This window comes from Pleuronectes platessa, chromosome 4 (genome assembly GCF_947347685.1).
Source record: "Pleuronectes platessa chromosome 4, fPlePla1.1, whole genome shotgun sequence".
Lineage (NCBI taxonomy): Eukaryota > Metazoa > Chordata > Actinopteri > Pleuronectiformes > Pleuronectidae > Pleuronectes > Pleuronectes platessa.
This window is the reverse complement of record NC_070629.1, coordinates 10,390,213-10,461,217: the sequence shown is the minus strand read 5'-3', so window position 1 is coordinate 10,461,217 and position 71,005 is coordinate 10,390,213. Positions and strand designations below refer to the sequence as shown.

The 71,005-nt window shown below is 42.2% G+C and overlaps 4 protein-coding genes across 7 annotated transcripts; 1 reads left to right on the top strand and 3 right to left on the bottom strand.

Moving 5' to 3' along the window:
* The first annotated feature begins 11,514 nt into the window (after window positions 1-11,514).
* Window positions 11,515-14,272, top strand: ccdc92 (coiled-coil domain containing 92). Its single transcript, XM_053421768.1, has 3 exons — window positions 11,515-11,650; window positions 12,229-12,288; window positions 13,476-14,272. Exons 1-3 carry the CDS (start codon window positions 11,515-11,517, stop codon window positions 14,270-14,272), a joined length of 993 nt encoding a protein of 330 aa, XP_053277743.1.
* Window positions 14,273-17,509: 3,237 nt separating this feature from the next.
* chmp7 (charged multivesicular body protein 7) lies at window positions 17,510-21,414 on the bottom strand. Its single transcript, XM_053420392.1, has 10 exons — window positions 20,851-21,414; window positions 20,596-20,770; window positions 19,822-20,007; window positions 19,586-19,719; window positions 19,201-19,249; window positions 18,990-19,109; window positions 18,805-18,903; window positions 18,649-18,706; window positions 18,326-18,556; window positions 17,510-18,239 (listed from the first exon to the last, which is right to left on the bottom strand). The coding sequence occupies exons 1-10, from the start codon at window positions 21,111-21,113 to the stop codon at window positions 18,199-18,201; spliced, it is 1,356 nt and encodes a 451-aa protein (XP_053276367.1). The 5' UTR covers window positions 21,114-21,414; the 3' UTR covers window positions 17,510-18,198.
* Window positions 21,415-22,000: 586 nt separating this feature from the next.
* Window positions 22,001-27,996, bottom strand: lgi3 (leucine-rich repeat LGI family, member 3). Its single transcript, XM_053421021.1, has 9 exons — window positions 27,768-27,996; window positions 26,916-26,987; window positions 26,308-26,379; window positions 25,176-25,247; window positions 25,014-25,085; window positions 24,229-24,398; window positions 23,967-24,131; window positions 23,789-23,879; window positions 22,001-23,431 (listed from the first exon to the last, which is right to left on the bottom strand). The coding sequence occupies exons 1-9, from the start codon at window positions 27,968-27,970 to the stop codon at window positions 22,702-22,704; spliced, it is 1,647 nt and encodes a 548-aa protein (XP_053276996.1). The 5' UTR covers window positions 27,971-27,996; the 3' UTR covers window positions 22,001-22,701.
* An 8,990-nt stretch (window positions 27,997-36,986) lies between these two features.
* Window positions 36,987-63,218, bottom strand: fgfr1a (fibroblast growth factor receptor 1a). Of its 4 annotated transcripts, none has more exons than XM_053420851.1 (18): window positions 62,775-63,218; window positions 58,143-58,323; window positions 53,130-53,372; window positions 52,518-52,604; window positions 51,424-51,596; window positions 49,314-49,437; window positions 48,321-48,511; window positions 47,485-47,635; window positions 43,758-43,948; window positions 43,249-43,394; window positions 41,647-41,768; window positions 41,099-41,209; window positions 39,803-39,993; window positions 39,529-39,651; window positions 39,380-39,450; window positions 39,157-39,294; window positions 38,431-38,536; window positions 36,987-38,336 (listed from the first exon to the last, which is right to left on the bottom strand). In XM_053420851.1, the coding sequence occupies exons 2-18, from the start codon at window positions 58,294-58,296 to the stop codon at window positions 38,160-38,162; spliced, it is 2,499 nt and encodes an 832-aa protein (XP_053276826.1). In that variant the 5' UTR covers window positions 58,297-58,323; window positions 62,775-63,218; the 3' UTR covers window positions 36,987-38,159. The 4 variants fall into 4 exon arrangements, with proteins under 4 accessions (XP_053276826.1, XP_053276825.1, XP_053276827.1 ...); XM_053420850.1 differs by having other exon boundaries at window positions 43,752-43,948; window positions 62,775-63,217; XM_053420852.1 differs by lacking the exon at window positions 47,485-47,635 and adding an exon at window positions 46,531-46,675 and having other exon boundaries at window positions 43,752-43,948; window positions 62,775-63,216.
* Between the last annotated feature and the right edge of the window lie 7,787 nt (window positions 63,219-71,005).

Genomic DNA, 71,005 nt, shown 5'->3' with positions numbered 1-71,005 from the left:
TAGTTTACACAACGTCCAATTCCACATTTTTTCCTTCCACAAAGTCAGTGTAGCTTATTTCATGCATGTCATAATTCCCTTCATCACTCGCCACACCAGACGTCGGGTCAAAGATGATCACAGTTTCAGAGATTTGTGCAGTGATATACTTTGCATAGTCCAGTTTTTTTCCTTGTGCTGCTTCACACTATGTCATACCTGCTGTCATTGTGGTTCAGGTTGACCTTCCTGAACTCAAGCTTTCCTGCATGATTCTGCACCAGTGTCAAACACCTAAATTCTTGTGTTGTATTCATGGCACTACTGCAAGGTTTTAGAGGTGCAATAAGAACATTGTGTCATGTGCTGTTGCTGCTATCAAAGCCAGGAGGTTGTGATCACTGCCAAGCACTTGATTTGTTTAGCGTAAAAGTCAGAGGAGTGATTTATGTCAAGGTGTGTCTCAGTGATACTGCTCCACAAGAATATAATAACAGTCTATAAGAACCTATTGCATGTCAGAAATTTGATTTAAAATCACCGTTGTTTAATTATTAAACATGCACAAAGAAGTCAGAAAGAAATGGTTATATTGTGAAAGTCCCTTTTCGACCATTCAACTTGTTGATTGTTTTCTGAGTAATATAGATTGTAAGGGTTTTTGGCAAGGTGTCGTTCATAATAATGAATTTGAGCGAGTGGCAGATAAAGGCTCTTTTCATTACACTCTCTGGGGCACTGGAGTGGGTCTGTCAAGTCAGAGCAGTGCCCCTGCCTGAGTGAAAAAACTGCATGGAAAGAATTTCCTGAAATGAAACTCAATCGTGTTTGCCACTGAACAGCAGAGTATGCACTGGAAGAACCATCAGCAAAGTCTTGGGTTTGAATGGGTGGCTAAAGCAGTTCTTGAAAATTACAGAATCGTCCACAAACGTTAAGATATTACCGTGGATGAGAGGTACAAATCTGAGGCTGGAACAATTACAACATTTTGTGTGATTCTGAAATGCACAGAATTTTGGTTTCTTGTTTACAGTAATCCAGTTTTTTCTATTGGACTATTTAAATGTTCTGACTTTTGTTGTGGAGGTCCCTTCCTTGGAGTAGAGGTGGACCAGTAGCCAAGCACAACAGTGTACTGAAGATGGTGTGGCACTGGAGGCATAATCTGTGGCTTTCCTGTGTTGACTGGTCTCACAGAGCCCAGCTGGTGTTGGGTTTCCATCCAAGCAGCTGGATGAGGGTTTTGTGTGGTCCTCTTCAGTCCTCTTTGAAAGAGGATAGTCAAATTGAGTCCCTCCATGAGGCCCTGAGGACCCTGCCACTGCAGACGCACTGAGGAGAGGCGTCCCTGTTGCAGACTTCTAAAAAGACAAGAGGCCTACAGTGAGCAGCTGGAAGACTCCGGGAGACTTTGGCAACAGGTGAACACAGCACCAATGTGAAGGAGAATATCTGGCAAGTGACTTGGAAGGTCTTGAACCAACGTGGGAAGTCAGGATGTTGTCAGTATGGGCGAGATGTGTCAAACGATGGGAAGAAATAAAAGACACTTGTTAAAAAGCAAATGCTTTCAGTTCAGGGAGGTTTCTCAGACAGGGTGGGACATGTGGAGCCTGTGAAGCAGTTCCCCTGCTGGGAGAGGTGCGAGGTTTGCTGAAGCTTTTCACTTAGCCCCACAGAGGAAGTGGACAACTTTAGGAAGGGCCTTGACAGTGTGTTGATTGGGCCTTTTCATCAATCTCACTGATCTAGTGTTAATCGATGTGGGAAGGCCTCGGGGTTCAGCTGGTTTCCTTGTATTTTGCCTGGCCACACAGATGGTGGAAAATAGCTCTGTAGTGGGTTTTGCTTGGCTAAGCAGCTCTGTTTTATTTGGAGCCTGGGCTAAAGGATGAGTAGCCCAGCTTGACTGGAGCAGGCCCAAAGCCTTTGGAGATCACACAGGCACTAAAATCCATATGTGAGATGTATAAACAGCAGCCAGTGTTTATTTACAGCATGTGATGCTTCAGCATGCCCCCCCCCCCCCCCCCCCCCTCCACTCTCTGGAAAGGGGAGCTCAAAGGGATAGTTCACTGGAAAAAAAAATGCACTCATTATCCGCTGACCACTATGCCAATAGAGGGGTGGGTAAAGTGTTTTAGTCCACAAAACCCTTTGGGAGTCTCTGGAGTAAACAGTGTTGCAGCCAAAGTGACCCCATCTTCAGACGAAATACAACAACAGGAAATAAAAACACAACATGCCTCCATAATGCTTGTGTGCTGTCATGCAAGTGTCCTGGCAATTACCATGCACTGGTCGGAGTAAGGGCAAAATATACACAGAATAAACCAACAACTGACCCAGTCACTGCAATGTCATTGATGTAACGCTGAACAACAACTTTTTAACAACTTATTATTATTATGCTGAGATTGTAGCAACTAAGGAATTTAATGCGACTTTAATCAGTGCCAATGTCGATCAAATGGATAGTGTGACATTCTTGAAATAACCTTCTTTCCTATTGTCGTTTGTGCTTGGGGCTACATTAGATTTATTCAAGATTTATACAACTTTTATGTTATGTCTGTCAAATGAGTATGAATCTAGCAGATAATAAGGTTAGTGTTAACTTAGTTTAAGACAGAGTGAACCAGCTGGCTGACTCCATCCAATGGTAACAAAATCCACATAACCATAAAAGGACAAAATATGGTTACACTTTTAAGTTTTTTCTGTAAAGTAAACAAATTAGTTATACTACATGTTGAATAATGATCGGGTAGGCAGATTTTGCTTTCACCAGACAGAGGGTTGTTGCTGCTTGTAGTCTCATATTTGAAGAGAGAGGTATCAATTTCTGTGAAATCTCGATGAAAACTAACATAAATGAAAAATAAAAGAATGCATAAACCATGTTTTTTAGGTTTGTTTCTTTGGTACCAAGTAATAATTTTGACTTCCACTTTGTCCTGTGCAAACAGTATTTAGCCATTTATTATTTGTACTATAGGGCTGGGTTACTCGGAGCTTGAGAGGTGACAGCTCAGACCCCCTGTTGGAAAAAACCTTGATAATTTCCAGTACTCTCTGTACCGTTCTCAAGACGCAGCAGGGTTTCAGGCATTACTCTGCAAAGCCACAGCACTACTTCTCACAAGGGTCACCACAACAATATGACACAGACCTTATGTATATGTATAGATTCCTCTCTGCAAGGGCACAAATGGCCACAACACTAATGTTATGACAGTTTTCTGTAACCGCTTCATGAAGTTTATACACCTGAAAGTTGTGTAGTCTACATCTGCATCTTGTTACAATGCTGGTGGCTAAGGCTTTGTGCATTATATTTCAGAAACATGATGATCCTCAAGTTTTCCTTATTACATTCTCCAGCAGTGGTTTGAGGAAGGATAAACGTGGGGACATGAAATGAAGATGTCAGCAGAAGTCTCATCCTTATCAAGGCCTGACACCAGGATTAAGCATTATATTGAAAACAGGGAAAAACTACAATTATTCTGTAATGTTTTCGGAAAATCGTAGAACTTTGGAGCAGTGATGGTGGTGGTGCAGAGTTGATGGCTGAGGTGGTTGAAATAGGAGCCCAGAGGATTTCATTCCTGCCCTGCATCCAGGACAGGCATGTCTGCTTCTACTTCTCTCTTGGTTGTCAACCAAACTGGGATAATCAGAGACGAACGTGTCCACCACAAACAATGGCTTGCCGATAACTTTACCACACAAATTAGCCTCAGATTTATTGTCTGTGTGAGGCTGTACATATATTATATGTACCTGAACAGACACCAAAATAGCTACTTCAAATCTTATCAAATCTAAGTTAAGGAAAGGAAACATAATTTATACAATTCATATTTTTGTGATGTGATATGAAATGTATAATTGGTGTACCAAAAGGCTAACCATTAGGCCCTTTTTTATTTTCTGTGCATATTGTATAAATGACACAACAGTTCCAAGGTAAGTAATTATCGAATAAACTCTTGTAATTGCACAAGAAAAAGCAGTTACATGAATAGCTGCTTGAAAAAGGGAACACACTGTAAATTGATCAATCATGTCTATGTTTGAGTGTCTTCATTTTAAGAAGCTTAACAAATTGTCCAACCAATATTTTAGTTTATATTCTCCTGTTTGTTTAGGGATGTTTAATTAATGCAGATACAAATAAGCTAAAAGCTAACCTTGAGAGAATACTTAAAAAACTTTAGGGTAGTATTCTGAATGCTCTGATCCAAAAAAATGAAATAAATCAAATACTAAAGCAAAATACTTGATGATATTAATTGATTGTTTTATTAATCTAATTTAATTCAATTTGACAGTATCTCCTCAAATACCATTTACATTAGCCTCCCAAATGAGAGACATATCTGATGTATAGAGCAGCTTTACTTTAAATTCTCCTGAAATCTTCAAACTATTATTTTAGTTGGCAAGAAGAGTCTAAGACAGAACACTCGTTGCTTATTTCCATAGTTGCCATCCTTTGATTTGCCATGTGTATGTTATGTATTTCATTAGCTCATTGGACCTGAGATATTATTCTAATCACAGCGGGTCGTGTACCAGTATGTGTGAAAGGATTATACCGTGGCACACATTTTTCCTGCTGAGGCTGGCTGCGCTGGCACTTTGAGTTACAGCCACTTCAAAGTCTGGTATTAGTGGTCCATTAACCACTAGTAATTAAAGTGTCACTGCTCTCACTGGACAGTAAAAAAAAAAAATTGAAAAAAAGTTACATTAAAATCATGGTTTCCTGCAGTCCACCCTCATTACCAGAGTTTGGCACTGGTAGTGCAATGATTCCATAGCAGGGCTTTACATGAGGGCCCTATGTAACATGTTGGCTATAATTTCCTCTCTGTGTTCACCTATGTTTTGTCAGCTAATAAATTTGTCATGAATTAATTGAATGGTGCAAAACTGTGCCGGAGAAGTTGAGTGCAGTTGAAGTAACCTTTTCTTTGAGTGCTCATTTCACATATTCTGGCCTCTCTATTTTCAAATGGCCTCATATAAAGTCCAGATGCTACCGGCATTCATACTGTAGATACTGTGTAAAGACTTGAAAGGACAAATACTTTCCATACCACACGAGCACAGAGCAAATCAAAATAGTAAAATATCTGGGTCCATTTAGCATTGGACAGAGAGAAGATTCAAAAGCCTGTTATAGACTAGACTCCACATCTGGAGAAAATATGATGAGCTTCCCCATGAGAGGGGCTGTGCTCTGTATGTGGGATATGAGCACACACACGCATTTACACAATGATTTCAAGGTCTCTCATGATGCCAAATTATTAAATAAAATCAGCAGAGGTTCAAATGTTGTCCAAATGAATTTTCATTATGATACTGTATATCCAGTATTAAATGCACTGTGAAGCTGAAATGAGTTAATACCAATGCACTGTCAGTCTCTTACTTTGAAGCTCTTGTTACTTAAATGACACATTCAGTTCAACAGTGAAGTGATTATGACTTTCTTTGGACGGACCAATAATAAAAAAAAAGGTCCTGGAAAATTAAATTAGGTTTTCAGAGTTGTAGAGGCATTTCGTCTTGCCAACTTCAATATAATAACTGTAAAACTATTACAACCTGAGAAGTGTTAGTATTGGCAGCCGGTAAGAGCGGCGGCAGTAAAACGGTGCCATTTGAGAAAGGCTGCCATGTGCTTACATTTCATCTGTGATTCCATGAATTTGACAAAGCTATCTGTCTGTTGTCCAGCAACTAAACCTATGAGAAACATTTCGAAATGGCATAAATTATTTCTTTTTGACACTGCTTTGTGTTTGACTGATGCCCAGGAGTTGTAACAAAAGCTCAATACTTTACTCTTATTACTTTTCCAGCAGTATAACATGTGGCATTGTGGGCCCGTGTCTAGCACCCTCGCCCCTGTCTGTATGGCACCAATTGGAAGATTTCTGAGCGCATGGCTGTGTGTGAAAGAATGTATTTCCTCGCCTTTGTCATAAAAATACAGAATATCAATCTACAGACACACTCCACAGTAAATCACAGACACGTTTATGAGGCCTGCCAGACTGTGGACACCTCCGGCGGGAGAGGCGCTTTGGTCAGCTTGTATGAAGGACATTTCTCAGCTGGGTTCTACCCCGCACCGGATCACCCGTAGGCAAAGGGCAAAAAAACAAGGGCTATAAACTGGTCAGAGTCACAGAAGGAGTTCAGATTCAATCCAGATTGTTTTATTTGGTTGGTGTCTCTCATTCAGCTACTTTACTACCTGTTATGATATATGGAGATTTCTAGTAGCGTGTAGGTAAAACAAATCAAAGGTAAGGGTCTCTGTTGGGTAATTCTTTTTCACCCCACTTGTAGGGTTGGTGTAACTTACCTTCTCCTCAAGTGGTAGCTTTCTGCAGGCAGCTGGGACGTGTGCCAGAAACCTTAAAAGTAAAGAAAGGAGAAAAATTCAATCCCCATCACAAACATGCCAAAGCATAGGGGAAGATTAAAAGCTGAATCAGAAAAACAACATTTCTGGAGCTGGACAATAATTCCATTTATTCCACGAAATGTTTTCTTTTGACACGTGAGACTCTTACTTAGGTTGGGAGTGAAAACTAATGCTTTTGTTTTTGGTTTGTATCGTTTTACGTAGTAGCCAAGTCACAGAGGAATTTCTTTTGCCAGGAATAATTTAAGGTGATATTATGGGTGAGAGTGAAAAGGCTTCTGTGTCCCAAGTTTTCATTCCTCAGGCTTGGAAACTCACAGTCAAGGGTGCTGATAATCCCTTAAGATTAGACCAAGTTAAATCGTTCCTGTGGAAAACTGCATGAGGAGAAACAAATACAACAATTCTTTATAACAGATCACAACTAGCTTTCAACAAAATAAATTACAAAACATTATAACTTTCTTAAATACTAGAATAAAAGAGCAAACATATACACAGTGAAATGTTTTTTTTGAAAATTAAGGTTTATTGAGAACATTTTGATGGAAATATTTATCAATTGGACAACAACCATATACATGTTTCCATCACTAAGAATGTGACAAACGCACTTTGTTGCTGATGCAGCCCTGATAAAATAAACTGCCCAAACAATTTAGTTTGACAATATTTTTAATTCATCCCCCTTTTGTTCCTCACTGACAGACCATTCTTCTCAAATCCTTTCTAAAGAAGAAGATAAACAAAAAACTTTTGACGGCTGATAATTACAAACACAAACACTTGTGATCCGCAAACATTTCAACCCTGACAGCCTCATCGAGGGTTCATGACCTAACTACATAATTATCTACCAACACACCTTTTTATAAAGATTTTTTCTCTCCACCATTACCAAGTATGTGCTCACTGTGGTAGCAATTGAGTTTCACTTTTATATTCTAAGGTGTGATGTAAAATACCTTAGAATAGAAAAGACTAGAACAGTTTTGCATGTAAATCTAAGAATACACAATATGATTTTTTTAACTTAATTAACAAATTGTGCACACTACATCAGGTACAAATCAGTACACAACAAAATGCAATAATTCTGATAATATCAAGGGAAATTATACAAATAAAAAACTAAATACCTAATGGATGTGAATAAAGCAATGTACTGAAAAAAAAAGATATTCCAAATATGTTCAAAAATTAAAAGAATAATAATAATACAAAACTGAAAAATCTTTCTAAGCCAAATAATACAGCATATGAAGGTGTAGCTCCAGCATGTTGTTGTCTTGTCTCTTCACTGCCACTACAGGACAACACTGCCCCCCTCTGTCCACCAGCTGTACGGTGTCAAGCAGCTCTGCTCTGCTTTCATTCATTCTCTTCAGTTTGACCTGATTCGACCTGATTTGATCTGATTTGATCTGGTTTGACCTGATTTAATCTGATTTAGCCTGATTTGGCCTGACGTGATATGATTTAACATGATCTGATCTGGTTTAACATAATGTGTCCTGATCTAAGCTGGTCTTACCTGATTTCACCTGATAGTGCTGGATTTGACCTGATTTACATGGTTTAGCATCTGACATCGGACATCTACAATAATGGCTAATTTCAGCTGACACCTGACTACAGTGTAGTCAATGTGAAGAAATGAGCAGATTCTTCATTTATTTCCTGGACTCTATTTTCTCAAGGTTTCACTAGATGGCGTAAATGTGACGCTGCGGGTTCTGACATGTTCTGTTGCTATGGTGATGACGCTGGTCAGTGAGAAGTGAACCAGACGCTTCCTTCAACACGTCACGTCGCACACGGATAGATAAAGAAAGTCCGTCTTCATTTGACCATTTTAATTTGAGCTGTATTCCTGGACGCTCATTAAACAGGCGACGTTAATAATAGTCGTTAATGGAAGAGAGGCCAGAAATAATTCACCCGGGTTTCCCATGATGCATCGCTTTATTGTGTCTCGTAGCTCAGGGAGATGAGGCGAAAGTGACACAGGCGCCCTCCGCTGTCTTCTCACCCGACAGGCGAGTCCTCCTCCCAGGCAGCTCCACCGCCATGGCCCGCAGGGCGGAGCGCACTTAGCCGCTGCGGCTGCTCGGTTCGTCCACACTCCACAGCCTGGCATCAGACCCTCGACGGCGGCGTTCAGAGCCATTAGGTAAGTCTTCAGCACCAGATGATGTGCGGCTGGAGCCTCGTTAGCTGTTAGCACAAATCCAGCCTCATACAAACTCCCCCTTGCTGCATGAACAGGCTGCTTCATCAGAAATACTCAGCAAGGATCAGTAATTCATGTGACTGTACGTGTGTCGCTGCGGACAAGTTGAATATCATCTTTCAAATTCGGCATCCGTCCAAACATGTTGACTCCAATGACATTTTAACCGGTACATTAGGTTTGCCTTAAATCATTGAATAGCCTACAAGGGGATATACGCTAATATGCAACTCATGATAAAAACGCCACTTTTATTGGATAAAGACATCTTCATGGTGCCTTCGATGCATGCCGAATTTGCCAGAACACCTTGACGATTAAAATAAATCATGATTTGTATTTGGCATAGCTACGTTTCATTTTCTGTACAGCGGGCGATTATTTGTGTATCGGATTGTGAAGGGAGTTTGGCGTTGCGTGATCCCCGTTCGATAAACAGCACGTACCGGGAATTTAGCTTGTTTGCGGTTTCCTGAAGCCCATTAGCTTTCCCCAGCACAACATTAGCTGCAAGGACACGCTTTGTGATGACCGCAGCAAGCGCAGGGAAGCCGTCCTCCAGCCCATCAGGCCATTACATCGGAGGAAGACAAGTGAAATGCTCGTTCACAGGCGCCGCTCGCCAGGCCCCGGGATTTAAGATCATAATCGCTTGTTTTGTGTGATGATGATGATGATGATGATGATGATGATGATGATGATGATGATAAAGAAGGTCATCTCCTGGGTGATCGTTTCAGTAATGTCAGTGTGAGGTAACGAGGCTCTGGCAGCATCACAGCCAGGACCAGCAGCAGAGGTCTCTCACATGAGCCGGGGGTTCAGGGTGCTGTCCGCAATGCAGGTGCTGAAACTGAAAGTACTGGGAAGCATCAAGCGTCGCTGCCGGCTAACACATCCCGCTGCACCTCCAGACAGGGTTTGGGATGGGTACACTTCAGCTTTGGTTGATTACATGTTTTAGAGTTTGTGTTGTTATTGTTGGGGAGGTGGTGCGTAGATATTTAAGGTTATTAGAGCATTAGCTTTAGGGAGGAGTAGGTTGACTATTCCAGAGTGGGCTTTAAATGCATTTCAATTCACAAATTCGACATTGACTAAATTGTCATTCAGACTATACACAACAAAAGTGAACAGCAGAACAATGACAAAGTTCAGTGAATCATTTACCAATTAGATACTATGGAAAGAAGATATTCAAATAAAAGCCATAGTCCATACAGCTCAATCCAAAGATGCACTTTTGATATTTGTGCCCACAGAAACTGAAGCAGTTGGCTGCTAAGCTCTTGTTTTAGCTGAGGATGGAAACTACAAGTTCCTGTATCTTGTTGCTGCAATTCATAGATTATGGATGTTGTCTGTATGAGGAAATAATGGTTTGTTTATTAGAGAAAGAAAGACATTGTTTGATACCAATCTCTGTCTGATAGATTTACCCTCTGCATTGTCTCTGAACAAAGGGACGTAAACGTTGTCTCTTTGATTCCCTGATGTCACTCTGACCTCCATCATGCTATGCGGGGGTCGGCTGAGGTGATGATGTCTTTGCCACTGGAAAGCTATCTAAGCTATTCCAGGAAAGGCATGGGGAAAGGCAGGCTTTACCGGAAGGATGCCACATTACTCATCAATAATAGATTATCTCTTCATCCTCTATGACACACTGGCTCGATTTGTGATTGCAAGTCATTTTTTTTTTTCTTTTTTATCACAAGCTTCTTTTCTCCCCTCTATAAACAATGGTGAAAAACACACATGTAGAAAACTTCTCAATCTGGGGAGTGTATCCAGCCATGTGCCATGGGATGCATTGTATTATTCATGCAAGTAAGCTGATGATGTAAGAGTGAGAAGCACTGGGATGTTTTATTCAAGCACACTTTACTGTATATGCGGGGAGAGGCTTTCTCTGCACTCAGAGGGGGGTCGTTCACAGGGATCAATGTGCTCTTGACTCTCTCAGCCCATTATTGTCATCTAGCTGAGGGGGGAGATGTTGGCGCTGAGTGATTGTTTCTCTCTCTCTCTCAGTATCTGGCTCCTGAGACAAGGGCGTCCAGTGGAGGGAGGGATGCTGGTTGCAAAGGAGAGGCATGCTAAAGACTGGCAGCATCCATGCCACGCCCAGTGTCAATGTGATGTCTATCAGTGTGTGCGGCTTTGATTTTTGTTGTTGTTGTATTAGTGCTGGTTTGGACTCTGGAAGGGAATATCTTCCAGCAGATTAAGCTGCCATCTGTTGTATTTATCTACATGCCAAGTGTAGAAAAGCTGTGATACAATATATGTACATGATACAGTATATTTCATATTTGAGACCTTATTTCCTACTTTAATTCAAATGTTAGAAATAAAACTACTGTCTGTGCTGAGGAGTTATTCCATTAGATGTCCTAGTAAAATAACAGAATACAGCGTAGATTAAATTAGCATATATTAGATTAGTGTTGCTTTTTAAATGTTTGTTGTTTTTTTGGGCTTCATTTCGGTGATTGGTTGCTAATCACAGCAAGCAAAAAGAGAGCTTGTCTACTTACAGTCACTTAGCCTCTCTCTGCTCACAGCCTTTATTGTGGATTAATTATATTTGCATTATCCAATCGCTCAGTATGGTGTCTAAAGCAAACTGTGTCTGCCAGTCTGGAGACAGGGCAAAGTTGGCGCACATCCCAAACCTCTGATGTTTATGGGCGAAAGAGTGAGAACTAACAGCTTCTTTGCCAAATCTGTTTACTTTTATTTATCGTCTTTTTCCCCCTCTCTCTCCTTTCTCTGTCACTCCTTGTCTTCCGTACATCTCTTTCTGGAGGTTGCGAGCCTGGTGTGTGTCTGAACGTTATCAGCCATGGCATCGGCAAATGTTACCCTGGAAAATCAGCTGCACAGCGCACAGAAAAACCTGCTGTTCCTCCAGCAGGACCATGCCAACACGTTGAAGGGGCTGCACGCAGAGATCCGCAGATTGCAGCAGCAGTGCACAGGTGAGCACCGTCTCATGTTCCCACAATTCATCCCCTCATGCTGCTGAGGAAAAAGCAGCACATTTAAGAACGTTGCATGAGATATCTGAAAACAACAGCGTAGACAATAGATGCCCTTAATGGCCTTGGTACCAAATTAAAACTGATGTGCTGTGGTGCCACTATTAAACCTTTTAGAGAAAGGAAAAGGACTTGTGGGAAATGCACTCAAGCCTTAGCGAGCACGCCCTGCACTGTGGTGATGCAACATGGAAAAATGTGCATCGATTGCACCACTAGTAATATACACTGCCCCTAAGGAAGGCAAGATGGTCACCCAGTTTAAAGAAAGAAAAGACAGTGTTCATTAGTCCTGCTTTTCTGTATCCTTGGCTAACCTGTCACCAAAGCTGATGTAGAACTCTCTCTAATCCTGTTAAATGAACATTCCACCTTATGGAAATCCCAGACATGTTTTCCCCAAGCATGCATCAGCGTTAGTTAGGCTGTCTTAGGAGCATGCTGTTTGTTAGCTGCCGTGTTGCACCTTCACATGACACAGACATGTGAGTAACCCTGTCGGTTTGTTTTCTTCACAGACCTGACATATGAGCTCACTGTGAGAAGCTCTGATCCCTCAGGTAAGCAAACATCATTCTGTATAGAACACAACCACATTCCTTTTCACCAGTGACATTTGATTCCTTGTGCCATTAGCGATAATAATCTGATAGTTTAGTTTTACTTTAACACACACAAGTGGAAGTGCTTCATATCGTGGAAGTGCACAGCAGCAGCAGACAAACTCTACAACAGAGCGACTTATAAATCTGTTTCTGTAGAAACAAAGCTCTGTGTCAGTGGACCGGCCCGGGAGCAGAGAGCTCTGTGTGTTTCCTGGTAACAAAGTCCCACCCAGGAAGCAGTGCATTGTGGGAACCCCCCCACCACTGTTCATTAATGCTCCAACTACTCATTGCCAACTGCCCCTCCCCCGTTGTTACCATGGCCATGACATAGAGTCACAACACTGATCTGATTCAGACCCGGCTCCACTGTCTCCTTGCTGGCTTGATGTACTGCACAGCACAGCAGAGTTCCGTCAAGGAGCCCCCCCCCCCCACCTTACATGCAGTTCAGTGTATGTGCAGGCTCATGTGTGTAAGGGAAGAGGAAGCATGTTGCACCTCAGCGGGAGTCACAGCATTTTATGAGCTTTCTAGCGTGGCCCAGATCTGAGTGATGCTGCAGTCCAAGGCACTATCATGTTAGTGTGGCGCATCTCAGAGATTGGAGTGCAGGAAATGAGATTATCTGTCACTGCGCTAATGCACAGCCTGCAACCTACTTAGTGCTGCAGGGCTCAGCTGCTCCAGCTGGGGTAAAAATTGAACAGCTCCCTTTTCAAAAATGAAGGGAAAACAATAATCAGAGTAAAGCAACCCTCCCGCTGCTAGAAATAAGTTTAGGAATTGTAAACCACCGATCATATTTAATTTCATTTTTGCGTATATGCAGACATGGCTGTAGCTGGGTGGGGCAGGGTGGGGGCAGCAGTAATGAAGGTCAGAGCAGGGCAGTGCCGTTGTGTCTATAGACCTGTAATTTGAGAGTCCTCTGTCCACTGCAGATGAGTCTCCATAGGATCATAATGCGTGTCAGCTGACATTCTCAGTGTCTGCACTTAATGCAGCTGTGGTTAGCTCAGTCTGAGGAGGATGCGTGTCTCTGGGTGTGTATTTCTGATGTGCACTCATTTATGTGTTTACTTCAAGTATTCGTCTGTGCAAACACTTAAGAGCTGCTCTTTGATTGCCCTTTCCTGTGTGTGCAGACAGCAGCGAAGTCCGTTGCAACGAGCTGCAAAGGAGGTGTGAGGAGCTCGAAGTTGAGCTCAAGAAGAAGGAGGACGAGAACACGGAGCTGCTCAGGGATCTGGAGCAGAAGAACGCCATGATCTCTGTCCTGGAAAACACCATCAAGGAGAGGGAGAAGAAGTATTTGGAGGAGCTTAAGATGAAGAGCCACAAGTTGGCCATCTTGTCCGGGGAGCTCGAGCAGAGAGCGAGCACCATCGCTTACCTTACCTCACAACTTCACGCCACTAAGAAGAAGCTGTTGGCCGGCAGCTCCTCAGAGGCCAGCCCCAACGTCAGTCCGGTCACATCATACAAGCCCACGCCGCCTCCATCCAAGGACAGACAGCCTGAAACCCCACGTCGCCGTATGAAGAAGAGCCTCTCGCAGCCTCTCCACCCAGAGTTGACAGAGGTGTACAAGCTCGGCCAGGACGGCAGGCGGCTAATTTTGCGGGAGACGGTTGATGCCATGCCTGACCCCACTCCCTTCCTCCAGGCTGGCAGAGAGTCTCCAGAACCTCAGGTTGTGCGTGAACGGCCTGCTGTCATCCCTCCCATTGCATCTGAGCGCTCCCCCATCCCTCCCCTGGGTGCCATGGCAAGCCCTCGTCACAGCCCCGCTCGAGACCGCCAGTACAGGGCTCACGTGGGCGTGGCGCACCGCATCCCCCATGGCACCCCTCCCCTGGCCCTGCCGCAGGCAGAGCTGGAGACACTGGCCGTGGACCAGGTCAATGATGAGAAGGTTGTGCGGAAGCGCTCAGGAGCCGACAGGACAGTTTGAAACTGCGCCGCTAAAATGCACATTAACATACACACATCTACTGTACATGCACTACACTGCAATAGCAGGAATGAGTCTGACCCACTGTGTAGCCTGCTTTTTACACAACATTGCAATGTAAAAGAAAATAACAAGATGATGATTTTGTTTATGGTACTCCATAAAGAGTTTTTCTTAATATATAGTAGAAAAGGACTACTTTAAAGCATGCCAAATGTTTCTTAATACAACCCATTGAGATCTTGTATTACACACAGGTTGTTTTCTTTTGCTTTCCCTCCATGTGGTGCACACAACCAACTCTCGGCCAAATATCTGCACCAGTGCCTGCTTGACCGGTTCATTCACGAGCTGCGTAGTGTAGTCATGGCTATAGCATATCTCTGTCCTCTACGTCTTCTCAGCAACTGTCTGGGCGCATCAACAAACTATATAACAAGATGTCTGCAGCTGCGTAGGAATAGAATTGAAACGATGAAACGTAAATGCTTCCAAAACATCTTCTTGTGATATCAGTATAATACTATTACTGTAGGTACGAGCCGCATAATGTGCAATTGAAATCTGCCGGTTGTCAAGGTGGAAGAGCTGTAATTTCACCCTGCATTTGTTGACTGGTGAGAAACAAACACGTTTGGATGCAGTATGTAACGAGATGAACAGGGAGTCTGTTTGTGTGTGTGTGTGTGTGTGTGTGTGTGTGTGTGTGTGTGTGTGTGTGTGTGTGTGTGTGTGTGTGTGTGTGTGTGTGTGTGTGTGTGTGTGTGTGTGTGTGTGTGTGTGTGTGTGTGTGTGTGTGTGTGTGTGTGACATTGAGAGAAAGTGAGTGTGTGTGTTTCGGAGAGAGACAATGAAGGCCAGTGTGAGAATTAAGTTTGGGCTTAAACAATATCCATTGATGTTATTTGTGATAAAAGGGCATTTTTGAAAACAGTGCTGTAGTAGAAATTTGATATATGTTATTATTATTGATAATAACCTGTACTTCATAAAGGCTGTACATTTGTAACGAATTCTTTTTTTTTTAATCTATTGTTTAATGGAGAACACAAAAGCACCTCAGTAGTTGCTGCACCACCAACTCGATGGTAAAATTATAATCACTCAATAATCTGCTTTTCACATTAACACCACTTGTCCTTGAAGTATATGAATCAATACAATAAAGCAGTGCTTTTTTGGTTTGGTTACATGATTTCTGTGTATAATGGTGATACAAATTTTAAGGAGAAGACAACATGAAGCTTAAAGTTTGGGGCCATTGCAACATGTTCACTGAACAACTCTTGATCCTCTTGAAGATATGAACGGAAATCTTCCGCCAGGTATTTTCTCATTTATTGTTTTGACGATGGTTGACAAGGGAGTGATTAATGAACAGTTATAACATTATATGTGAAATCAATGAGCTGCTCCCATGGAAAAATGTGAGGATGAAGAGTTTTACTATCGTGCACTTCAAAACTGCTCATAAGATACGATACATTTATTGATCCCAAAAACATGCACAATAACACGACATGCAGAGTAGGGAAATTTGTCTTCTGCTGTCCCATCTGGTGAACATCACAGGACACACAGAGCAGTGGGCAGCCATGCACAGCGCCCGGGGAGCAGATGTTGGGGGAGTAAGGTGCCTTGCTCAGGGGCACTTAGACAGTTGGGTTAGGGAGAGTGCTCTTTGGACTTTGGAACAGATCCAGGTGTTGTCCTGGCAGGTATGTTGTATTGTCACCGCGAGGAATCGAACCAGCGACTTTCCAGTCCGATGTCCGTAACTTTCTGCCCATAGTCCAATTATTCTGCCACTAGTTCACCGCCTCTTATTAAGGCAATAGAGACCATCATGCACCAAAAACCTTTCAGTTATCTTCATTTATAAGGTTACGTTTCCCTTTCAAAAACATAAACGTCATGTCCTGACTCTGAAGAGTTTGTCCCTAAAAAGACAGACAAAAGTGTATTTCAGCTGTTTATAAAGCTGTGTGTGTAGTTCAAGCAGTTGGCCACTTGGTGTCACTCAAACAGTAAAAGCTGGGTGATAGAGGTGCATGGAGAATAGGACATATCACCAGTATCCATACAAACAATATGCAGCTATTTTGTGTGATATGTCATTAAACGTGTAAGTTTGTTCCCCTTAACTGAAAACAAATGGCTTAAATGCTCAGATACTGTCTGATAACTAAATGTTTGGAGAACGTTGGTCTCCTCAATAAACTATGAAGAAACACACAAAGGGCTCTCCTGTTAACTTACCAGAACCAGGATATATCTGCTGATTGTAAAACTCTGAGACTCTAAACTAAAGCACATTCTAAATCAAAATAATTTCTGAATAAACACCAAACTCACTGAAAGCAAGAGGACATTTGATAGGAACACTTTGTAAATCTTGAAATAATAGTATCCCTGCTGAGGATTTGGCAGGCAGAGATAAATCTGAATGTCTCACCTTTGATTATATTATATAGTCTTTAGTGATATGTTGCATTTAAATGTTATCTGCCTTTCAACCCTCCAGCATAGTTGAAACCTGGTCTCTATTTCAACCTGTTCTGCTACAAGTCTTTTCTTGTCATATTTCCAATAACATTTATTTGAAGACTTCAGTCTCCTGATCTTCAATTTCTCTGTAGATGCAGAGTAAGTGTAGAGTGTTCATGTTTGATAGTTGATTTAAATTGAACTGCGCATGTTTTGCAATAATTTGTATCAGGTCAAAGATATTGTGCACGAAGCCTGACAATTCAGTAGCAGAGCTTTCTTTACTACATGTGAATCCAGTTTATAAACACTTAACATTAGAAAGAATGAATTGTTAATATAATATTAACGTTTTTATTTTTTAAATGTAATAGATTTTAAAAAAGAGGTTGGGTGTTACACTATCAGTAATGTTCATTTAATATTTCTGTCAGAAATTTCTGAATGATAGTGACCCCTGTTGGCAGAGGACTGTAAATTCTCAGATAGTAGCTGTTTTGACAAAAAGAAAATACTCATAGTATCCTATCTTTATAAATATGTATAAATAGTTATGTTAAAAATATTACATTCAACAATGATTGATTATTGAATAATATGTTCATATTATGATCTGAATCCATTTAGTAGAATCATCTCTGACAGTTGAATATGCACATTTCCCTGGAACAACCAAAGTTTGGATATATGTGGAGTGTAGCTCCTCCTCCTCAGCTCCATATCTGCTCATGAAAGATACATCAACAGACAAATGTTTAAAATAAACTTTATTCTGAACAAGATATTTGGTTTGACTCACTTAAAGGAGACGTCTCAATTCACAAAAATACAGTATGTTGTGTTGCAGTGGGTTCAATTATACATATGGTTGTTATAAAGCTTTTGGCAGAATATTCTGTTCATATTTACAGTTCAGAAGGCCACTTAATACACTTTACAGGACTGTCAATGAGGGACTTTTACTATCAACAGACACATTAAACCAGAAACGCAGTTCTCCTCCTATTATTGTCAAAAATACCACAATGCATTCCTGATGGTGATGTCATAATGAAGAATATTTGAAAATGTTAAAATGCTTTGACCTGAGAGCCTCCAGATATTGATAATGAAGCAGATCTCAGAGCTGTCAAGTTCAATTTTAATTAAAGTTGCTTTATGAAAGATTTATAAGTTATTTTTGGGATGTAACCACAATAAGCGGATTTCTTTATTTTCATTAAATGAAGGAAAGTCTCTTGTTTTTTAATCTGATATTTATTTTTCAACTATCATTTCAAATCTAATTATGATTTACCAAATTGCTTATGTTGTACTTAAGCGCTTCAGTTTAACAAAACCTCTATGAATTATGGCTAACAGAATGTTTTTTAAGAGACACTTAAATATATTTCTTGTTGAAATGTTAATGCAGAGAGATGTCATCACTGTTCAGGCTCTTATCTCTTCGCAGGCGATGTCATTTTCTGCAGCTGAAAGCCTGGACAGAGAGGTGACAATGGGTTACTTACAAACATTTAAATGACATTTTGAGATTTAGAAAAGGAGAAATCTGAAAGTGCAAACCTGAATCTGTAAGTGTTAACTGATTCAACTCCTCCTCCAGCTGCTCAGTGGTAATATTCAAGAGTCCGTGAGGTACGTCAGGGAGGGAACTGAGCAGGTCACCAGACAGATCGGACTCCCCGGAGGGTTGCAGGCGGTTTGTTGGAACATCAGGTAAATCTGCGATTGGTTCTGACTTTGACTCGTCCAGCAGAGACTTCAGTTCTTCTTCCAACTCATCCATGTCTTCATCTACAGAAAAGAACATGACAAATTTAGCTCTCAGTGATATTCATACAAACAATCCACTGTATAAGACATATGGCAGTAACATAAAGGCATACCTGCGCTGGTCACACCACTGGATAGAGTTTGATTCACCTCATCTTGGGTGTCACATAACTGGAGAAATTATAGAAAAGATCTATTAAGGTGCTTAAGACAAAAATTCTATCAAAATGATAAAATACAGCGATAATTGTACTAAAATCGATTAATACCTCCTGGATTTGATCCACAAGGTTCTCTGCACGTTCCACAGTCACGTCCTTAAGAGAGACTCTGAGGGCTGACACTCCAGCCTGATATGCTTGAATAACCTACAGACAACAGCACAGACAGCACACACTGTGGGTACTGACAATAACCTTTAAAGAAAGAGTGTTGATGACAGGACGTTTTTTACCATCTTATCAGTCTGTGATTGGGCGATTCTGTCCAGGATTCCTCGGATTGTCTCCATTTTGGCAAATAAGTTGTCTGCCCTCTTCTCTACCCTCTTGCGGCCTCTCAAACACCTCAGGGCCTGTGGAATAGATGATGAATGTAACCAGCTGCACTGACTGGATCGGAGACTTAGTGAACATTTGTTTTATGCAAGTTAAATTGGTAGAAACCTGAGATTTTTTTCCTTCCGACAGCAGACGCTTTGCCTCCTCTCTGCACCTGCACGTAGATAATGTCAAGCAATTAGAGTCTTACTGAATGCAGTGAAATCCATCTTGCCTGGCTCAAACTCCAATGCCTGGAAGTGGATGACTCAGGAATCAAGTTGCACACAAAGCACAGGTTGTTTCAGAGGATGAGCAATTTTTTAACTCTGAATATATAATATACCATCTTAAATGTGATTCTTTGAAATAATAATATAATATGATGAATCCAAACTCTTACAGGTTCAATACCACTGACTTTAGTCAAACTGACTGCCTTGGTTACAAATCCTTACCAGTTTACAACTAAACATTCTATGAGAAGTTCATATCCTGGTTGACGACTTACTTGTCAGCCTCCAGGCCCAGTTTCTCCACCCGCTCCCCCAGCAGCTTCTCACTGTGCTGGAGCTGGTAGATTCCGATATCCACATCACTGACTGGAGAGACGCGGTCCTGCCCTGGCAGACAAAACTTTACAATCTGTGGGGAAAGCACAGAAAGAAAGAGAAAGATTACTAACCAAAGACACCTCTAAATACTACAAATGAACAGTTTTTGGACTGACGTTGTCCCACTTCATACCTTCTCGCCTTCATGCAGTGAGACCAGCACTTGTTTGTTCCTCTGCAGCTGCAGGAGAGCCATGCACAGGGTGCTCTCATCAGCACAGACTCCAGAGGAGAGAGTACAGAGCTCTTGAAAAGACAGAACCGAGCGGCTTTCAAACTCACTGCCCCTGTAGACCCTGAGCAGTTCCGCAGCTTTCTCCTGGAAAACATAGGATCAATTAGAATATTATAGCATCTGCCAACTTTATGGTCTCATTAAGATAAAGGAGACAGAAAAAGGAAGACCTATAAACAGTGATTTTGAGTCACTATGAGTGAATAATATAATACGTCATTGTAGATACATTATCAAAACAATACACACTGAATAATACAGAAATGCATTATAATAAAAGGCAATTAATTTAATAAAAAGTGATGTGGTCCTACTAATCACAAAAGTGCATTTTAATTATTATATAGGATGTTTTTGTCCGATTTTGTATCTGTTTTAACCAATCTAAAGTGTCTTAAAGAATTGTTTTAAAGTACTTAATATAAAATATATCCAAAGCAGTTTGCATATCTAATATATAACGTTTTTGTTTAGCTGCATATGAAATCTGACTTAGTGTAATGTGCTGCTACAATATAAATGTTAGCAGACGATAGCAAAAGGAACAATCATTTACATTTAATGTACAGTAGCTTACTGCAATAACAGAGAGCAATATCATGGAGGCTCAAGTTCTAGGACACTGCTGCTGCATCTGAATCCCATTGTTTACAGACAGTCGGTCGGACAAACCTTCACCAGTTCGATGACAACAAACGACTCCTCCGGATGGACCCTGCTGCTGCTGCCCAGCAGAGTGGAGAAGGTCCACTTCAGGGGCTTCACCAGCAGCAGGCCCACCCCCCAGGACACCCAGCCACAGTCCACGTTAGCTGCGAACTCCGACTCCCTCTGGATCTTCCCACACCTGCCGGGAGAAAGCACGCAGACAGTGGGATAAACACGCGGACTGAGCCTGATACGTGGGGCGCAGGGAGCTGCGTCTACCTGGACATGGACTGGAGGACCTTGGCTAAGCCCAGCGGGGACTTCTCCTTCCTCCTGAAGCTGTGGTTCAGCTCCTGCAGGCGGACACACACGGAGCCCTGGTGCCTGCAGCTGCTCAGGACCAGAGCCGTCCAGAAGTCCGTCTTACTGTCCCAGTCCGTCGTGTCCACGTCCCGGTTCTCCTTGAAGTCGGAGAACATGAAGTTCATCCGCTCGTCGTCGTCCCAGTCCGGTGGCAGCGGCATGTTGGCGGAGTTAGACATTTATAGGAAGCTAAACTTTAGCTGTAGACGTAGCAACACCCAGCAGGCAGGAAGTGGTACCTAATGTTGGCTGGTTCAGAACCAGGGGAGTGTTGTGTTAGCTTAGCTTAGCTGTCCTCACCGGGAAACAGAAACCTACCAATGACTGTCACTGAGCTCAGGGTGTGGAGGTGGATGTTCGCTCACATGTCGCTGCCACAGAAAGCTCACCTCCGCCCGGGGCATCACAATGTGGCTAACAGCTAGCGTCTCACATGTCAACAACAACACACGGCGGAGCCAGAGCGCTTCATCGGTCAGCTCACGACCGTGCGGGAGGGCGGTGTGTAGTCATGTACGTGCCATTTCGTTTCTTCCGCCCAAGCAGAAGTACTGAATCAAAAATGAAGCGCACCCATGACTCTTCGAGAGCACGAGGATCGATGAGATTTTCTCTTTCACTTGACGTTTTAATAATTTGTTTTCTGCACGTTCTTTTTCTTTATTCATCATTATATATGTTAGAATAAAATATGTTATATTATAATTGTATTTGTGCTACGTATGTATAAGTGTTATTTGGCTTTTTCTTTGTGAAGCACTATCTATCTGTCTGTCTGTCTTGTTGTGTCTGCTGGTGTTCTTAATGCTGTCTGAAAAGCAGTTAGAACCACATACACAGCAACAATTAGATACAGCTTGTGACTGTGCATTGAGAAAGAAGATGACATTGGAGGGTTTAATATTCATTCTCTGATCTTGTTATAGTTACCACAAATTTCCTTTTTGCATAGAATGCCTATTGAATTGATTAACTGGTCTAATTGCAATAAGTTATACAGGCAAGAGTGCATTTTTTTATTTTATTTCCCATGTTTTCAAAAAAAAATTATAGTCTGTGTCTTAAACTGAAAGAATATTTGGGGATTTGGAACTATAATCAAATCAAGGAATGTTTCATTCTAATATTAAACGATAAAAAAAAGAGCAAAATTTAAATCAGTTCACATTATCATTCAAATGTGGGGGCCTTTGTTTAGTCTGCTCAGGCCATGGTCCCATCTTATTATTGCATAACAAACATTGAATCCAAAACAGATGAAAACTATCTCGTATACAGAGATGAACACAATGATTTAAATTATTGCAGTTGTAAGTATTGCTTGCTTTATCATGTGTACAGCATCATGCAAAAGGCTACACAGTTAAACTACACCGTGTAATTTACAAAACCTCCATAGTTTTACAGTTAGATATAATTTCCAGTGTCATTCAGTGAATAATTCAGATGATGCACATGCACATCATTTTCACATTAGTAAAGTACAATATACAACACAGTACTTTCAAAAATACATGGCTTAGACATGTGTTTGGCAGAACAGAAGCGGTGATATGATGACACTTATGTCGGCATGTTAAATGTTCACATCATTTCATTCATATTTTAAGGGACAGTGCATAAAAAGAGATTAATCATCCAATCAGTTTCCTCTCTTAAAACAACAACTATAACAGCAGGTCTTTAGTTACATGGCATAAACATTTTTGCAGTCTTTCATTTATTTGGCACATTATATACTCAGCGACTGACTGTACTGTAACATGTCTACTTGGCGCTGAGATCCACCAACAGGTGCTGGTAGGCCAGGGTGCTGCCTTTAAAGCTGGCGGTCAGCAGAATGTCCTTGCTGTCAACGGTGACCAAGCTGAACGCCCGCGGTGCTCTCATGTTGAGCTCCTGGAAGGGCTGAAAGCGCTGCGTGAGGTCGTCCCACAGGTAAACTCTGGAGAAGGAGAAATCACTTCCAAGAATGAGGTACTGGCGGAGGCCCACAGTGAAAGGATACACAGACATCGAGCCCCGAGATGGCAGAGTCTGGATCTCTATGAAACGCTGTCCTTCCCAGCGGAGGATCTTGGAGTCACCGATGAAGCGCGTGAGGCAAAGGTAGAGAACTTTCCTCACCCAGAAGTGTTTGACCATCTGCACGTCAGCCAGCTCTGTGATTAGGGAGTGGAAGGCAAACTGCTTCTGGCTTCGGTTCCACTGGTAAACCACTGGGGGTTGAGAGGCGCTGGAGAGGATCAGGTGAGGCTTTCCCGCCACATCGAGGAACTCCACGTGGGTGTCCCGGTGCCAGGGATGGAGGGACTGGTGGGAGTAGAAGCCGTTGCTGTTCCAGCGATAGATACTGGTGGAGCCTGCCTTGGAGCTGTCTGCTACAATGAAGTACCACTCTTCATCCAGCTGGAACGTGTCCACAAAGTTGGGCTTCCTCACACGAGTGGTGTCTATGTCTTGGATCTTCACAAAGCGCAGCGGACCCTCTTCCCACCTGTGACAACATCAAAAGTTTGTTGTGTTCCTGAAGCTTTACAAAATGAAGGAAGTTTGGCCTTTGTTTAAAGTTAGATGAGAGTTTTGATACCACTCTCACGTTACTTATAATAGCATAAAGTGAAATGGGACATCTACACTTGAATTAGTCTAGAACACAATCTTCTGTAAAAAATAAGATTAACTTACACTTAATTTTTTTTGTTGCTTTTGTTATCTATGGACCGAACCAAACTTTCCCTCTCTCTTGTAATAATAATAATAACAAGAATTATTAAACCTATCAAAAAAGTAATTGCATAGGGCTTCACAAAGAGGACAAATAAAGACTTAAGGCCAAATGATCAAGTCTCACTTGTAGATATGAGATCCGCCAAAAAGCTGAGCCACCACCATGTAAAGTGTGTTGTTTATCACCACAGGTTTGCAGTACACAGCAGAGCGAGCTGCAACACACAGCAGGAAAAAGAAAAATTACAATTTGTTTTTTAGACATGGATATGTGCCATTTTTATTCTTTCCTAATAACTTACAGGTGATGTTGTGAAAGCTCCTGAAGTTCAGCTCCACATGATCCCACACATACAGAGTACAGAAGCCTGACTCAGGCTGAGCGAAGGCCACAAAGTGATCTCCCGCAAACTCGTACGTCTCCACAGACACAGAGTGGAAAGGGAAGGTTTCATACACTGCAAAATCTAAGGGAAGGAAAACCAGTGTGAGAGAAGTTAGAAACCAGGAAGTCATGTTGTGGCTTCAGATCAATCACAATGTTCAGCAGAGACCGAGTAAAACCTGCACTGATGCAGCTGAAGTCTCGTGGTAAGAGGTCGTGGATTCTGCGTCCCTGGAATTCAAAGGGGCTGGCACAGTAGATGGCAGGAACAGAGGTGTTGGTCCTCTCCATCCAGTCCACCAGCCACTTGATTTTACAGTCACAGCGGAAAGAGTTCCCCCGCAGGTCTCTGAGGAACACACAGACAAAAGAGAGAGTATTAGGTAACAACTAAATCAAAAAAGATAAATACTATTCTCATTATCTTTCTTTTTCTCATTCCTATTGTTCTTTTTCTAATTTGTTATCATAATTATTCCAAAGTATTACTCTTATGATTTTCATTCGAGTAACAAGTCTGACGGTGCTTTACTATGACAGTTAAACACCTGTTCTGTACCTGTTCTCTTTCCCACTCTCTTTCTTCTCTCTCCCCTATTTTCTCTGCTCACCCCAACTGGTCGAGGTTTCTTTTCTCTCAAGCGTTTTCTGGTTGTGGGAACTCCTGGGTTCCTCTGTATGGTCACGATATTAATATGTTAAAGGCCTTGAGATAATGTTTGCTGGCTCAGTAGAGATAAAATTGAAATTGAAATTAAACATCAAAATCTTACAGGACGTAAAAAAAAAGTAAATCAGCATAGTTTAAATCAGAAACAAGCCACACACTTGAGCGAGACAGACGAGTGCAGCGGTCCACTAAAGCCCCAGGGAACCCAAGTGGACCAGTGTTTTGCCGTGACACACTGTCGGGGCAGAGCTCTCGGGACGTCACTGTTTTAGATTTCAGCGTGGGCTCACTTACAAATCTGTGAGGATGTCTAGATGTTTGAAGAGATCTCTGGGCAGCTGCTGCAGGTTGTTATTTGAGAGGGATCTGAAAGGAACAGAGGAAACAGTCATGTCTGGCTTGTCGAGTCTGTTATTGCCAAAGAATCTCAGCGTCTTCGCCCGCGAAAATACTCACAGATGAGTCAAGGATTTGAGTCCTCTGAGGGTGTACTTTGACAGAGCCTGGATGTCATTATTCTCAATGAACCTGGGAGGAGAAGGAATTGCTCATACATGACAGAGTGATAGCAGAACATTTTATAAAGCCGTTTCTGTTTGTATTGTAATGATGAGAATACAATAAGAGTGGGATTTCGTGAGTCATTAGTTCACTGCGAATCTTAAGGAAAACGTAGATCTGAGTTGGCAACATATGAAGATAATGCAGAAAAATAATTTTGATTTGTGTATTGGCCACAGAAAAGTTAAAGTTAAAGTTAAATGACTCTTAATGGTGAAAGCCCATGTTCTGTCTTTGAGTAATGTGATAAACCGAAATACTGCGTGCTGCACCATCTGATCCTGCCCTGTCTTTGTATTATTATCTGTTGATAGTTGAGGACATACAGCATGTGCAGATGTTCTGGGGGTGGCTGGATATGAAAATATGACTTATTAGCATTCACAGACAAAGACACTGTGCCAAGCCAGAAGTATGGCCACCACAGAGAGCTGCACACTCCAGGCAATCAGCTAACTACTCGGTAAAGCTCATCAATTCCACAGGAGGGAATATGCAGCTTCATCACACTACAGCTGCAGTGTGCTCACTCCTGCAGGAGGATTTATTTTCAGGTTTGCTCTTGGCATTCTTTGCTCTACTGCAGAGTCCGATCCTTATTAAATCTTACTGACTCACATTCATTCAATGCAGAAACAAACCTGCCGAGACTCACTGTGACTAGTCATTCACAAAAACAAAGGATACAACATATAGCTAAAAAACTCAAAACAAGTGCACCTAACCTACTTAGGTCCAACTGTAGTATACTAGTAATTGTTGAGATATAATGTAGGGGTGGCTCAAGAAGAGGAGAGTCACAGTCATAAAACTGACTCACTGACATATAGAATAACATCTGTTCAAACTTTTCCAAACATATGAGGTCATGCAAGACCAAATTAGGCCGTAGCAGCAACACGCCTCAGTGTATTGACCTCAGCAAGGGTCATATTACGGCTAAACAATAGTAACCTTTGATTTGTAGGCTTAAATTTGCAACCACAGTGAGGATCTTGGATTCAGTACCATAAGGTGAGACACTCACAGGTACTGCAGGTGAGACAGACCAGCGAAGGCATCATCAGCGACTGTGGTGAATGTGTTAGAGTTCAAGAGCCTGCAGAAAAGAGGGAATAATGAAACAAATCATCAAACCATACTGATGGTCTTGTGTGTGTCTAACTAAAAAGTGAAAATTAAGAGATGTTTAAGAAGAAGAAGAAAAATACTAGTTGTTGTCTCGATAAACATTCACAGCATATAAAGAAAACTGAACTGCTGAACTATAAGATAAACACAGTTTCCAAAGACACACAAGGACACTCTTGTGATTCCTTCTGAGGAGACAAACAGGCCTTTGTCTTTTGGAGCACAATTGAAGGGAGTCAGTCATCGGCAATGACACTGATACAGAGCCACTTTACACTTATTACTGCTATGTCACCAGTGCGTTCAATAACCATTCATTTCCAGCTGCTCAAGTCCTGTTATTTTCACTGCGAAACAAGAGACGTCTGAGTGAGTGACAGTATCAGCCGTGTGGAGACGTAATTGAGATATTAGGTTGTGTGACTGTATTTACAGATAAGGGCAAACAAGCTGGTTATTAGACAGATACTGAGTTAAAACATTCGGTCGAGTGGAGGAACTCACAGGAACTGTAGCAGGTGAAGGTGTGAGAAAGCTCCCTCTGGGATTGTAGTGAAGGCCGCGTTCACCATGGTCCTGTTCAGACAACATCAGTTATGTGTGACGTCATGTGTTTCATAGTGGAACATTTCTGTTATCAACATTAATCATGTCATTTTTCATACCTTCTTGTCTCAGGACACTCCTAGCTTTACAGTTCACATATGAAGGGGAGTATTTTTTCAAAACTAGGACACATAACTTCCTTCTCCACTTCTTTACTTCTTCTCTACTCTAGAATGAGGGCACCTCCATCAGCCCGTGCTCCTGTATTCCCTTGACTCTTTAAACCCAGTGTTCAATCCAGGGGCAATGGAAGTCAATATGAGATGAAAGGGGTGGTCTTGACCTCCCCTTCCCCTCCCATCAAGTGCTAATCTATCCATTTCATTATACACACTCCATTTATCGAGCGCACTCTCTTCAAGATGAAATCTCTCAGAGGAGAAGCAGGTCTCCTGCAGAGAGATACTGAGTCTATTGTTAGTATTCCTCCCTGGAGCTCAGCAGGATTTTATTGCTTTGCTCCCTCAACTTAGTTCAGCATCAATCAGAGGGACACTCTTTTTTTATTATCATTATGTCATTCTGGCTGCTCAGCATCTCTCTGTGAATGCAAATTCACTGCATCAAGGAACAAGAAACATAGAAACATATATATTCAGTCCTGGATAGGACAAGTAGGGTTTTTTATGCATCATTACATAATGGAGGCTGACATCAGGGATGTAGCCATCTGTACCAGCCTACATGCTGCTGAGACAGGTTATCAGGCTTTTAGTGAAAAGCACACACAATATTTTAGTTTCTACTCACAGAGAGATGATCCCAGGGGGGAAGCTCTTGGGGATGGCCTTGGTGTCCACACAGAAGGCACTGTCTTTGGTGCAAGAGCAGGTCGCAGGACAGCGGGGTATCTTGGGGGCTCTCTTGGCGTTCAATTCCCTCGGTAGGCAGAGATACAGGCACAGGAGGGACAAGCAGATCAGCCTCATCCATCTAGGTCCCAGCTCCATCATCCTTAGGCAGGAGCAGGAAAAGGGAAGCTGTGAGAAGTGAGGTTTTTGAAGTTTCTCCTTAAGTGGCAACGACGGTCAGGCTGCCCACAACCCCAGCAGCTCTGATGATGCTGAGCACAGAGTTGAGAGAGACAGCAAGAGAGAGAGAGAGAGAGGGTATGAAGTATAGGTATGGTGTATCCTGGGTGGGTGTGGGTGCTCTGCAGCCTCCCTTGGATCTGTGCAGCCTCTGTAGTGCACACTGCAGGAATGACGAGCAGGGCTGCTCTCTCCGCACTACGACCTGTGGGCAGCGTCGCTGACAATGAATTATTTACTGTGAAAAGCCTTACAACAGCTGCAGCAGGCAGAGGGGGAGATGAGGGGATGTGTGGAGAAGGGAGGGTCGGTGGATGGGGGGGTGGGCCACACATAAGTGCTGATGTGAAGATTGTACCATCAGCAGTATGTGTGTTCTGCTCTTATCAGGTGTCAAACTGCTGCAGTCATGAGAGAACACAAGGGAACGTTTGTTAATGTATTCATGTGTCAGTGTGTGCGTGTGTCAGTGTGTGCGTGTGTGCGTGTATGGTAGGGAGGCTTTATATTTTTTGGCTGTTTCCGAGCAGCAACCAGTGCTGTTGTAGGTACAACACACAACCCCCCCCCCCCCCACACACACACACAAAAACACACACAAGCACACACAAACACACACACACACACACAAACCCAATCAAAATACAAAGATGATCAGTTCACTTGACAATATTCACACATGATTTTTATTATTACAGTCTTGTGATTATTATGATTAATAGAAGTTAAAAACTATGATGGAAAAATTATCTTCTCAGGCATCAGATAGAGTTAAATTATTATTTTGTCATAATAACAGCACGGGGGTCGGCATGGTGGTGCAGTGTTACTGCTGTCGCCTCACTAAAACAGGGTTTCTAGTTTGAATCCCAGCAAGACTCAGGCTGTGTGTGGTTTACATGTTCGTGTATGCAGGAGTTTTTCTTGGGTACTCTGGCTTCCTGTTCGTTGGACCCCTGTGATACGCTTTTAGCCTGTCCAGAGTGTACCCCACCTCTTGGCCAATGATTGGCCCATTGAATTAGTCATGTTCAAACAAGGTTGAATTTTTTAGATGATCCAATATGCAGAGAAGTAAAAACATCCCTAAATCAGGCAGATGCATTCAATCTGGAGAGCAAAAAAGGTTTCTTGTTTAAGATAACACGTCTGAAAAGATGAATCTGCCTGGTGGTTCTCAGTACTGGGATATGACAGGAGGGGGCGCTGTTGGCCATATAATAAAGTGCTTAGAGGGCAATGGAGTAGTCGGCGAGTGGCTGAATGTCAGAGCTGTGGCCTCAGTGCCAGGCATCACCAGCCTCCTACACAACCACTGTGTTGTCACAGACTGACCCTGCTACGTACTGTCTGTCACCTCTCACTGTTACAACACAGCACATAGCACAGGGACATTTGTACATATATGTAATCTTTATTTTTCTTCTTTTCTTCTTTTCTGTTTTCCTGCTTTCTTTCTTTCTTTCTTTCCTTCTCTCTTTTTTTCTTTCTTTCTTTCTTTTTTTTCTTTCCTTCCTTCCTTCTTTCCTTCTTTCTTTTTTTTCTTTCCTTCCTTCCTTATTTCCTTCTTTCTTTCTTGATGGATGAAAGGTGAAAAAGTGTCTTCAAGTTCTTTGTTAGATGTTTTCTTTGCCTGGAGACAGTTTGATGTTTGTCCAAACACTCTTGTGTTTGTGAAGTGAAAAAGCGTCTGAGCTTTAAATCTGTGAATTCAAAAGTGAATCAGTCACAAGATTCTGGGTGGTGTCTCCTTTTGGCTTATCCAGTTAAGGAATGCCGTTTCCTGTGCAGCAGCTACTTAAAAAAAAAGAAGGTTTTATCTTCTTTTATTCTTTGCCCCAGTGTGTTTGCGTGCTGCTCAGCTCCTCTATTCTAACTGTGTTTGTGGTTTTATGTAAGTCATGCTCAGTGAGGAGCAGTTAATGCTGGAGCTTATTCCTTTGCAGAGCTCCACCCAATCCAAATCTCCGGTGGGAACCAGCGTAATTGCATGGCACAGAGAAGGGAGCATGAAACAGCAGCTGGAGACCCGGAACATGCCCTGTGTGTGAGGAATCTGAAATGCTGCTGAGATTAACCCTCTCAATGCTTCCTATCAGAGTCAACTTAACTTAATCACAGGTTTCAGTGCAAAATGCTGTTTTTGAAGAATGTGCTGTGTGGAATGAATCTGGGATCACAATAAAGCAGGATTATGTCTTCAGAATGTTAATCTGCGTATTGAATGACTGATCAATATTCAGAATCTGCAAAGTTTCTGTGCTAAATATTGCAGGAGGACGCTGCAGTTCTGGAAAAACCTGCGGCAGGAGATCCAGCAGGTCTCAGCTTGTTTCTCTTGGTGTGGTGAAAACACAGATAATTACAACCAGCTCTGACTTGTTAGTCAGCTCCTTAAATTTCCTCTTTGAACATGATTAAATTCACTTAATATAATATGGTTAATTATCTCGACCAAAGACTGTAAACAGATGGAAGACAGGATAGCTCCTCAAAAGTGAAGCCATTATATCATAATTCCCACCTGGTGGCTGGCTGCAGTACAGGTCCAAAATCTGGCCTCCTCCATGTTGGTGGATGGGACATTGGGCAAACTAAAAAGTACATGTTGAACACAATTTTGTTTTCTCACTGGGCGCCATCCCCTGATTGATATTGTGCTGTCCGGGATATATAAGCTTAATTTCTGAATAGTAAGAGGAAGTGGTGACGTGTTGACCAATCTTTTTGTACAGTCCATGATTTGTCCCCAGTGCTGCTTGCAGATCAAACCTGGAAAGGCCACTGACCATTGCCGACATAATTGTATAAATAATATACAAATATTCACTGTAAAACTGAGATGTGGTTAATTGATACCAGGTACATTGTAGCTTTCCACTTTTACTCAATAACTAATTACTTTCAGTGACGATTTTAATTTTGTGCATGTCCCATCCACTAACAGAGGAGGTGGGCTTTATGACATGTACCGCGGCCAGCCACCAGGTGGTGATCGAGAAGCGTTGGCTTCACTTTTAGGTCGCAGTCATGTCCTCCATCTTTATATACAGTAATTCATTGTGCTTCTATTAGCACTGCGGCCTCAACACATTTCTCCTTTAGGTCCTGTATAACGTTAACAGCTGTGCCTCTGGAGCTGCCCTGTTTCATATCAACTTTTCAGGTCATAACGACAAGTTCAGCCAAGTCACCACTCACTCTGAGAGCTCAACAGTACAAGGAGCTACTTGGCCAAGCTGAGTCTGGCCAAAAAAAATGTCGTCAAACATCACAAAGTGTTCCTGTCTCCTGTGCCAGATGTTCATTACATCCTCCGCTGTCTGGCACGTATGATTTCTAAAATCAGAGCTTTTCACCTCTGTGTGTGCTGTTTGGACAGCTTTAAGTCTACGTCACAGCCGCTTTTAACACCGACTTTGTTCGCCCCGGGTTTCAAACCCACATCCCTATCCGATTATGGGCCAAGGATCCTGAAAAGGCCTCTCTGTCTGTCTGTTTCCATTTCTGTTTAGCTTTCAGAGTTTGGCCTCCTGGCTGCACAGGAAGCCGGAAAAGCAAAACACGGAGAAAAGCAAAAATCTGGTTTCACCTCAGTTCTTTTCAGGGAAAATCCCAACAGCTCCAGGCAACGTGTCTCACACAGGACCCACAAAGGTGTTGACGCTTCAGTCAGACATGTGCGCACACGTTTGTGGTGCGTCTATACTGTAGGTACTGTACGGCTGGAGATATGGAGACACAATCCGCCCCACCTCCACATTCTTTACACAAAGTGATCAACAGAGGTGGACAAGGGTACAGATAAACCGGTGACTAAATCATTAACTTCTGAGTTAACTGAGGCTACTGGTGGATGGACGCTAGTGAGTCGGTGAAGTTTCAGGACAGCTTGACGTCACATGTCCTACCTAGTGAGTCAGGAGCAAATAATGCATTCACACGTGAGCCAGAAATTTAATAAGGTAAGTGTTTGTCACAGGCCCTCCTGAGGCACAAATCTGTCATACCTGACGAGTCCGTCTTTAATGAGCAATCGCATGGCTGCAAAAACCCGCCAATAAAATTGGCAATTATTTCATATTAGACAATAAATGTTGCGGCGTTGGATAAGTCAGGGGGCCAAGGCAGGCTGGAGGATGCCTTCAGGACTTTGTGCCTCGCTGTGCCAAGAGAACAACCATCACAGAGCCTCGCTCTGTAAGTCACTGGAAGGTATGTCAGCCAATCTCATCCCGCGCTCAATTCAATTAAAGAGAGTACAAAGACATATGGCTCAGGGGGGAGTGATATGATTAGAGTCCTGAGCACGATGACATTCTGCTTTGATTCATACCCACTCTTCCTCTCTGGTCACTCACAGCGACCATGCTGCCCTCCAGCAGAAACACCCGATGGTGGACTGTCCTGTCCTCAAGGGGCTTTAAAAGGCCTCCTGAACTAATCCCTCACCATCAACAGGTCATATTGTCACTATCTTCACAGTTCAAATTGACAACAGCCATGAAACCCACAAGAAAACACACAATCTGTGTGTTTTGTTGCCCAGCACGCTGACATTTTGAGACTCAGGGGATCAGGAGAATCCTCCAAACCGAAGGCAACGCTGCTATCTTAGTTTTCAATCAGGACAATGCAGAGGAGCAACTGTACCCCGGCCCTCCATGCACCCTCGTGCCTTGAGCCAAGCTGCCATAATGGACAGGCGATACGCCTCTTGGGACGGGGATGTGTCAAAGGAATGCGTGTGTAGGTATCCGGCCGCCTGTGGGGACCGCGGAGAAAGGCCCAGCGCACCAGTTGATCCTGTTTGATAAAGGCCCTGACAGACCCCGATTATATGTCTCAGCCTGGAGGAGGTGTCTGTGTCTCATTCCTGCGCTGAAGAAAGTTGATCTGGTGGGAAAGAGGCGGGGCCGTGCCTGCGGGGCGTCCGTTTTTGTACGGACGCCAAACGCACACCTTGTCGGGCAGACACCCCCACCGCCTGCCACCCCCCTTCCCCACCCGCCCCTGCTAGCTTGACACCAAACAAACATCCTCGCCCGTCTCATTTACCCGACCACACCCGGGCCTCCAGACACCATAAATAGCAACTCCACGAAGCGTGTCAGATATATATTTTTCTATGAGAGGGCAGAAACATCTCTGATTAAGTTTGTCGGTTTGAAATTGTAACCTGTAATGGCACACATATTCAAGTGCTCCTCGGCTATTGTGATGAGGAGAAAAGACGAAAAAGGGGGCCGCGGCTCCCAAACAGTAGTGAGACATGCAGTGAGTGACAGGCCATGCCCCACGCTGACCCCTTCTATCCATGTTTGTTCCACAGAGCAGCCAGGGCACCGGGGAGCTGTCACAGAGACAGCCATCCCACAAACAGGGGTCTGGGCCCTCTGTGGAGACACGGACATCAACAACCGGAGAGCACAAACAAAGAGAGAACGCCGAGTGCCTTTATCTGTCATTTCTTCTTCGGGAGGCCAACAGAGGATTCAGCACCAAGAAGTCGACGAGCACTGACAGAATATTTATATCATTAAAAAGATTGCATATTTAGTTCTGCTGCAAAACAAGTCCCTCCTGAGTGAGCTGCACCCAAAACCTCAGCGGTCACATGTGGACAATAAGCAGCTGTTCATCATCTTAACTATTGTAGACGAGGGTGGGGAATCTGTCACAGTGAGCAAACAACAGAAAATTAACATTCCTCCTGTTTTGAAATCAGCAGCGGAGCTAAATCTGTCTGCGGTTATCAACTCCCTTAACTGTCTGTGGTCTCTTGGTTTTTTTTTTCTACAAATGCAGCTCAGCAAGGAATACCAGGACAAGAGACTCGTCTCCTTCACCTTGAACATGGATACTGGCCAGAATGATATTCATGAGTTCCAGTGTAGTGCTGCTTAACCCTCTTCTCTCTGTCCCTTCATGTGCTTTGACACCTCCCTATTCCACTAAACCCTCGTCCTCCTGCTTCCCATAAATAATCTGTTCATTTGTCAGGAGACAGAGGTGCACAGTAGCAGGCTGTTGATCCTGTTTCCTGGACACAGACACACAGACACAGACACACACACACACACACACACACACACACACACACAGAGCCGTGTCACCATGACTTCAGAGGACATTTCATTGACATACATTGATATCCCCAACAGTTAATCTACCCTTAACCATAGTTACTACTTACCCAACCCTAACTAAAACCTAAGGTCGTCCTAACCTTAACCTTACCATAAACTAACCCTAACCAAAAGCTAAGCCTTATCTAAACCTAAACTTAACCATAACCATAACCTCAAACTAAAGTTAAACCAAAATCAAACATAGCCCTTCAACAAAATCTTTGTACATTTTTTAAGCTTCACTTTATGAGGACTTGCTTTTTGTCCACATAATGTGACATTGTAAACAGATGTATGTCCTCATAACACAAGTAATACCTGAGCCACATACACACACATGCAGACACACATGTGCCATCATTACCACGTCGTCATCCTCCCTGTACCCTCTCTCCTCTGAATCCGTGAAGCTGAGAAATGAAACCTGATTGACGACGTGTCTCCTGCAGGGTGGCAGGGAGTTGAAGGGCAGGTCATCTGTCAGGTTGTGTCGGGCTGGAGATTAATGCCGCGGCCCGGGCTTTTCTCTAGACCTGGAGATGATGCTCCCCGAAACGGAATAAATCAAACCATCTCTGGTAAACAAGACGCAGACCACCGAGCAGAGATCCGTGCTTCCCCATCTTGCTCATATTACTGACTTTCAGGAAAGTTACTCAGTCTGCAGATGACGCATTCATTTTTTTTTTTTTTCAAGATGCAGAAATGTGTAACTACGAAATGAATTATGTTTCCTCTTGGAAGGTTTCACTCCCGCCATTTTGTGCCACACATCATGTTGAGTCACAAGAGGCAGATTTAAAGCTGTGTGCAGTCATTAGATGGATTGTTACACACCCTCAGCCTGTCAGACACATTCAATCAGTCTGAGCTGACAAACAATATGGAGGGGGGGAATTTACAACTGTTTTTGTCATTATTTCTTAAATCTGTCATCACCATTAATACCAGTGGTAATACCAACAAAAATAACGTGAGATAAACAGCATTACAATGACTATTGTGTAATTATACTGGAGGTTCTATAGGACCTAGTGTTTATGATACCACCTCACTGATCCATCCTCATGTTAAGATAATGAAATCGACACAGGTCTACCAGTAGTTATTTCTTACTTTTCAGATTTGAAGATAATGTTTTAATAATCCCAACCTTAGTTCTTTGACTAAGACTGAAAATGGCTTCATAGCCCAACTTTTAAACAACTGCTCTCTAACCTGTTCTAAACCATTTTTGTGAGGTTGAGCAGAAAATATCTTTCACTTTTCAAGACATTTTTTATTTTTATCATAGGGGAACAACAGCTGTAGCTAAGTGACAGCTTTATGATGAATAACCCCCCAAACACTGCTTCCTTGTTTTAAACTGCCATGAGCCATCAAAAATATTTACTGGAAATCTTCTGTCCCAAGTGCTACTTAATGTGTTAAATATGTTAAGTATGAGGTACTGTAATTTATGTTATTCTTGTAATGGGTTTGTTGAACTGTATCCAACTGTGATTGAACTCAGTGCACTGCAGATTTACTGTTATTTGTTTTTATGTGTGATCTATGTTTTTTCCCCATGCAAACAAAGATCCCTTGGTCATTTCGTTCATCCGCGGTTTCCAGCAATCCTGGTAAGAACCATGTGTTAGGCTGTTTCTGCTGGTCTAACACTTTTAGGCTCAACTTCCCGAATTCCAAAATCAATTTACAGTTCCTCCGAATCAGTCATCAGACGGTGATTTCCCTCTCAAAACAAAAACAGGACATAGCAGCCTGTTTTAATTGCATCTCACTGATAAGAAGCTGCTAATTAGATGCTGTCAAAGCCCCCAACCATATCTCCTAATAATATGATGCATCACCACCAGAGCCAAACAGCGACTGAGCCGTCATCAGAGCACAGTCTCTGCAGCGACACCGGACGATGAACTTTGCTCCACCAAACTCTTTCTGTACCATCTGTCAGAAGTGATAATACCCTCCACCTAACACCACCTCTGCTCGCTGCTCCGCACCATTAGCAGGTTATAAAGCAAGGCCTCTCCTGTCCTTTCTGTTCTTAAATAAGAGCTCTTCATCATCACCTGAACCACGGCGCACACAATACTTTTTATTACTCCCCGTTTCCAGGAGTGGATGATATTTCTCCCCAAAACAAGGTTGTGTGTTTGTTTGAATCCTTGGCAGTGTGGCCTGGGAATCTGGAGGTGACAGACGTGACCTTGTATCCCTGAAGGCCATGACATGTGCCGTCGGTGTTCACTTACAAATCCCAGCAGCGTGATTCATGTGACTGCTGGGATACAAATGACACGATCTGTTCTTCGACTTACTTAATAAGCTGCACTCAGTCCCTGCTGTAATATAGTACATGCAGACTGCTGACTGCATTGACCTGAGCTGCAAAGGCCGGTTTTATAAAGGGTCGAGAGCCGGTCGCACCGCTGATTTCAGCCTGTTGCGTGGAGACTGCAATCCAGGTGATGAGTCAGCCAATGGCAGGAAGCCAGAGCCACACACAGGCATCAAGGTTGGTGCGACTGATTGATGGAAGCGTTGCACCAGCACTTGCCAAGCCATTCACACGGACATAAATTACATGTTTACTGCCGGCTGTGGCTCTCCAAGCTCGCCAACATGTCTTATGATGTCAGCAGCGCATTATCATATTTAATCAGCCCCCGGCCACCCGTGTTAAATGGGAGGGGGATTGAAGTGGCCATTGCCGTAAAGATGATTTACATCACAAACATGAAAATCAGGATATTTATAGACCCGTTTATGGAGAGGAGTTCAAGATCTGAAAGCTCTGTCGGTTTGTTTTTCGATAGCATTTTTATTTAATTGTAATCCTTTTTTACAATGACATACGTGTTCTGCAACCCTTCATCAGAAGCTGTATGGCAGCAAACGTAACTCCCGTTTAAGCATTTACAGTAAAGGTTTATCACATGGAAGGCATGCACAGTGGAAGTGCATGATGTTGACGGAAGCAGATTACTCAGGGAATTTTTTTTTTTTTTTTAAACAAGCATGGCCTACAACCAGGAATATTTACAGTTGTGACCATCCTTTAAGTAAATTAACTTGATTGAGGAAAAAAAAAATCATCATGGACCAAGCATACAGACACACACACAGTCGCAAACTCACACTCACAACAATTTTCATTAAATCCATCTCTTTTCATTGAGAGATACCCCAAACACTGACTTACACTGTATTGCAGGTTGTGTCGTGAAAAGCACTTAGTTTAAAAAAAAAAAAAAAAAAAAAAAAAAAATAGAAAACCCAAAACATATCATTTTTTTTCCATTGATGACTGGCCATGTAATTCAGCAATTTTAAGATATTCTCATTGTAACATTGTTACAACTGCCCCAACTGATGACTACATTCAAAAATGGATCAAAAGGAAAGCCACCTTGTACAAAAGGAAAATAAATCAATTATGGTATTAAAAATAAGAGTACAGTGTAAATATATATTCATATTTATAATTTTCTAACTGTATTTACAAGAATAGAGTGAATGAGGCAATGAACCGTGGTGCTCTATGTCCCTTGGTAGTGTTTTCGCTGGATTTGGTCTGAAAAGCAGAATAGTCCTTCACTACTGATGAAAACAGAGGGGGAAAAAAACTAAAAAAAGTGTGATATGATCACAGTGGGTCCTTTCCATTTCTTCTGAACCACGGAAGGGTTCACGTGGAGAGAAGAGTGAGTGTCTGCTCCTTTTTTTCTGACACCAACAAGCTGCCACTCCCCATTAATACAGAGTGCCCCATAAACACTGTCACCGCTGAGAGCTGGAAAACCGCTGCACACTTCAGTCCGTGTGATCCAACAAGTTCTACAAGGTGACTCAGAGCTCTTTTCTCACAGAGCACCAGTGTTTTTTAGCTTCATCTCTGGAAATATGGGGAAGAGTCCTACCCCACGAGGCAGGGAACGGAGGAAACATCAATGTTTAAATGGAGAGATGAGGTATCAGCGTTTCTTAATGGCTGCCCCATTGGCGTGGGGAGGGAACTTCGGGAGGCACGGCTCCTCGGCTGCAGCATCGTGGGAGAAGACAGAGTCCTCGCCGGAGGAGCAGGTGGAGCTGCGGGTGTCCGGGTAGCTGGGGGAGTATTGGTCCAGAGGCACTGAGAGCTCTAAATATTCCTGTAGGCACAAAAGGAGAAGGGAATATCAATATTTTGCTTCCAAAAACAGACCGTTTTACTTAATCTCTGCAGGTGAGGAGATGAGAACCGACCTGATTGGACGTCATGGCCAGGCAGCGATCTAGATCCTCTACCAGCTGTTTGAATGTGGGTCTGTGAGAGGGCACAGCATGCCAGCAGTCCCGCATCATCATGTACCTGCAGAGATTCACAACATCAAAGTCAACCTTTTCTGCTTTTAATTATCTTTGATTGAATTTCTAAAAAAAACTTTAAAAAGTTTAATTCATGTGAAGAGCATTCAAATCCATGTCAGCTATGTTCCATTCGTAGCTCACTCAGCTTTCATACAAACAGTCTGGCTAAGCCCTACGTTGCTAAGTAACCGGAATTCGTCTGATATACAAGAACAAGGGTAATATAAATAAAGATGCCAACTCTCTGTTGGCAAGGCAAGCATGAGACACGGCAGTGACTATGCTTTGTCTTCACTTTCAAGTCTTGCACATTGTCTGGTGCTATTAAAAGTAGAATATGACTCCTTCGAATGCCATCTCTTTTCAGATTTGTGTGAACTAAATGTTTATATATGCAACTTTTATTCAAGTTAAATTTCAATAACATCGGTCTGGCCTTGAAAGTGATCATTTCACACTTTGTTATAACTAGTGAACTGAAAGATATTTTTCAAAATGGCACATTTAAGTTTGGTCATTCAGTTATTTGATTTATCTTCAACAGAAAATGCAAGAGAAAAGGATAAAGAGAGAAACAGTGATGGAAACATGTTTGATGGTAGGTGTGCAATGTTCCCTTACAGCTCGTGCGTGCATGTTGAGGGCTTGTCCATGCGGTGACCTTCCTTCAGCAGCTTGAACAGCTCTTCCACTGGGACGCCGGGATATGGAGAGCCTCCCAGGGTGAAGATCTCCCAGAGCAGCACCCCAAATGACCAGCTGCAGACAGAACCAGACACCATTAAATGTCTTCCTCACGTTGCAACAAGACTGAATTGGAAATGGAATGGCTCGTAATACTCACACATCACTTTGGTGTGTGTATATCCGGTCGAATAGCGCCTCGGGAGCCATCCACTTGACTGGTAGACGACCCTGCGGGAGAGGTCTGCATGTTACAACCAGCCACAGCACATTTATAAATGGCATTACTGGAATGACAGGAGGACTCACGTTGGTGGTCTTCTTATAGTAATCAATGTGGTGGATATCTCTTGCCAGGCCGAAGTCAGCTATTTTCATCACGTTGTCTTCTGTTACCAAAACATTGCGGGCGGCAAGATCTCTGTGGATGCACTGTACAAAAAAAGACTGACATTACTACAATTAAACCACGTGTCTCAAATACAAAAACGAATCTCTCAATAATGAGTCCAAACTCTTTCAGTTGCTGACTGTATTAGTCATGGACTGGCTGAGAATGTCTATAACTGTATGTTGTAGTTACCTTCTTAGAGGCCAAATACTCCATGCCTCGAGCCACTTGGTAAGCACAGGACACCAGGTCTTTGATGGACATGTTCTCGTCAGGAACCTGGTCTGGGTTGTAACAGTACTCCATGCCTGGGGGGCGTCGTTCCCTCAAGTACTCCCTCAAGTTCCCCTTGGATGCGAACTCTACTACCACATACAGAGGACCTGGAAACAAGTAAAAAAATGTTAGAACAGATCACTTTAAAACAATGCCACGTGACTAAACTGATAACTCTGTAGTATGTCAGAACAGCTCTGATACAAGTACTGATCAAAAAGTAACAGTAGCAGCAATGATCTGAATATCACTTGCTGCTTGGAGGACAATTATGTAGTAAAAGCAATGAGCTCTTTATGAAATATTATTTTTAAAACTGAAAACATGTCTGATGGAAGCAAAAAAGGTCACTTAGTCGTGAAAATCGACATGACGTAATGTGAAAATTTGATACAGGTCCAGCTAACAGTTTAAAATCTGGGGTTACAGCCAAGCAAATGGAAATGAGCTGTACTCACTGGTAGAGCTAATAAATACTTCAACTGATAAGTGCATTTCAAAGCTTTAACAGTTGGTAAAGGTGGAACGAAAAACATTACTTGTCAGTGTGAAGGCCAAAGACTGTGCAACACAAGGTCATTAGAGGTTAGCTTTCCTTAATGTACCGCCTCAGTGAAAATCTACTTTTTAAACTTGTTATCGTGCCCATTTTAAGCTTTTTGTATGAAAAAACTAATTTAGAGCCAAATAAGTAGTCAACGCCACATGACTGAGTTTGAATAAGAAAAAAAACCTGATTCAGACAGTCAGGGTTTGTGATGTCACAAACCTAAGACACCAATCCCTTCCAACTAAATGGCTGGAAAAAGGCTTGTTAACTACAGGTGAGGCTGTGAGGGTGGGGGGGCGAGCAGACTGGGAGCAAGGGCGGCGCCATGTCAGCACAATGATAGATCCCAGTCACAAAACAAGGAAGGGAAGATTTAAGCCAGCCATTTAAAGCCCATCAGGGGAATTTTTCCTGACATAACGTTGGCATAAGTGATTTCGAGGAACAAAGGAGAGTTTTAACATCATAAGCTAATGGAGGGGGACTTCAAGGTTTTGCATCAGGGATGACTGGTGAGAAATGGTGGCAGCTGTGGGTGGTTCAAACTATGAGCTCAGAGGCTGGCATCAGAATCATTTCTCATGCTTTCTCAAGCTCATTGTGCCGCTGTGGGTCAGAGGTGTGTTGGTATGGTCAGCAGCAGGCCCCCTGTCTGGTCTTACCATCTTGTGTACAGGCGCCCAGCAGATTAATGATGTTCTTGTGCTTGCCAATGATCTTCATCATCTCCATCTCTGATATCAGGTCCGACAGGTCTTTCTCCGTGGCATCAGCTGGAGGAAGAGGGAAATAAATCATGAGTAATTAGCTGATGTACTGTTCCAACTAGGACTCACAAACATCACAGTGAAGAGGATGTACACTCTTGCAGAGTCTGGCTCCCGTTTGTCTTGAAGAATGCTCCCTTGGGGAAGGCACTTCAACAACTTCCTCTGCAACCTCACTCCTCTGTCCATTTGAATAAACACTTCTTTAATATGGGATGTCAAGGGTCCTCGTAAATTTAGCAGGGTGGCTTGGATCCAAGGTCTCTTAGTGTGTGCTCATCAGTGTGGGAGAAGTTTTCCTAGAGCCTGGACTTAAAGCTTCTGTTAAATTCTACACACTGATGACTTTTCCTCTCTGCAAACTTAATCAACCAGATCTAATTGCTCTCAGTATCCGTCAATCCACAATGACTGCACACTCACATGACTGAGATCCAACTTACATTTCAACATTTTCACTGCGACCTGGGACACCCGGTTGGGCTTCTCTTTGTCGAGACCCAGCACCTCTCCCATCACCACCTGACCGAAGCAGCCTTCACCCAGGGCCTTCCCGAGAACAAGTCTGTGAGGGTAAGAAAACACAAGAGACAACTGTTGACAATAGTGGAGTCTGTATTATGTGAGTAATAAAGTTTGGCAATTTTTTGAAGCTCTACTTCCGAGGTTGTGTTTGATTGGCAAAATAGGACTAGCCCAGGGGTCGGCAACCTGCGGCTCCGGAGCCGCATGTGGCTCTTCAGCCCCTCTGCAGTGGCTCCCTGTACAGTGTTGTGCATGTTGCGCGAACGGAGAACTTAACGAATCAGTTTTCATTTGACGAACGCGAGTAAACGTCACGTTCAAGTTCATTTTTTAAATCATCATCGTATCAGGCCGTCATGAAATACCAGGTGTGTGTGTGTGTGTGTGTGTGTGTGTGTGCGCGCTCCCAGATAGCGGACAGACACACAGGCCCCGGGGCTCCGCCCCCCTCAGTCGCTCAGACCTCACACAGTGAGATCAGAGCTCGTTCACGTAAAGCAGCCGCTCAGTGACTGACTGCTTCTTATCAGTGGAAACAGTGAAAACACAGAGTCTCTCTGGTCTCAGCTGCTCAGAGATCAGCGCCGCAGCTTCTTGATCAAAGCAGAAGCTGCATTTGGTTTGTACCAAGCTTCAGTTTCTGTGTTCGCCTCCAGTCTGACCTGCTCTCAAGTTTTGCTTTAATATTTCGTCAACTAAAATATGAGTCACATCCTATTACGTCCTGGCGCTCTTCCCTGCAGGTCGCTAATCTATAGTGTCCGACACCCGCCCTCGGTAAACTAACCATGGATAAATCCCCTAAAAGAAAAGTCTGGGAGGAAAATAGAATTTAATTCAGCGTGGTCAGATTAATTTGCTTACACTGCCAACGATGCAGGTTTACCTGTATGCTTGCTATGTTGGGAGGAATTAGTAAACAATTTTTTTTTTAATGTTTAAAGACATTTCCAGAGCAAACACAAAACATCTGCTGAAAAGTACCAAGCTAGAGATGACCAAAATAAGCATAGTTCTGCGTTTCATTTATTTCAAAGTAGGCCTACACATGTATTTTGTTCTCTTCTTCATAAGAGTTTGGTGTTTTCCTATTTTGTAACAGGTAAAAATAGCAGTTAATTGTCAACAGTTTTTTTTTTAATTGTCATTCTATAATTTAATAAATACAACAAACTATAGTTTTATATATATTGTATAACTATATATATAACTTTATAACCTGTGTTATCAAATATGTTTATATATATATCTCCAGACAGATTTAATTTGGGGGAAGAGGGGGCAACATGGCTCTTTCGATAGTTAAGGTTGCCGACTCCTGGACTAGCCGGATGCATCTGCTCCCGAGCACCCTTCTAGTTTAACACACATAATAAAGTTGCCTTGCACAACAACCGCTATATGCGTTTCTTGAGGACGAGTGAAATAATCTTTGAACTTCTGTCCCAAGCAGAATAACAATTTTGTTCCTTTCAGAAGATCCTTTTCTAGCCACTAAGCTGTTGTTGTCCAGCACGTACCTGGTCCGGGAAAGCTCCCAGCGGGGATCTTGGGGTAGTTCATACTCGGACACCCCTGACAGCATTGGAGATCCACTGGAAGAGAGGCGGGAGGGGCGAACCAGCATCACTCCAGAGTGGATGGAGGAGCTGGAGTCCACAGAAACCTGAGGTAAAGAGGACTGAAATTACTCCCCTCATAATGAAACAGAAACCAGCTGCTGATTTAAGTCAACAGAGTTCAGAAGATGAATGAAATCTAAATATGAATAAGACCATGTCAAGCCCACCCACAGCACTCTGATGTGTCTAGCCCATGGAGTCTAAGCATTCCTTGAAAACTTACCTTCTGCACAAGTTCTCAAGTCTCTACAATCAACCTGAGAGCTTCATGAACTCAGGGGAGTTTGTAGGGGAGTCAAACAAGTCAAATACATAGTAAACTTTGAATTCACAAAAAACTGAGAGGTGGCAGAAAGAAAAGGTGAAAAGGTATATGTTTTCCAAACCCCCTATCTACTTTCTGTTACCTGTCTGCGCAGAGGGATGCTTTTGGCCAGCTTGTGGACAGCCAGCTGACTGTTGAAGTCACTCTTCTTCGAGGAGGTGCGAATCTTGACGATAACGGCGATGGCAATCATGACGGCGATGAAGAAGAAACCCACGCAGTAGATGACCACCTCCAGGTAGGTGTGGCTGGCCGGTGGGTAGTGTGTAACAGCTAGGTGGGGGGGGAACGCAAGGTGAAAGGGGGCAGGGACGGGTGGGGTCAGCTGTCAGGCATGAACTCACTTTTACATCCACAAACACACCAAACATACCCATGCTTTCAGGCACATAGAAATTCAAAAACAAAACTGGTCCACACAACACACAGTTTAAAAACCAGAGCCTTTGACACAGACACTCTTTGGAAGTGAAGTCCTTGTGCACTGTTTAGCTCTACATTTGTTGTCTGAGTTAGAAGTGGTCATAACATTAACGTTAATAACATTAACATCTAACATTTACTCCTTCCATCCACACCAAACCCGTTTTCGAGCGCCTACAATAAAAAGTGTGGAAATACTCCTTTAACTTGCTCATTGGTTGTTATCCCTCATCTAACTTTTCACCATTACCATTGCTAATTCGTTGTATTTTCTTCAACAGAGCAACATGGCCAACTATCTGCTTCCTGTTTAAACCAATACGCACAAGCCCAGGGTACGTGAAGGATAATATACTCATCAGGTGTAGGAGTATGGACGGAGAAAAGCCTTTGTAATACTGAAACGTATTAGGATGGATGCAGACCTAATCTCTTTGAATCACTAATAAACCCAGATTCTGAAGTAAAGTAGAAACATGTTTTAATTACAAACATGTATATTTGGTTTTCTTATGTTACTAAGTAATGGTTACATTTAAGTGTGCATCAGTGTGCAAAGGATCTGACTTTTAAACAATCAACACTTTACACAGAATGTTTCAAACACTGAAAATCATTTTCTACAACAAACCAGCTCACAGTTCATGTCTAAATGTAGGTTTAACTTCAAAGCATGAGCTCCAACAGTAGTTTAAAGTTCCCATATTATGCTTTATGTTTTTTCAGCTAGCATGACATTAATTGGTATGGTGGAGCCAGTGCCATTGTAACCGTAAATAAATCTATTAAGGTTGACTCCTATGTTAAAATAATAAACTTGTAAATTGACAAAATATGGGTACTTCAAATCACTGTTTGATATATCAAATATATCATTTCTGCATATTGTATTTTTTTAAAGAGTTGTGTGTTGGTGCTGGTAATGTAAACAACATATTTATGAGTTAAATTATATCATAAAACTGCTAACATATATATAAACTATCAATTCAGATCTTGTTTTTTTCCTCCCATTCAGTGAAAACACCAACGTTTATTCATACCAACTGGGGGGGTAACGGACTCAGTATTTTAGTGAAATAGATAGTTCGGGACATAGCTTGGCTTGGGATGTAGTTTTGAGAACAGGAACTAACTATGAATCAATTTTTTTAGTTTTAACATAAATCTACCAATGGCCTCAGATTCTATTTGTGTCATTCGGTTTTAGTTAATTGTACAGTCTTTACATTTATACATTTTAAATCAGAGTATAATGTTTAATAATACTTTAATTCCTGCTGTAAACAGCTGTCATCTCTGCCTGGTGCATTGTTATATACACTTCTCAATAAATAAACCTGACTTATAACCCCTTGGTATTTGGTAGTTTTTTTTCAATGCACATGTTCTAACTGCTCTTTTGATTTTACAGAGCATGAAATTATTCCTTGGTTTTTTTAATTGTTTACATATATTTATAAGCATTACATAATAAATCGCCACTGAAAAATACTACATATTGAATATTGTTGTCTTATATTAGTGGGATATTATACTACACAACTTATTTAGTTGAAAGCAACTACATGTACAGCAATTGATCCCAAACCAAGGGTCCCGAACTTACTTAAGTGTGCCGTTCCACCCCAAACCAACACCAGCAACACAAGTGAGCTGCACTTGTGTGAGGAGGCTGACTGACAAGCAGCATGATAATTGGACAAATGCCCATTCCAACCCTCAGGAATGAGAGACATCCACTACAGCAAGCCAATTATCAAAGCCAGCCGCTGTGCTCACAGCAGGAAATGACATCAGTAATACATGTCATTTGTAGCACTTGTCAAAGGAAATCAGCTTCACACCGAATCAAATGCAAACACCAATTATAGAGCAGAATAGTGGAGAAAGTTCAAAGTGAAATCTGATCAGAGCTGCCAAACAACACTTCTACATAGCACTTCAAACACAGTTCGCTGGCTTGCCCACTGAAACGCAGAATGGAGGAGCCTGGGTTCGAACCACAGACTTCCAATTGGTGGACAACACGCTCTACCTTCTGACAATCTACTTGGCTTAAACAATTAAGTACACATCTATATGAGCTCATTTTTAAAATAATGCTCGTTTTTATATGTTGATTTATTTTGATTGATTAACCAGGTAGGAGAAGTCTGATGAGTTGTTTGGCATTCTGAGATTTCATTTAAGAAACAGCAGAGCATGGCCTCGTACAAATCCATCTAGAGAGATGGAGCAGGAGCCATGCTGAGCATAGGGAGAGGGGAGGGGTTTAGTAATTATAACCTGCACTGGCTTCCGTTCACAGTTTCTTTACAGAAATAAAGTCAGAAAAGTCCTCATTCTGGAAAATGTGAAGAGGGATAGCCAGGCTGGAGTTGGAAAATGAAATGGTAGGAAATATAGAAAAGAGACAGAACTACTGATACCTTCAAAAACGGTCAACCATGCAGAATGATGAGAGAACCCGATAGAATTGCCCGCCAAGCAGGTATACTCCCCAGCGTCATCAAAAGACACATTTCTCAGTTGGAGGACTTCCATTTCCTTGTCCGTGGTGTTAAGGCCAGCGGTCTAGAAAATAACAAAGGAAGCAGACCCAACAAGAGGCCCAAGAGGGAAAAAAGAGCCATGAGTAAAGGATTCTGAAAGAGAGAAAAAGGGTGACAGAGGAGTGTTCTCCTCCACGATCCAAAACCATCTGCCAAGAAGGTACCACAGAGAGCCCCCAGGAGAGGACTCTGTCAGGAAGAGCCCTCCAGTATCCGTTAGTGGAGGAGCTGGTTAGGTTAAGTCACATTGGTCCACCCCATCACCACATCAAATACCTCAGTCTCATCTCTACATGCAGGAGATGGGCAACATGGAAAACTCCGCTGCAGAACAGGCCACACTCAAAACTCTCACTCACACTTGTGCCAACTATGTGAGCATCAGACAAACAACAGGAGGTCTGTGAAACATAGGTAAGTAGAGGAGGACAGCTGGAAAAAACAAAAAGGAGAGAGAGAGAGTCTGTGAGCCGCACACTGACTATTTTTGAAGGGCAAGAGACCGAGAGTAATAGAAGAGGATGGCAAGAGAGGCCCTTATTAGGAGGGCACAGCAAAGGCATGGGGCAGGAATGAGAGCGGGTCCAAACATAAACCTGAGAGCGAACACTTTCAACTGTTCTGCTGGGAATTTTCCATAGCGTCATTTACAGTCAGGAGCACTGAGGCAGGAGAGAGGGAGGGAGAAACGAAGGGAGGGAGGAGAGAAACAGCTGAGCTTGTCTCGAGTTATATGGCCCTAGTTTTTTTTCCAGGTGGTCCCAGTAGTGCCTCCACTGTGTCATCCCTGTGCTGCTGCCTGTTGGTGGTGGTGGTGGTGGTGGTGGTTACCTGTGGGCTCATATCTGGTGACAGTCAGCCAGGCCGACTGATTGGCCTCTCCTATATAATTGGACACTTTACATATATATTCTCCGCTCTCCTCCTCAGTCACATTGTAGAGGGTCAGCACCTGAGCGTCCGAGCTATTGACCCCAGAATGCTGGAAATAAGAACAAGTCATGTGCAGCACAGACAAAAGGAAGCAGACACAATAAGAGCCCGACCAATACGGCTGTTTGGAGCCTGATGTCGATATTAGAGTAAAACATTGCTCTTTTTTTTTTAAAACTGATATACTGGAAGACATACAAAAATAATGCAAATGATACCTTAACATATATGCATATCTTTTCTACATAGTTTGGTCTGTAAAAAAAGATGGCACTTTTAGGTTAGTGCATCTATCAGCAAACATTGACCCTGATACGTCTGAAAGGATCATAACTGCCAACTGATAAGTCAGCCGGGCTCTGGATACAATATCTTTGGTTTGTGTGGGTTATTTCAGTTACCCTAGCAACTTTAATTCAAATGATCAAATACTGTTGTGCCCAAAGTACTGAACTGTTTGCCAAACTTCTTGGAGGGAAGAGGAAGGGATAAGAGAAGAACCCATTACATTTGTGTGGGGTTATTTGGAGAAATTTCTACAAATTATTCAGGAAATAATGTGGAAATCTGTGTATAAAAATTCCCTTCAAATCATTTCTTTAGCCTTTGCAGAAGTATGCACATTACGGAGTCATTTACAGCATTGCTTATGATAACGTTTAAATCCAAGGTTGTTACTTTTGTAGAAACACATGCAGAAGTTAGGCGTGGGACCGGTCAGAGTGAGCTCCTACCTTGAGGACGCGGACATACGGTAAACCATCAGGACCAACGCGGCTGCCGTTCACCTCGATGTGCTTCAGCCACTGGATGTGAGGCTGAGGGTCACTGAACACCTTGCACTCAAACTCCACATCGCTGCCCACTGCGACAGTACGATTAGCTGGTAGACCAGCCTGCAAGATCGGCCTGTGGGGAGACCGCTCTGCAATACAAACAGAAAAAGGTGCACAAATGTTAGTTTGGTGTAGAGAAGCCAACGTGTAAATATTAATAACAAACACATGAAATGTATCATATGTACACACAGCTGACCTATTTTCTAAAATAAAACAAATAAAACATCAGGGCTTTTACTGGAAATTACCAGAGCTGATGGTAAATAAAGAGGGCTGTATAATTTGTTCTGACAATTTAACATGTTAAAGATTAGAATTTCTCATTTTAAATGTAGAGACTTAAAAGTAGCTCCTACTTCAGCTTATGTAATGATTCAGTCACAATAAATGGTCGAGGAAGGTAAGTTTCTCATTTGGAACCTTTCCTAAAAAATGAAATGTTCTTGTGTCTCCTTGGGGATGACTGATAACTCTCCAATGTAAACTTATGAGCCAAGAACCTGGACGAGTTTCAACTCAGTCAGTCCCAAGGGACCTTTGTGAGCACTTGTGACAAAAACTCTCCTGGTACTGCTGCGACCTTACAGTTCATCAGGCTCTAGACTTCTGAGGTCATGGCAGAGCTCAGTGGATAACGTTGACAGAGGAAGTGGGATCGCGATTTATAAGATCAGTGGTGTTAGGCCGAGTCACGGGTCAGCTCGTGAGGAGTAATCACCGCTCTCCTCAGCATAACCCCATTATAAAGCCACAATACAGGATTAATTTATCAAATGGCTGATAAAAGGAAAGTTCAACTAACATGACAAGAAAAAAACCGTCACATTTGCTTTGTTAGGAAGGTATACTGGTGCAAGACATCTGTCATGAAATCAGGTTAACACTCACCGACTACATCAAGCTGGTAGGTGTGATTGATGCTGCCATAGTTATTTTCCACCACACAGGTATAGTTTCCCTTGTCAGAGGGAACTACAGACTCCATGATGATGGTCCACACGTGGTCACGGACCTAAACATTTGGAGGAAATGACAAAAAGGTTTCATTGGCTAACGTCTAGAACAACAATTTACCAGACATCACACAGTTCAGACAGAACTCGGTGATTATAGTGCAATTTATATTTTAAATAGGTAATAGGTTATAGTTGGACTTGTCACGCTCAGGGACTTTATCCTGGTTATTGTACAAACTGCAGCTGCATGAAAAGATGATTTGTTGATGGCTGTGGATTTCTTCACCAAAACACCTAATCTGTCTGGGCAGATCATTTTACTTCCTGTCCATAACTGAAATGCTAAGAATGAGCAAAGCAAAAATGAGAAGCTTTTTTTCTGCAACCGTGTAACCGTTATGAAGTGCAGCGAATTTTTATTTTTTTTATCTTAAAAGCAACAGCTCAGTTCAATGATGTGTGATGTGATAACAAAATAACACACTACTCCCACTTCCTGACACCACCCAATGTTTTTAACAGTGAATCTTTGTCCTGACCAAAAAAGACCAAAGGGAAAACGGGTAGATGTTTAATATACATGTGCCCCAACATGTCTTATTAGCGCCAACTGATGTCTGGCTCTTTTTACCCCGAGACACGTTATAATTTTTCTTCCATAAATCTGCCAAGAACAGCAGTGTGTGATTAACCAACCAACCTCTGAGGCAATGGCAACATCAAACATACATATACAGAGACCGAGCCATACAGTTTGCCTCATTTACTCAAAAACATGATGAGGGAGTCCAGCTGCCAGATGTGTTGTGCTTGGCTTCATATACATGTGGTCCACATTACTCCCCACCCTCCTGCATGTCTCCATGCAGACGATATGAACAATAGAAGCCCGGCCATAAAAGCAAGAGTGTGGGAGGGATGACAGACGTCCCTGGCCACTGATGCAGACCTTTGCACCTTGACTGAAAAAAAAAGCAGCCAGATGGTTAAGTGTGCTGTCTGGCTGGGTGGTGGTGGCGGTGGTGGGGGGCTTGGGGAGGGAAGGGAGGCAGGCAGCTGAGAGGAAACTCCTAAATGTGTCCCAGCTGGGGAGGGAGACGGGGCTGGGGAAGCACAAGACAAGGCTGGCCTACACGTTGATTGGAAGAGCAGATGCTGGGGAAAGGAAGACTGTTGTTTCCTAGTCTCTGTGAACATGCACATGCATCACACACCTGTGGCGCAACTGCCAATGAATACAGCCATTCATAGACAAGTTTCAACTAAGGTACATAAATCATCTACACCCTCCTAATACATAATGACCAAATTATGTGTTGGGATGATAAGGTTGTGGATTGATCAGTGACTGGCCCTCATAACCCTCTTGTGCACGAGAGGAAATTATGTTAAAAAACGATTAATTGTTGGTCTCTCAGGGTTCATGGTATCATTTACAGTTAACGATGGTGATACAATAGAGCGAGTCCACGCCCTTCTCTGCCACACCTCTTCTGAGTAAATCTAGAGACTGGTGTAAACTGTCTCATCAACCATTATACCCTCACACTTTGTCAGTAGTTAACGTCACAATCGGAACACTGCCCGCCTGGAAATTGGAAGATGCAGACAAAAAGAGTAATCATTCACATGATTTATAACCGATACACTAAGTATCATGGCAAATTCACTGCTGCGTGGATGTAATTACAAGAAAGCCGACGCACTGACAAGCAGAATGAGGACAGCCAAAGCTATCTTTCAGCCAAGCGCGCGGCTAGGATTGCCCACCTGGAGGTATTATGCCTTTTTGTGGCGTAGTGTTTCGTCTTGCATTGTTTCTCAGGTTAAATATGAAACTTGCGTCTGCTCTTCATTTGCAGAGAGTGTTTTTTTACTCCAGGGTAGAGTGTGTTGTGATATAATGTGAGATGAGATCACGGACACTTCTTCACTTGTAGATAATGAGTTCAGAGTGATTCAATAAGAAATGCTTAAGAGGGTGTAGCATCGCTTAGAGGAAAAAGGAGGGAACACATTTGCGACAAAATATAATTACTGACCTTGAAGCCTCCGATGCGATGGTCTCTCTTGAACTCCCTTCCGTTCTTGAACCATTTCAGAGTAGGCGTAGGGTTGCCGTTGGCCTGGCACCGAAACTTCACCGTCTTACTGGCTGGGACCGCATGAAGCTTTTTCTCCATTTTTTCTGGCTGAGCCCATTGTGGAGCCATTGCTAAAGGATCAAATATGGGATAAAACAATTGACAATCTGGCTTTGAACTAGATGAAAAATAACAGGCCATCTCATCAACAGTTACACTATCAACTTGATAGTACAATTAGGACAAATATTTTCTGTATAGCCGATGATAGTTTTGAATATTTATCAATTTTGTTTGATAATTGTTGATAACGTTTTACTATAATACGCATCGTGTTATTAGTTTGTTTTTTAGAATGATGTTGGTGTGGTGTTGTCAGCTCCTAGGTGACTTATGTAAAGTATTCAAGTTATTCAAATGAAGAAAAAACTTAATAAAACTGGAAAAACAGAACACGAGTGACAAGTACAATTATAGCTTTGAAATAGATGGAAACAAAACTGTGTATTTAATACATAGAACAGACATGTATGTTAACAAAAAAATCGTAATTATTCACAGTGTGTTGTCTCTCAATTAATAATCCTTTTGTTTTTGATGCTGTGGCTTCAAAATTGCTTGAGTTGAGTGATATCATGCTATGCAAATTACAGGGGGCGTTGAAACTCTGGGAGTCGGAGCAGACCGGAGGTTGCAATGCTGGCTGCACTTGTTTGTGGGCAGAGCGGACAGTAGCAGCAGGATGATTAAGCCTGAGTGTCTTAATTGGTCTTTGGACAAATTGGAAGACATCTAAGGTTAACCACAGTTAGTCACCATAGGGACATTCTTCGTATAAAAGCTGTCACTGGGGTAGTGAAAACCCTCTGATTCACAGTGAAATCATTCACCCAAATGTAACACACACACACACCCATAATGGAGTCATAAAGTGCTCAAATCACTGACCATCCACGACACTTAGTCATAACCTGTGACTTTTGGGCGAATGAGTAATGACCGTTGGTTACTATAGCATGGGCAAGCATTAGTAATGAGATCAGCACACTTACGCAGCAGTTTCTGACTGCCCAACAGTTTGGACTCCTCTGATGAAGACTCCTCTTCTTCATCATCATCCTCAGATGATGCCAAATCAACTAGTGAAACAGAAAACAATTGTGAGGTCAAAGACAATTTATTAATTATTTACATTCATACTGATCCATGCAGTATTTTGTGATAAATAAATTATAGACAAAAAGAGAAGGGTCAGTATGTAGATTAAGTGATATGCACAGACTTCGACTAGTGGAGGTGATTCACACCTTTTTCAAATCAACTTTAACTCTTTGTGGTTGCAGATCATGCAAATGTGATCAAAATGTCAGTGAGAAAATAATAATGAAAAGTTAATCGTCTGATCATAGAGGCAATGTGATGTTAAAGACAAAGATACACAAAATTGACATAATTATTACCATAACATTCAAAAGTAAAAATCAAACTAATCAAAGCATCAATATTTCTGTGTTTAGGTGAGAAAACCTATATTTTCAATGCTTTTACTGCTCAATATTAATTTGTGATGGTAAAATGATACTTGTATATGCATTTATACATCAAGCCAGAAATGTGATTATTCTGTGACAAAATGTAAAAGTTCCAATTTATCTGCTCTTTACCTGTGACGTTGAAGTAGAGGCTGATGTTGCCAAAGGTGGTGCATGCGTACAGACCAGAGTCCGTCAGCTCCACCGCCTTGATTTCCAGCTGGCCGTTGCGGAGGTGTGTGTGTTCTCCATCAGCTACAACCATGTGGTCTTTGGTCCAGTTGACAGCATGGAGTTGCTCCTTGGCTGAGCAACTAAGATCTAGACGCTCACCAAGGTAGAGCGTGAAAAGCTCTGCTTGTGTTTCCAAAAACCCTGCAAAGGAAACATAGCACATGGTTCTGCTTAATCGGCTCAATCGGCTTTTTAACACCAAATCTAAGCAAATATAATACACAATAACATGCCCCCATGAACACAAAACAACATCATGGGAACACAGTAGAATACATACTACAAGGTATTCACAAGGGATCAATTCCCAGTCAAATAAAATGCATAATTTCACTGGTTGAATAAACAGTAGCTGACGGGATACAGAGAGTCTACGATGTTCAAAGTGCTCTCACATAAACACAGGCTGTATCTTTATGATAAAACGCATCACAAACTACTTCAATCACGAAACAGCGTCCAGAAGACAGCAGATAAGAGCTTTCCAGATTTCCTATTCGGCACAACGCCTGCTTAACCTCTCCCAAAAATTAAATCGCATCCCAAATTAGTCAAGGCCCCATCGACAGGCAGGCAGGCCAAGAGGTACTTGGGGGAAGGAAGGTGAAATTCAATTAGAGGGATGAAGAGAGGGGAGACGTCACTGAATGAGACACCTGAGCCCCCCTGTTCAAAATGACTACATAGTCTGAGAGGGGGAGGGGGTAACTCAGTTATTCTGACACGCTGTCCATCACTGTGGTGTTGTTTTTCTCATTACAAAAGGTGAAGATCGCCACTGGACAACCTGCTTGATATTTGGGCACTGGGTTCACACACGCAAAAAAAAAAAAACACACGCACACAATGTACGATGTACCAAAATCAATAATAGACCATCAAAACAGCTGCTTTTAGAATGTTATGTGGACTAACTAAATATTCAACTAATCCCTTCAGCTTCGAATTACTGCTGTGGCTTCTCTGAAGAAATCCCCTGTTGCTACAATGGAATAGAAAAGTTTAGTGGCCAAAAGGTTACTACACATGAATATTGCTTAGAAAATAATTCTGGCAGGTTTCTCCCCTATCCTGTTTATGTATTTAATACTCATGTCTTACTTGATATTTGTATTGAATTGCTGCCCTATCGTTTTATTGACATGGTTTAAGAGCAGTTTCAGACCGATATAGAGATGAGACCACCCTCATGTGAGGTCATGTTGTTGATGCATTTGCCTGCCTCTTTTCCCCCTGGGACTATTGGGAATGAAACCCTTTAAACAAACATAATTGCTGATAATGTATGAGCTGCACTGTGCTGCGTTAGGTGACCCTTCTGTTTAGATTTTTTTTGTAATTTTGTGTTCTACAAAACAAATTCACAAAAGTAGAGTATTAAAAAATGTGTCATTTGACTCATCCTCTTTTGTTCAGCTCTGTAACAAGGAAACCTGAAGTCGAAAATCTAATTCCATAGTGATGAGCAATCTCTCAAAATTGGATCAATCTGGACTGTTCTCGGAGCTCATTGTGTGTTTGCAAGTGCACTTCCTCACAACAGGAAGCACATCTATATAGCATAACCTCAGGACAACACTAGCAAACCTGACTAATCCCTCCCACCATCTCAACAAAGGCATCCACACAATAAAGGGGGAAGAGGGAGCAGGGCGAGCGAGCCAGTGAGCATGTGCACAGGAGCAAGCAGGAGAGGGCCTGCAGCGGCAGGTTCTAGTGCCAGTTGCTATGGTGACCCCACTTGGGCCTAGTAAAGGTATTTCCTGGATCACATGTGTCTGACAGGCCCTTAATCCCTGAAGGAAAAGGGGCCGGGGGGGGTAGGATCAACTTTCTCCTCAAAAACAAAACTAAAAGGGGGTGAAAGCAGAACAGGCATTTAGTGATGGGCTACAGCTATCCAACCTGGACACGTGACGGCCGTAAACACCAGGTCTGTGCTCTGTCTGTGTATGTGTATATATCTATGTGTAGTTTCTGTCCCTGCCCTCTAAATGGAGATGCCAAAGATAAGACTGTGTCAACATCCCCGCTGTTAATCTGGCTGCAGACATCATAAAACGCCCATAAAAGCCATCAAATTTGCTTGTTGCTTTATTGTCGGCCATTTGTGCTTCTGTTACACCCTACCTAAGAACTCACGCAAAATATAACGAATATTGTCAAACAAACCAAGCCACTGTCTAAAAAACAGACGGAGCTAGCATTTGCCTGACTCCCTCAGTGTAAAAAAAAAAAACTTCGTTCACGCACAGTTATAACTGGATTAAGAACCATATTTTCCATGCAATCCATCTGGAATGGTCTTGCATTTGGTCCTCCAACCATTTGGAAAAATTGATTGACATCATTTATAATCAGCCTAATTATGTAAATCGTGAAAAGAATGTTGTTTCAGACGAAAGCTTCGAGGGGGTTTTAACCCGGGCCAGGGGGAAAGGTCACTAGTCCTGTAAATTCAAGATCAACTAAAAGGAAGAGTTGGCGCCAGTCTATGGAACTTTCTCTGGCGAAAAAGATAGGAAGCAATATGCCGCGTGAATGACTGCTGGGATTTCCTGCTCTCACAGGAGTGATGGTTGAATGCAGTGAAGTCGGACGGGTTGAGGCTCCGCTGTGGCTCACAGAGAAAAAGTTTTCTTTGCTGATCCGACCATACCAGAGTGAAAGGATGGGTGACGTGTAGAGGGGATTGATAAGAGACAAAAGACAGGACTGGCAGGAAGCAAGAGAAGAGGACAATGCCTATTAGCAAGCCCCCCTCCAAAAAAATTCACAGAGCGAGTGTCCCTCCTGAAAGCACTCCAGTGGAGGACCTTTTCATTCCTAAATGAGCCGCTGGCAATCAGCATGGATTAACACTTGGGAGCTACAATGATTACTATGCAGTGCAAAGCTCTTCTTCTGTCATTCAAACAAGTTCAGCGACACTTACACTGACATTATGTCTTTAATGGACAAACAATAATGTTTTAAATGAATAATGCTGTGCTGCTTCTTCCATTTGCTCTGCATCAGTTTTCATTCAGTCCTTCACAAGTTTCTACTTTTGAAGTTGCCCTCAAGCTGCCCAGTGTTCATACTAAAATATCAAATAACCTTTGGTCTATTAATGAAAATATAAAGGATAATATTGCCCCATCACAATATAATGTCATTGACAGATGTTGGTAGTTAACCCTCAGCTGAGATTACTTCTGACAGGCATAACGTTATATTGGTCTGGTGTTAACCCTTAAATTTACTGTCTGTTCTCAGAGAGTCAGCGTGGCTGGGCTCCACTGGGGCTCTGCTTTTCCTCTGAAAAGAGTCCGTCTCTGGACTGTGGCAGCTTCCAATCTTAAGAGCCACACACTAAAGGGTCAGTGGCTCTTCTTCCCTGACAGCAGAAATCCACTGGGATAAATCTGCCATTTCACCATCACAGCTAAAAATATACAGAATCGTGTTTCGGAAATATTTAAATAAAAAACAGTTGAGGTTCTCCAATCTGTGATCAAAATGTTAAAAAGGGCTATAATCATTTGAATGGCGGTGCATGTTGCCCCTGGAATTATCCAATGAGCTGAATTTGTTCAGTGAATATTCTTTTCTTATGTGAACAACACACAACAACACCCCCCAAGACCAACAATGAAGCGCGCATAAAACACCAACGCCATTTCCATATAACTATTTTGTTTCCTCACCCAAGACAAAGAGGAATGCAACCAAATGCTTCTGCTGTGATTGTTTTTCGACAGCTGAAGCTATCCGTCACCCAGCAGGGAGGCAGGGGGGGCGGGGTGTAGCATTCCCAAGCACAAGCCAGCGGGGGAGCAGGAGGAAAAGCACAGAGGCGCATAGATAGTACCTGGCCATTTGGTGATTAAGAACTGTGGAGTGTAAATGCAGCAGACTTCCCCCACCCCTGTGAAAATCTATGGCTCACCTTAGAAGACAAACATTCTCCTCAGAAACCTTATCCTTGAGGAAAGGGGGACTCAAAGTAGCATCTTCTTTCCTTTTTTTAAAAAACAGGCTTAATTATAGTTTCCCTGGCAGTTAACTCCTCTCTCAGTGACAACAAATACCTTTTCATTACAAAAGGAGGATAGGAGCAGGAACTGCTAGGTAGTGGGGCTGCCCTTGGGCTACACATGGGAGTCATTTTCTCCTCCCTGTCCCACTGTTGGCTTAAACACAGCCTCAACAAGTTTATTTTAGGGCTTACAGCTCAAGAGAGACCCTCTTGCTTAATTACTCTAATTATAATGCTGAACTTTATCATATTCTTTTGCTGCTCTCCACTTCCGACTGCAAAGTGTAAACATCTAAACCCATTTGCCCACAAGTCCAGGCCGCTATTACACCGCTGGACTGAATCCAAGAAACACATTTTTAAGGATTCGATTTCAGTGCCTCATTCCCCCTTTCAGAACTGAACTTGAGTAGCAGCCAAAACCAGAAAATCTTAGAGTTGTTCTGTCAATGTTTAGAGCACAAAAAAGGTAAGTTTTGTCAGTAACCCATTTCCAGAAAGTTCAGGGATTTGAATAAGCTAAGTAGGGCAGGAGAGGGGGGAACATTTTTTTTTTATACAAATAGTAAGAAATGGAGTTGTGGCACATTCGACAGATTCCTGCTCACTTAAACAACATTGGACTCAAATGGAGTAGGTTTTGGAAACAGTGACGCTACAAAGGAGCAACTTCACCAAAGCCTGGAGTGTGTTAGGATTACATTCCTGCTCCAAGAACAAAGCTTTGATTATCAATGGACTGTTTTTCAAGGCAAGAGTCAAGATAAGTCAGACTTAATAAGTTTATCAGTTCAAAGAGTTACACCTTATTTAATATTACTACAACCAGAACTAAGAAAAACAGTGTTCAAACGCAGTGGCTGTAGCTTCAAGTTATAGAACCAACTTACCTTCATCAGTGTTGGCTGGTCGACCCTGGGTCCTTACAATTTGGGCAAAGAAAGCCAGAAACAGAAGTAAACTTTGCCTCATCAGCATCCTGCTGAGGGAGCTACAACTTTTGGCTTTTCTGCGACTGGAACTCCATTCAGACCTTTGGGGCATCAGCAGTGGGTCATACGCAGTGCTCAGCTGAAAAACAAACAAAAAAGAAAATGAAACAAACAATTGCATGACCACGTGAACAGGCCTCATGTCTTTATGAGGTGGTTTTCAGTCAGAAAAACGATACGCAATAAGTCAAAGAGAAAGATTCTTGAGGAAAATAAACTGATACGAGACAGAAACGGGGCCAATTAAAACCTTAAAGGTGCTGCTCAGTGGAATATATTCTCTGTACGCCCATTTTTAACTGATGTGTTAGGTGACATGGAAATTCCTTGCTCGTCTAAAAAGAAGAGGATATTCTGTTCGAGGTAGGAACTTCAGGATTTAGGGCTGCTTGTTCAAAACCACTGATAAGAAGCCCCTGAGCATCAGCCTCACTCTGATATCTCAAAGAAAATAAAGAGCGCCAAGCTCAGCTCTTTGAAGCATTACGTTTTCAAATCTTCATAGTAGCCATCAAAGTTGGAGCACATAAAGACGGTCACCACAGCTGAAGGATGTACAGTGCCCTCCGAAAGGGGGCAGAGAGTAGTGGGTGACCCTCACTTGCACATCTGCTTGCATCATCACCTCTGCAGCATCTGGCCACAGAGATTAACACTTGCCCCTAAACCCCAAAACCCCCCCTTGAGGAATTTGTTTAAGGCCAAAAAAACTACAGCCTGCCACATGACACCCTTGTAGAGAGAGACCGCTAGACCCCATCATTTCCACGCTGAGAGATCTATCACCTAACAGTTGGTTTTGGTCCCTAAGCCTAAAATGACCCCTTCAACCATTTGCTCCCATGAGCTGCCAAGAAGTGTCAAACAAATGCTGTTATTAGGGTTTCTTCACTCATCTTAATTAAGACCTGGGAATTCAGAAAAGAAGAAATCTACATTGCCAAGAATGAATCCAAGATATCAAGCCAAGTCCATTCTGCTAGACTACCACAAGAGTCACATGTGAGTCACAGCAACCCCAACACAGCTTATATTTTCACAAAACACCATGTTCAGATGCAGCTGTGTTTTCTTTTAGGAGGTAATCACTTGTGTGAGCGATCATCACTGAAACCATCATTGTGTTCTGCTCAAAACCAATTCAATTTCTCTTTCCAAGAATGGTCTAGTGTTCTAGCAGCTGAGCTGGGTCAGGGGGGTCCGAGGGGGATAAAGAAGCTTGGTCATTGCAGCTTTGTATCCAGTGAGTCAGTGTTTGGGAGGGCTCCAAGAAAAGTTTGCCTGCTGCCAGACAGAAGGAACAGCAAAGAGCAGCCGACAGAGTTCCCCCTCTCTACAACAGCCATCAATAATTGAAACAAGCGGAAGTTGCTTCTTTAACGGATGACACAACGCTTTGTCATACAAAACATACTTGCACTGTTTCTTACTATCCACACACACACACCGCAGGATTAACTCGAAACTTGTTAAGTCTGAACAGAGAGTAACCCACATAATAACAGGCCGGTACTACTCAACAGCACTGTTCATTCACTTGTATTAAAAGAAGTTATGGTAAAAGATCATAAAACATTATCCGTTTGTGTGTATGTTTGACCAACATTTTAGCGATTGTTATTATTTAAGCTGAGACGATAAATAAGAAGGCCAATATATTGGCTGAAATTAGATTATTGCAGATGTACCCATTTGTGTGAAAAGATCAAGAAATAAGACAAGAAATTGCATTAACTGAGAATGTAACCATTAAATGTTTTTTTGTACTTTAAAATATCCCACTTTGTATTTCTCCAACTTACTCTTGATTATTAAAAGGAAAAATCTATGATCATAATAATTATGGGCATATACAATTTTTTTAGACATCAATGTTGACTGATCAATATGTACTGTTACTTGCATACTGATATTTTTGAATTTCTTAATCAATAGTAAAATGTGTATTTTTTGCAAGAAGTAAATCTGAAGGTGATTTTGATTATACACAATAGCAGGTGATGCATTATTTTGACTTTGTTTTTTTAACTAGCCAGATAATAGAGCACACTTTCTGATTTACAGTTATGAAATGAATGAAGTTGGGCCCAGTTCATAGCTGGCATAACAAGTGTCTTGGGTGAGCTGATCATAAGACGACAGCTGTAAATACATGAGTGAATGAACCCAAGACACATTGAGGAATCACAACAGCTACGATTAATGGATTGGTCAAGGTAGGTTGAAAAAAAGTATAGATTTATTCACTTCCAATGTAATTTAAGTATCTTGGGACCGTGAAGCGAGTCTAGAGCCTCAAATGAGACCAGGACCGACACCAGCTCATAACTTTAATGTTACTTTTGCTCTACTTCGTACCATTTCTGTTAATATTACACATATTTTATGTTACAAATACTAGGAAAAGGAAAGGGTGCCTCAATTTAATTTCCAAGGGGTTAAGAAAGAACTGAGAAATAACCCTGATAAGAGTTTCAACTCCAAAAACAAACATTCTAGCTAAAAAGAAACTCTTTCAGCTAATTTGTTGGGTAAGAAAATATGTACAAAATCACATTGGTAAAGTCCTCTCTGCCGTTCAGAAAAGAAAACATTTCCCTGAAAATCTGGCAATTAAATGGGGTTAAACTAAACTGATTAGAAGATGCAAGACACATTTAGCTTCTCATTATACAAAGACAAAGGTTACAAGCCTAACCCATAACATGACCTGCAGCGTAATCACTGTTCACCACCATCCATGCATAAAATTCCTCAGCTCCCGAATTCTGTAGCCCCCTTCCCAGCTAAAGTCTGCAATCACAGCCAGCAACAGGCCCGTCTGCCCACGGCTGCAGTTCAGCGGAGATAAGAGCATCAGACCTCATCCCCCCCAGGCTAATGTTTTCACAAAAACACACCTTTTTCTCTCTCCTCGCAGCCTCACAATTGGAATCAGTGGGTCGCCAGCAGCGTGCCACGGAGGGAGATCAGGTGTCGTGAGATTGCACTCAAATGTAAAGACAATTAATGTCAAGCCCTTTGACACTGTGCCATTTGGTTGACACTGGGATCCAGGGGGATTTTCAGTAAGTTTAGCTCTGTTCAGTGTGTGTGTGTTTGTTTGTTTGTTTTCCATCTGAGTGTTAGATCAAGAAAGAAAACTCATCTGAATCTGGAGTTGTAACGAACATACACAGGTGTGATTTATCTCAATACATTTTGTTAAATCAAATTAAAAAAAACACACCTCAACTTCTAGTAAACAATATTAATCGGAACCATGAGTGACTACAGTTTACTTATATTTAAACTTTTTTCTGATTGATTAAACTATAATAAACAGAATTATACGGCTCTGGTGTCAATCCTTTGCCAGGGGAGCAGTCTAGTAAATTAAAGGGCAGGACTAGTCCTCACTTCCCATTATATGCTTCAGGAAAAAACTTGTGATGTCCCTGTGGACATGTTGCTTCTCTCAACCATCCATCTTCTTTACCTTCTCCCTCTAATGACATGACATTTGGAGCGTTATATATATATAAAAAAAACATAAGGTCTGAATGCTCAAGACCTCAGGACAGATGTAATGATAGCTGTGCTCTGAAGATTCCAAATAAGGGACCTCCTGCACCACATTTCAGGATAAGCAACAATGTTAACAATTGCTGATCGTGTTTGATAGATTTGTGACATATATGCACAAGACAAGTACTTGCATCAATCTGCAGACTTACAACTCAAATGGTTACACTCCTGCCGACTTAAATCAGAAGAGAGTGTGGAAAGACGTGGAGTGGATCCATGAGGCCAAAATCCTTGGTATAAAAAGGGATAACGTCCGCAATGTGCAGCTTTGTAAGTTTTAACTCTGGTGTGAGAACTATTGATCCAACTCAGAGACACGATCTGAATTAAAGTTACGACTTCAGATGGAACATGTAGGCAGTTTTACCAGGACTACAGGCAACATGTAGGCCTTTAACCTCACCGTGTGCACCCTCTCATTGTCAAGCGGAGAGAGCGCACGCATGAAACATGGCCACGAGAAAACAAAATACTCACGTAAAAATTTGTTTTACTACATTCCATAGCACAGCCAATATTTATATAAGCAAGAAGGGCTGGTGGATTGTGAACCATTAGACGCGTGTCTAATTAAAAGCCACGTTTTTCCATTTTCTCCTCAGGACAAGATGTTTCTCAATAAAATCATCGCGGCATTTGAGCTCACCTCGGAGTGGGCGAACATTAAAAGGAAAATCAAAGGACAAGGAGTAAGAGCTCACCTCACAGACACGGGGCTGTGAAGCAGACTGCTGGGCTCAAACGGGACGCAGGGAAACTTCCAGGAAACAGTACATCCACATTTAAAACGTGCGGAACAATCGTATTCCCAACTCTCAGCGTTTAGCTAATAAGTTTGCGCATATTTTTCACCAAACTTGAGCGGCAGAGGGAAAGAATGTGCGCCCCCTCCCTCGCCTGCGTCCCAAAACCAAGCGGATAATCAACACAGCGGGAAAAACTTAAACAAAAATAGTTACTTACAGTTAATTTGAAGAAAAACGAAACTTTGAAGAATTGAGGGACTGTTTTCTTCACGAGCTCCTTTATCCCCCTGAGCAGAGACCTGGTCAGCCGGAGCAGCTACGGGAGAGCAGCCAGTGCTTCAGCCCCTTTATCCCCAAAACGTTCCGCTCGCGATGAAATCAAAGTGTCCTCACCTCCGATAAACTGTGAACTCAGACTGCTCCAACTCGCTCGAACACAGTGCACCCGCCGGGGTGTATTCCTACAGTCGGGACGGCTCTGCGGTGAATCCTGGAAAGTACTGAGGACATTCCTGTCGGAGAGAGAAACGCTGTGAGACAACGAGAGTCAAGCTGCTTCCAGACCTCCCCCCATTAAATCTGAGAGCGAGAGCATCCTCCGGGCCAGCGGCAACGCACAGGCAGAGACACAAACGACATCCGGTCTTTGGTTGCACAATAAAAGCCTACACCAGAAACACCCAGCAAACTGTGAATTGCTTGAGTCTAAGAAGCGAGTGGTGGGCTAACTCACTGGATTAAAGTAAACAGAGCTGGTTAAAAATATAACCCAGGTGGTGAGATACTTTTGCTCGATGGACAGGATCCAGGAGAGGCGAGAGTGCTCATTTGGGCTGGGTGGTCGTTGTTGTTTGGATTAAAAATGAACAGTAAGCCTCGTTCTAACAAAAAGAGGGCATTTACACATCTATTCTGTTACTTATTCCACGTACAACGTTATGTTTTATTTACGTCATACTTTTACTCAAAGTTACAATGTGATTCATATACAAAGTTGTGTGTTTCCTTTAAAGAAATAAAAAATGCACACCATGGGCATTCATACAATTTATATAAATACAATACAATTTTTCTGGAAATGCCTGTTGGCAAGAAAATAGAAAATAAAGTTAGATAAACACACAGAGACTATGTGAAGAGTTTACACCTTTCCCTAGAGATGTGCAAATTATTTGTGAAGACATGTACTCGAGTACGATGCACTGACAGAAGATAATTGCACAAGGTCTCATACGTATTTATTCATTACGTACGAGATATTGGACGCGTCCACCTTCATTGCATTGTCTAATGTTACGAAAGTGAAGATTTTACTTTGAAGGTCATATCGCCGGAATTCTGGCATTATCCCTGCTTTTATTTTCTAACTTCTTGCAGGTCTGCTCCCTCTGCCATCCACAGCACCTCTCCAGCTCAGATTTAGCAAGTCTCCTTACCGCGCTCTTTGCATCGTGGGATAAGAAACCTACACAATGCACAACCAAGTATTATAAGGTCAAATAAACGAAACACACCTAAATTACATTTCAGCTATCACAGTGGATAAAACCACATACTCAAAAAACATATCGGTGCAAACTACAACGTCAGATTTGATCACAAAAAAACCCACTATGTAATAATTCACAGGATAGCAAATGTAAGCAGGATGCACTTAAAGGACCTGAGTACAAAGGCTTGATCAACTCATTTACTTTGAAAGGACAAAAAGGATCACTGAGCATTTAAAAAACAAGTTGTTTTCCTAGTAGAACTTTAACAACTACGTTTTCCAAACCAAAAGTATAATGTTCTTTGAAAAGCTTATGTATGAGGACAAAGGTTTTTATCAGTGTAAACTGACGTGTAAAGAGATGTTTAGCATGTGAATGAACAGACAGTGATATGAGTCTCTATCTGAGGAGGGACATTTATTTTCATTTAAAGCAATTTAGATTAAAAAAAACATCAATACTAATTCACAGATAGAAAACGGGTACTTTCATCAACTTCCCATTCAAGGCAACAGTAAAAGAGCTTTATTGTGCTGGCGTGAAGATCGTATGCTTTGGCAGCATTTCAAAGAGCATCAGAATTTCAAATGTATCTGCCAGCTCAGCACAAATACAACTCTGCTCCATCTGATCAAGCACATAGTTCATATCTGAGGCATATATGGTCTTTGATTCCGTGAAAAAATTGACAGATGATTGACGACTAAAGCTGCAGAGACACGTGAAGGCCAGATTGGGCGTCACATTAAAGAATGGGACACAAAGAAAGAGATCTGTGTTTCAACATGTGCTGTTCTTTCATCTTCCATGCAACGTTAACCACATGTAATGTTGCACACATTCACAAAATGAGGTGACTCTCTTGTTTGCTTTGCTTTGCACTGAAGGTCCGTAGAGATTCGCATATGAAAAAAACAACAGTCACACAAAAATATACGTCCACATTTGTAGATGTTGCACTATTCTAATCGTCTGTTGAGAAAGTAAACATTGCCTTATTGCTGTTGTTTTGGTTGTAACCCAATCCCTGAACCAGGCTCCAATCAGCAAACACAGGAAGGATCCTGGCACTATGTGACACAATGTATGTCCTGTTTACTTATGACTCATTGAGATTGGATTAAGTTTAAACACTATAACAGATGAATCTAAAATTAGAATCTTAGATTAAAATATAAAGTGCAAGCATAAGAGTTTATGAGCAAGATATGCTTAGATACATGAATTACTACATGCTGATGATACTGCTTTGTTTTACTCAACCACTCTGTACCTTTGACTGTAAATACTGCCTACCACTATCCAGAAATGAAGCCAAAATATCTTGGATATGAAAGCTGCCATCTTGCTCTTTTGGGGCCTGAGTCCGTGCAGATCAGGGGGTGGAGTTACTCGGCACATGCTCGACCAATCATGAGTCAGTCTCAGCTGCCATCTCAGCTGCCATCATTCAAGATTCATGATTCAAGAGTTTATTGTCATATGCACAACAATTGATATTTCACACTGTTTTTATAGGATCAAACAACTAATTAAAACCAAACTTGAAAACAAGAAAATTAGCACATGAGTTAGCATCAGTGTGATATACTTCAAATGATAGACACCATCTTTTTGAACAAATTATTTGACTTGAACTTTGACTTTTTAGTTTTGTCCATGTTCCATTCACCAACATGGAGGGGGCAGGATTTATGTCCTATAGTGCAGCCAGCCAGCAAGTGGCAATCTAGATGTTTTGGCTTCACTTTTGGAGAGCAGTCATGTTGTCCATCTTTGTATACAGTAAAGGCAGCATAATTAGATGTGCATATAATATAGGCGCAAAATGTGGAATATAGTTGCACTGCTAAGTTTGTCATTATTGTTATTTTAAGTGTCAATAATTTTGGTTCTATGAGCACACAGCTAGTTTTACACATCTGAGTCTGTTCACAGGTGTTGAGGAGTTTTGCTGCATAGTTATATAAAGCTTTAGTGGTTCCAGAGAGAACTGTGTGGTCTGATTAACGGCCTCGAGGGCGTAATCAGACTTTACGTTGTTGGGTCTGAAAATGATAAAGGAAAAAATCTGGTGGTGTGAATTCAGAAAAAAATTGCTTTCCAGACTAGGCTACTCCCCATCTCAGCTGGAGGCCGCATTAACTGTTACCATAATAACACACATGCATCTCTGTGCAAACCGTCAGTAATGATGTTGCACATAGGACATGCACATCCCAGGTTTTCACCATAGGGATGTTGCATTGAATGAAAAATATGATATCTCTGGTTCTGTTGTGTTGAATTTTGCACCCTTTTAGCAGACCCATACATTATTGTACAGCTATGCTAATGTAAGATAATAATTTATTTTACAAGCACAGTCAAACTATCTGGGAAATCATGCATGATGTCATGCAGAGTCAGATGAGAAGATTGATACCACTTCCAAGTCTGTGTGCTAACTATGAGGATACAGCCAGGAGTCAGTTAGCTTAGCAAAAAGCAAACAGGTTGTGTGGTCTGCTCACTGACTATCTACTGGACTTCTTTTTCAAACAGGTGTTGTGTCTACCTTGAGTCTAGTTGTTACCTTGAAGTTCTAGTATTTTCTAGCAACATGTTGTTTGTACATATTGCTTTTTGCATGGAAAAGAAATACAAGAGGTAAAGTTTTCAATTGTTAGCTTTAGCTGTGATGACAGGTAGATTATGATGACTTTGGATTGTTAAGCCATGTCTCTGTTTCCAGCCGTCATGCTAAGCGAAGCAAGCATCGGCTGTAGCTTCATGTTTAACGTACAGACAAAAGAGCGCTGTTTAGTTTCTCACTGAACTCTTGGTAACAAAGTAAATACATATAATTCTTAAAAATGTTGACCAAAGTTTCAGTTACTATTGATCCAACTCAGATATATAATCTGAATTAAAGTTATGACTTTAGATGGAACATGTAGGCAGTTTTAACAGGACTACAGGCAACATGTAGGCCTTTAGCCTCACCGTGTGCACCCTCTCATTGTCAAGCAGAGAGAGAGCACACATGAAACATGGCCGCGAGTAAACAAAATGTTCATGTAAACATTACCTTTTCAACTTTACAAAATTCCAGAGCACTGCTAATATTTCTACAACCAAATAGGGGCGGTTGAATGTGAACAATTAGATGCCTATACTGTCTTAATGTTTCACCTTACGGTCGCCATATTTTGGTTCATCGCTCAATGGCTTTGTATTCGAACTCTCTTTGTGCTCTAAATAATGTGCAGCTTCAAAGACAGCTGTTAACTATGAAGCACATGCAGTGTAAATCTGACAAGCACTTACATACCAAGCATGTTTATTAGAGATACTAATAGTGAGAGTTAAGCGTTCATGTGCAGCGATCAGCCACATCTTACAAATTCAGAGCAGCCACAACGACTGAGGAGATCTTTGAAGCCACAACAGTTTGAAACCAGATCCTTTTATAGACATTTCTCTTTCTCTCTGTGTCCCTGTTTAAGAGTTCTCTTGAGATCAAGCTGTTAATGAAGTTCCTCACATGAGATAAAAGCCTTTGCAGAATTCATGACATCTGCTAATTGTTGATTAATTTTCTTGCTTATAGTTTTTCCCTCTGATGATAAGAGGTGAGTGATAGATCTGGAACGTTGGAGACCTCCACACCAGAGAAGAGAGAAAGCTGAAGGTGGTAAAAGTTATGCAAAACAGATGAGACAAAATTGGCGACCCATAAAAGATGGTCCTCAGTTGTTTATAGCAGCGCTGTGGAGACATACAGTCTATACTTCTATACAAGTTCACTAGCACACATAAGACAATAAAAGCTTGTTTAATCTGGGGGCTTATTGGAAAAAGACTCCATCATTAATCAGTAACCTGTCCCTGTGATGCGTACATGCCATGGTAGCTCAAGAATGATATAGACTGGCTATAAAATGAAAATAAAGTTTCTGATTTACATCAATATTTACCCTGTGCTGTTGTTTTTCTCTTACAAAGAAATACTAAACAACAGGGGTCAAGTAATGTAAAACTGTCAGTTGAACCTTTGCCTGGACGAGGCTGAGAAAAAAACTCAGCTGACTTGCGGTCTGTTTTAAGATGAGGTGGGGCATTTTTGATCACTCCACACTTCCTTTGAGCGTAAGGAAATGTGCCAGACACTGTTAAAGCCCAGGAATACCTTATGCAAAAACAAACTGAAGGCAGGCAAAGCCACTCATCAGCATGAGAACTAACCTCAGAGTCATGCAATCCTCAAAGTGAATAATATTTCCCCCCGCTGATGCTTTGCATGATGATTTCCCTCGTGGCTGATCGTCGCCCCAAAGTGGTGTTTTATTGTCCCTGCGTTTGTGTTTGCATTCCATTTTTACTGGGCAAGTACAAATATCCTCCTTTATGCACAAAAACCTCAGACAGGCCTTCCCCTCCATCGCCTGAGCCCAGCCCTCATCCATCCATCAGCAGTGCCCCCCTTCTACACAGGGCCCCCCAAGCTCTGCCACTGCCCCCCAGCCTACTCTTTGACATAACGCAATTGTGGTTTTCCGGGCCTTTATGCTGGCTGTTGTCTTAGGCAGATTGAAGACCCTTTGTGTGCGTCGGCCCATGTCCTGAGTGGCCTGGACGGGAGGAACCTGCTGGGCTGCGAGTGGAGAGACAGGAATGCGCATATGAATGGGCCAGTGTGTGCCGGGCACCCACTGACAGAGGGACGGCGTGCCTCTATATGAGTCTTAGTTCATCAGCGTAACCATCTTGTTCAATTGCACGTGGAGCCCGGTGTTACGTTTGCTAGACATTCACACTGAATGGGAGTATTGTCACTGCAGTTGTCAATACTAGTAATCATGTTTTATGCCCGTCGAAAATAAAAGACTGATGCGAGACATGGGTTCTATTTAAAAACTCACAAAGCAACATTGTGGGATTCACCCCACCATCAGTTATTACAGCAAGTGCAGTTAAATGTAAATGGGGGTAAGGGTCTCAAAAAGACATATAAACACACTTTAATTGTTAAGGCATTTCCTTGGGTCCTCAGCAACACACCCACCTAGTCTGAAGTCGATTGGATGAGCGGTTGCGGAGTAAAAACATCAAAAGACAGACAGACAGGAAAATAGACATGCAAATTCAAACTCAATGGGATGGATGAAATGTGCATGTGAAACAATATGTCGGAAAAGCTCAAAGGAATACAAGGGAAATATGGTAGGTCTGTAAAGTTCCTCTGTAGTTTATTTAGACGATGCCTAATAAGCTGGTTTATAACAACATTCTAGTTTGATGGGATCTAGATATAAGATCTCACAAGCGTCACTAATTGTCCTCTTACTCATATGGTACAGCTTATGGGTTGTTTTGCTGGCCATGCTTTTGAGAAGATTACATCTCCATAATCAATAAAAAGAAACGTCCATTCACCACAGGTTCTAAAAAACAACAACACATCTGGGACAATAAACTTTCAACCCGTCGAATATACTCAAAATTACTCACACACACACACACTCTCAAACCCTACATGTTTACTGAGGGCTATTTCCCGGAGAAACCTTTTTCCTGATTATGGTCACAGGTAGCGACATTTTGAAGTTGTCCAGATGTGAGTTTTAATCCAAGCGTGGCTACCATAACCCAAATATGCACTGCTTTCATAATCATCAATAATTTGAGTGAAAAAACGCCTTTGGGATCAAAACATAAAGAATCAAGTAGATTATAGCTGGAAAATAAAATTCTATCACATGATCCCTTTTGTGTTGGCTGGATCACCTGATAGGACTCACACTGCCCACAGCAACAGCGTTTATTGCCTGGAGGAGCTGAGCTGCAGCCCTGAGGACTCGTGTCTCTCATCACCCACTGACCTAGAAAGTGGGAGCATAAGATCTGCGACATCTCTTCAACCAGCAGACAACATGCTGCTTTGAAGTGGAAGTGGACCCAAATTGGATTATGGAGCATCTCTGAAGAGCAGCTCCTGTAGATTTGATTACGCACGCCACCTCACCCAGCACTGACACTCCTGCTTCCCTCAAAGCAGATGAGGCGACGCAGGGCGGTGCTCCATGCTGGAGTCTGGTACTGCACTTTTTAATGTGTGCCCATCTGCCAGCCATTTACCTGATTACTTTTGTATAACTCAGACGGCTCTGGCTGTACCAGAGCAGCTGGGAGAACGGAGAATGGCATTAGGCTTTGGACACAAGGAAGATAAGGACCAGATGACCCTTTTATCCATGAAAATAAGAACCCAGATATCAACTAAATGGAGAAAATTGAAATTTGGCACAATGGAATATAATGTTGAACTAAAAAAAATTTGCTGCCACAAAATAAAAAAAAATCTTGCAAATTGAACCATATTCTCAAAATGGAGAAAAACACAGAACAAGCTATTCTTATCATCAACTCTTGGGCTGAAGTGCTGTTGAAAATAAAGTCCTAAGCACTGACTAAAAATCCTCCACGCAAACATGGCACACAGACCACCTTCTATTTCTGAGGGAAATAACATCCAGTCCTGGTTTAACTTGGGCTCATTATGGTGGAAGTGGGTTCCAGGGCCAGGAAGTTTCATTGCTTTCCAAATAAATCTGACTAAACAGGGCTCTAATCCAAATTCGTCGTGTTGTGGAGTCCTCCCATAGTCGTCACATTACGTGAGAGAGCTCTCAAAAATCACTCTTTGTCTGTCTGGATGTCACTCGTTACATTTCATAAAACTTGAGGTAAATAGCACAGTTGCTTGAAATGAACTTTCTAAAAAATGGGTGGAAAATCCTTTTTTCTTTCACCCCCAGAAACAGCTGCTCATTTTCGCCCAGCAAAGGCCGGTTTCTGATTGTTTCCACATAAAGGGGCAAAGCAAGCTCTCAAATTCAAAGCAGCTCATGAAGAAAATATCAAAAAAGAATGAGGCCCTCGAACATTCCTCTGATTTTACCGAGTGACACAG

What these genes read in the sequence shown, in the direction of transcription:
- fgfr1a (XM_053420850.1), bottom strand. Translation starts at nt 58,296, where the DNA reads ATGCCCCAAAGGTCTGAATGGAGTTCCAGTCGCAGAAAAGCCAAAAGT. An exon ending in CGCAGTGAAAATGTTGAAAT is followed by an intron (nt 41,210 to 41,646) that starts GTAAGTTGGATC and finishes CTCTTCCTCCAG; the next exon opens with CTGATGCCACGGAGAAAGAC. An exon ending in ACTATAAGAAGACCACCAAC is followed by an intron (nt 39,451 to 39,528) that starts GTGAGTCCTCCT and finishes CCTCTCCCGCAG; the next exon opens with GGTCGTCTACCAGTCAAGTG.
- lgi3 (XM_053421021.1), bottom strand. Translation starts at nt 27,970, where the DNA reads ATGATGGAGCTGGGACCTAGATGGATGAGGCTGATCTGCTTGTCCCTC. An exon ending in CTTCACCTGCTACAGTTCCT is followed by an intron (nt 26,380 to 26,915) that starts GTGAGTTCCTCC and finishes TCTTTTCTGCAG; the next exon opens with GCTCTTGAACTCTAACACAT. An exon ending in GGCGGATCTCATATCTACAA is followed by an intron (nt 23,432 to 23,788) that starts GTGAGACTTGAT and finishes ATGTTGTCACAG; the next exon opens with GTGGGAAGAGGGTCCGCTGC.
- ccdc92 (XM_053421768.1), top strand. Translation starts at nt 11,515, where the DNA reads ATGGCATCGGCAAATGTTACCCTGGAAAATCAGCTGCACAGCGCACAG. An exon ending in ATTGCAGCAGCAGTGCACAG is followed by an intron (nt 11,651 to 12,228) that starts GTGAGCACCGTC and finishes TTTTCTTCACAG; the next exon opens with ACCTGACATATGAGCTCACT. An exon ending in AGGTAAGCAAACATCATTCT is followed by an intron (nt 12,289 to 13,475) that starts GTATAGAACACA and finishes ACAGCAGCGAAG; the next exon opens with TCCGTTGCAACGAGCTGCAA.
- chmp7 (XM_053420392.1), bottom strand. Translation starts at nt 21,113, where the DNA reads ATGTCTAACTCCGCCAACATGCCGCTGCCACCGGACTGGGACGACGAC. An exon ending in CTGGGCCTGGAGGCTGACAA is followed by an intron (nt 19,250 to 19,585) that starts GTAAGTCGTCAA and finishes ATCTACGTGCAG; the next exon opens with GTGCAGAGAGGAGGCAAAGC. An exon ending in CGGAAGGAAAAAAATCTCAG is followed by an intron (nt 19,110 to 19,200) that starts GTTTCTACCAAT and finishes TCTATTCCACAG; the next exon opens with GCCCTGAGGTGTTTGAGAGG.